Source organism: Pongo abelii, chromosome 1 (genome assembly GCF_028885655.2).
Source record: "Pongo abelii isolate AG06213 chromosome 1, NHGRI_mPonAbe1-v2.0_pri, whole genome shotgun sequence".
Classification (NCBI taxonomy): domain Eukaryota; kingdom Metazoa; phylum Chordata; class Mammalia; order Primates; family Hominidae; genus Pongo; species Pongo abelii.
Genome location: NC_071985.2, coordinates 27,513,170 through 27,585,258, shown reverse-complemented (window position 1 = coordinate 27,585,258; position 72,089 = coordinate 27,513,170). Strand labels below are relative to the sequence as shown.

The window sequence follows — 72,089 nt, the reverse complement described above, 5'->3', positions numbered from 1 at the left end:
CCATCCAGTATAAAGCACAGGGATTTTATTTACATAATGGCAAATGCCCATTGGCTTAGCAGAAAATGCAAAAATGTCTTTTGCTACAGAGAGAGGGTCCATGGCTTGAAAGGATTGAGGACTACTGTAATGGAAGGCACAAAAAGCCCAATTCTGTTCTTACTCAGAAACAACCATATTAACTCACATGATCAACATATATTTTAAAATATCAAAAATAAAACATGGTAACCATAGATAATCAGCACTATTTTAAATTGCCGTGAACATTGTGGCCAATGTAATGAGGCTTGAAATAAAAATAAGAGGAATGACTGTGTATGTAAAAGGAGAGGATACATTATTTGTAGAGGGTCAAAATTCTACTTAGAAACCCCAAGAAATGACTTCTAGTGAAGATTGTGCTGTAATTGAAAAACCAAGCCAAAGGATGGAAGAGATATTGACAATACATATAACTGAGAAAAGACTCATATTCAGAATTTACAAAGATCTCCCACAAATCCATGAGAAAAGACAAATCACCCAACACAAAAATGGGCAAAATTTGTGTTTCAATTAAAAAGAGGAAAATGGTCAATAATCCTCTGAAAAGATGCTCAACTTCACTGGTTTTCACAAAGAAAAGGGTGTGCAAACTATGGCCTGCAGGCCAAATCTAACCCACAAGTTGTTTTGGCAGCGCCAAAGAGCAAAGAACGTGTTTTAACATTCTTGAATGATTGGTTGAAAAACACACAACAACAAACCCAAGGAAACTCAAAGAACAAACTTGGCCCTTAACCAAAAAAGCCTGTTGTAAAAGCATATTAAAACAAAATAAGATGTCACTCCACACCCTTCAGATTGGCAAATAAAAGTCTTACTGTACCTCATGCAGGGTTTGATGTGGAAGGAAGCTTGCTCAGATAGCTATCTGGAGGGTGCTTGCATTGGTACAAAGGCTGCAGAGAGCAAGTTGGCAATATTTAATAATGTGGAAGGTGAGCATACCCACATACGTCTTAAAGAAACTCTTGCACATTTGCATAAGGCCACACATGTGGGAATGGAAGCACTGTCAATAGCAAAGGCCTATCGAAAGAAAAATGGATAAACACATTGTTGCATATTCACACAATCAAATGCAATACAACTATGAAAATCACTAAGAGAGAACTATTATATCAACATGAATAAATATTACAGTATTTTATTGAGAAAAACTGCAAATAATACACTATAATATAATTTCATAATATTTTAAAACATAATAATCAGATAGTTTTTACTAACATGTAAGTAGTAAGTATAAACCCATAAAAGGGAGGGGTATGAGCCCAGAAAGTAACTTTAGGCTCATAGACATCTCTGAGAAAAAAGGAGAAGGGACTACTGTTAGGGAGGGGTATGAATAGTTTTCAAATATGTCAATAATGTTTCATCTATGGTTTTATTAAAAAAAAGCATTAGCGGCAAATATGGAAAAAAGTTAAGACTTGCTAAAGTTTGCTGGTGAGCATAATGGTGTTAATTATATCATTTTCTTCTATGTTTGCAAAGAAAACGCAAGAAAATCATTGAAGAAAAGTGTAATTAAGAAAGAACTTCAGAGGAGTCACTGAATACCAAGTAAATGCATTAATATTAATAGGGTTTTTTTTGGTATGCCATTGAAAATCAACTAAATGGTTACAAGGAGAAAAGATGCTATTCTCAATAAGGATAAAAATATAAGGCAACAAGGGATACCTATTTCCCGAAATAGATAAGATATATATAAAAAAGCTGTGAAACTTTACTGAGAAATATAAAAGAAGTTCTAAATAAATGGATAGATTTATTGTATATCCCAATATGAAATGTGAATATTTAAAACATATTTTAATGCAATTCTATTGAAATTTTTGAGGAAAAACAACTAAATCAGTCTGAAAATAGCTGAGAAAACATGAATAGATAAGCATAGCCAAGAATACTTTAGAAAGTGACATAATGAGGGTGTTTGCTTTAGTTGTTAAAACATACTGTAAAGCTATAATAATTAAAACTGTAATGCAATTGCAGAAGCTGATAAATAATTCAGTGAAAAGGGATAACATCGTACTAGAAGTATGTGTGTGTGTGTATAAATATATACACATATATATGTATGTATGTGTGTATAAATATATACACATATATATGTATGTATGTGTGTATATATACACACGTTGTGTATAGATGTCCAATTATATGACTATATGCATGTATATATGTACACATATTCACACATATTTATATATATATCTGTATATAAAGTACATACATATATACACTTAATATATATTAATCATAAATGGAGAAGTGTGGTTTGTTTTATTTAGTCTCTTTGGGAAAGCAAGTTTTTACTTCTTATGCCAAATATTTTCTTAGAAAAATTAAAATGCTAATTTTAACATGTAAACCAATTTAGAAATCTTTATTTAAAAATAGAGTTTTATTATCTAGTCTATGGCTGAGGAAATACATTCTAGGTTTAAAAGCTATGGGAAAAACATATAGAACAGAATTTATTTATATTTAAAAAATCATTAACAACGTTAGAAGTCAATTGACAGAATAGGAGATGATATATGACGGGTTGATATCTTTAATGTACAAAGAGCATATGCAAGTGAACAATAAATATTCTAAGATGCTATTGAAAAATGGACAAAGAACATGAACAGACATTTCACATAAAAAGGAAGTACTAATGGCTAGTGAAACTTGCCATGTTTAATCTAACTAGCAAAGGATTAAATGATAATTAAAAACATACCACGTAACATCTCTAAAGGTGATATGTGAGAAAGAGTTCAGCAAAGTGGATGTTCTCACACAGTGTTGATAATCTTGTAGGCAGGTACAACCTTTCTGAAAAACAATTTGGCAATACGTATCAAGAGCTTTAAAAATATTTCTATCTTTTCATCCAATGATTTTATTCTAAGAAATAGATTCTAATCATAAATAAAATATTTTTCTAGAAACATATTTATCTAGGCACATACAAATAATATTAGATATACCCTAATATCCAGTAATAGTAGAAGTATTAAATTGAGAATATTCACTCACTGGAATATTACATGACCATCAAAATGATTTTTCAGTGAATTGCTAATGATTTCAGGAAATTTTCATTTTCAAAGTAAATTAACAAGGCTGGGCATGGTGGCTCACGCCTGTAATCCCCGCACTTTGGGAGGCCGAGGTGGGTGGATCGCCTGAGGTCAAGAGTTTGAGACCAGCCTGGCCATCATGGTGAAGCCCCATCTCTACTAAAAATACAAAAATGAGCTGGGCATGGTGGTGGGCACCTGTAATCCCAGCTACTCGGGAGGCTGAGGCAGGAGAATTGCTTGAACCCAGGAGGCAAAGGTTGCAGTGACCCGAGATTGTGTCATTGCACTCCAGTCTGAGCAACAAGAGAAAATCTCTGCCTCAAAAAAAAAAAAAAAAAAAAAAGTAAATTAACAAAATGTGACTTAAAAATTTTTTCCATTTTTATTGTAGATTAAAGGATATGCTTGCAGGTTTGTTACATGGATAAACAGCATGATGGTGAGGCTTGCGGTCTCGACCATCCCATTACCCCGGTAGTAAGCGTAGTACCCACAGGTGGTTCTTCAGCCTATGACCCCCTCCTCCCTCTCCCAACTAACGGTCCCATTCCCAGTGTCTGTTGTTCCCTTCTTTATGTTCATGTGCACTCAATGTTTAGCTTTCACTTATAAGTGAGAACATGCAGTATTTGGTTTTCTGTTCTTGTATTAAGTCTCTTAGAGTAATGGCCTCCAGCTCCATCTACATTGCTACAAATTTCTAGTATAAAAGTAAATTTCACAAAATGTGACACTTTATATACAATATGGTAATAATTATATATACCTACATACACACATAGGCACATGTGATGGGAAAAATGTTTCAAAAATTAATAGTAGTTAGCTTCAGGTTGTGAGATTATGGATGATTATTTTATTTCTTTTTATTTTTCTGTATTTTCTAATTTTTAAAGCACTTACATTAATTTCATAATCATATATTAAGTCAACAACTTTCATTAATTTATTCATTCAACAATTAATTATCTATTAATGTTTAATTGACAAACACTTATAAAGTTCTTACCATATGCCAAGCAAAGAAACACACTTTGTGAAAATAAAGGTCTATTGAGCTGATGTGTTGGCTCTCAATAAAAGTTGTTTAAAATTCTCACACTCAAAAAGAAATGGAATGAAATCAAGTGTATTTAATATTGCACCAACTGAACCATCAATGGAATTGAAACATAAACATATTCGTTTTCAGGAATGAGAAGATTTGTCTTTCTGGGTGTGGAAGTGACTTGAAAAGTCAGAAAGTCTGTAGAAATAGCTGACCCTTGTAAGAGATTAGATCTAAGACTTCATCAAATTTCTTATTCAATGAAGTGTCTCAAAATTTAGTTCGCATTTTCCATCTCCAGAGACTTGTTTGTCTCTTATGTAGTGAAGGTACCTGGTAATGAGCTTGAAGTTAAGAGCTGATTTGAAATGGAATTTTTATAGAACCAGTTTTTTGGTTGCTTAAAGTTAATTGCTTTGTACCTAATTTAGGTCCCACAGGGAGTAATTTTGATCTCCCCCAGCATACTTTATCTTAAATGAGGCTGATCTATAATCCTATTACATGTGTCTGGGTGTCCATCAGTAAATACCATGGGTTGCATTAAGTTTCTAAAAGATACTGTATGGTTTTAACACCCTCCAAGGACTTTACTTTTAGCAAAGAAGTAAGCTGTTTTCCTGGAGCCAGGTCACTCCACTGTACCAAATAAAAGTTATGGGAAAATGGTGAGGTTTGTATTACCTTTTCTTGCCCAAGCAATAGATCACAGTTGCCTGGCAACCTGCAAGAAATAGGATGCTGTAAAGGGAATGAATGAAACAGAGGAAGACATGAAACACTGCAATGAGAATGGAAGGGCATCAGGACTGCAATCATCAGAAAGAATGCAGATATTGCCGTGTGCCAGTGTACAGCAGGGGTTCTCAAATTGTGGTCCCTGGACCAGCAGCATTAGCCTGACCTGTGAACTTTTTAGAAATGCAAATTCTTGGGCCCATCTAACATCTACTGAATTAGAAACTCTGGGAGTGGAGCCCAGCAATCTGTGTAGTAGCAAGGCCTCCAGTTGATTCAGATATACACTGAAGTTTGAGAAAGCTAAGCCAGAATAATCAAATTTTGCTGAAATAGAATCATGAGGTGAGTATGGTATCAGATTTTATCTGAGATTTGGAGGCAGAGAGAGAGAGAGAGACAACACTGGGAAGTGGGCTGCTAACAGAAATTCATGCAAAAGGTCTTTAATAACCAGTTTTCATTCGGAAAAGGAGTGCAATTCCAAGTCAAGCCAAGTCAGGAACCAGAAGGTATAGGTAGGAAGATACACAAAAGTATAGGACAAGGAACAGTTTTCCCCTTCCTGCCAGGTTTTTCCTGACATCTTTTGCCTGAAGACACATTAAAGTTACTTGAGGTCTCTGACACAGGAAGAAACTCATTGATGATGGAGCCTAAAGGAAACAACCCTTTCATTCATCTAATATCACTTGTAAGACAATGCATTGAAAGCTAATCAAACTGAGCTCATAGGGTATAAATAGGTAAGCCCTGGGTAGCACATAAGGGGAACAAAAAAACCTTTCAGGAAAACTCGATGACTCTTTGACACCATTCCAATTTTGGTGGACAATGGAGGTTTCACTAGTGTGAATAGAATAGATCATTAACAAAGCATTTGATGCCTCTCTCAACAGATCTTGTTATAGCAGTAGAGAGCTATTTGACAAAGAAAACTATGCCAAGGATATCAAATTACTTTACAGAATCTAGAGTACATGAAGAAGATAAAATGTAACTGTGAGGGCTTGTGACAAGTTTTCAGACAACTTGGCTTTAGCCATGGATTCCAGTGATCAGAGCAGCCTCCAAAAATAACTTAAATATTAATAGTTTATTGATTAAATATTTAACAGAATTGGATCATCATTTGGTCTCTGGCCCAGCATATCAGTGGTAGGAGTTAATCAAAAGGATCAGTTGCCCTAGAAGAGTGGCTTTCAAATTTAGCATGCATTGGAATCCCCCTGGAGGGCTTGTTAACACAGATGATTGAACTCTACCCCGAGAGTTTCTGATTCAGTTGGTCTTGGGTAGGCTTGAGAATTTGCATTTCTAGCAAACTTTCAGGTGATGCTGATGCTGCTGGTCCAGGGACCACGCTTTGAGAACCACAGGACGAGAGAAACCACTGAAGAGTAGAGATTCATTTTGAAGACTACGCCATAGGAAGGAGGCAGAAAGTAGACAGGAGCACTCCACCGCATAAAGTTGAAACTGGCATCCAGGAATGAGAGATACTAGGCAAGCTTTGGATGATTACAGGAAATAACTTCTCAAAGGTAAAAAATGAAGTCAGATCTCCTTACACCAATGGTAGCTTTTTAAAAGTTCCCATTTCATCAAGAATCAAGACAAGGATCATAAAAGAAACTGTCTTTGAGGCTGTATGCCCTACCTGATTGCTCTTGAACTGGAACTCAGCCAGCCTGGTTGCTTATTTCCAAGGTTAGCCATAAACTGTGCAGATGTGTGAGAAATTGCCCACTACTGAAGATGACTCTTGTGAATAGTCTCTGGTGTGTGGCTGCAAGGGAAGGGTTTTCTTTTCCCAAGATGTTTGTATTTTCCCAAGTTCTCCACCACTTATCCACAGATGCTACTTGTGACACATACAGTTAGCCTCTGAACTAACATACAGAGCATCGATGTCACCGTCTCCTCAAAAACTTTGGCACATCTTAGTTATCTCTGTGGTCTCAGGATGGAGCATTAGGTGCCGCCTGAATGCTGGAGAAAGCTTCCTCACTGAAAAGGATTTGAGAGCAGAGAAAAGCGCTCATTTGTCAGGCTTCTGTGGAACTTGATTTTCTGTGCCTGATTGTCACTACATCACTCTGCTCTGAGTCAGTCATCAGGAGTCCCCTGACTGCCCAGTGCCCAGTGATGGGCAGCTTTGACTTGCACTGGGTAGAGGATGGAAGGGAGGTGACCCACAGAGGTTGACTGTTTACCCAGTCTCCATCATGGGGATTTTCTTGGCCACACTCTGCTAAAACTGACTCATGAGGAAGACAGCAAGCCCACAGTTCATGGGAGGTAGAACTGTTCCTATTGTTCATATGTCATTTGGCTCAGCTGAATCATCTCCTCCACAACCCAGAAAGGAAGGTGCTTCCATCAACACCTTCTTCATTTGGGGGAAGGGATGGAGTGGGAATTTTCAGGACCTACCTCATTCCTATACCTTTCGCACTCCAAAGAGGGAAGAATGACTTTAGTTATCAGACACATTGATGAGAGCTTGATAATCACTGGCTATTCCTCTATTGGGCAGGGTAAAAACTCAAGGTCACTCACTTCTACATGCTCCCCCATTTCCTGATTCTTCTTGAACTAGCCTTTATTTCAGAGCGATGGGTCAGTCTCTGTGGGTCAACCCCTTGGTAGGACCACCTCAGAGCAGGGAGGACTGATCTCCAGCTTCTCAGCCTGGGACTGGGTGGATAAGTCCACCTTGTAGGGAAGACTTGGCTCTTTATAATTTTGAGTGGGAGGTCAGAAACCCAGCTATATTCTCTAGTCTTCTAATTGTTACAGAAAGTCAAACAGAACTGATGTCGCAATCCTCATTTAACAATCTGTGTATCTTTTATCAATCAGAATCCTCAAGGAGAAGCAAGGTGGGCATTAGGATCTGGGACCAGCCCTCCTCCCCAGCAACTCCCTCACTCTCAGTTCCCAAGAAGTTCTGAGGCTGACACTTTTCCATACATGCTTCTGTTGTGCCAGGATTTATCAGGAGGTGTGGAGGTTTGTTGGGAGCAGGACAGTGTAGGCAGGAAAGGGACTGAGACTTGGCACTAGACATGCCCTTCAGAGTGGGATAGGCCAAGCTAACAGGAGAGGTTGGAGAAGGCACAGGTGCAAGGAGTTCAGCCTTCCACATAGTGGTTCAGCTAAGTAGCTGGTACCAGGTGCTCCAAGTGGAATTGCAAATTATGCCAAAACACGAGCAGGGCCCACTGAAAATTGGGGGCAGGTAATTTTTGGAATTCAGGGCAGGCTGCCAGGCTCTGGCAGATTTTTCCCCAGAAATCCAGACCCCAACACTAAACTAAGATACAGAGCTAAAGACTCCCCTGATCTTAACCTCAGATAAGGAGAGAGGTACTGATATGACAAGAGACAGGGAAATACTGGGTAGAACAAGGCGGTTCCCTGGCAAAGGCCCCACCCTCAAGCCTGGAAACCCATGGCCCTAAATAGAAACAGGCATTTCTCTTTTTGCACCCAAATGTTGCCTTCTGGCCCACCATGCCCCACTATCTCATACCCATATAAACCCCAAATCCCATGCTCCACAAGTAGATGAGCAGAGGCAGAAAAGTTGGCCTGGCAGAGAAGGAGAGAAAAGAAGGAATATCTGAACATCAAGAGGAGTTCATCTGGGGATGATTGGAGAGGAGATTGGCTGCAGGACAGCCAAACTCCAGGTGAAGATCATTCTTCCTACTTCATCCCCTCTTCAGCTCCCCATCCCTCCAGCTGAGAGCCATCTCCATCTGACAACAAAGTCCCCTGCATTTGCCATCCTTCAATTCGTCCATGTGACCTAATTCTTCCTGGATACTGGACAAGGACTCAGGTACCAAGAGGGCACTGAGCTGGTTAACTCTTAAGCCATCTGCAGACAGCAGAGCTAAAAGAGCACTGTAACACACCCACTTGGGCTTTGGGAGTTGCAGGCACCTATCCCTAGATGCTACCATGGCGCCTGAGCCCAAAAGTGCTCGCCCTGGCTCTTACACCTGCCTGTCTGCATGCTCCCACTCCCATAAGGGAGGTAAGGCAGCTGAACAGACAAGCTACACTCCTGTTGCCTGTTCTGTGAGGGGGGTCAGGGAACTCTCCCATTTCAGAACAATCAAGAGCAAGACGAGATGGTTGAACCAAGGATGAGATGAGAACCAAGGTCGAAAAGTGCAACACATGGCTGGGTGCGGTGGCTCATGCCTGTAATCCCAGCACTTTGGGAGGCCGAGGCGGGTGGATCACGAGGTCAGGAGTTGGAGACCAGCCTGACCAACATGGTGAAACCCCGTCTCTACTAAAAATACAAAAATTAGCTGGGCATGGTGGCACACACCTGTAATCCCAGCTACTCAGGAGGCTGAGGCAGGAGAATCACTTCAACCCAGGAGGCAGAGGTTGCAGTGAGCCGAGATGGCGCCATTGCACTCAAGCCTGGGTGACAGAGTGAAACTCCGTTTCGAAGGAAAGAAAGAAAGAAGAAAGAGAGAGAGAGAAAGAAAGAAAGAAAGAAGGAAGGAAGGAAGGAAGGAAGGAAGGAAGGAAAAAGGAAAAGAAAGAAAGAAAGAAAGAACGAAGGAAAAGAGAGGGAGGGAGGAAGGAAGAAAAAAAGAAAGAAAGAAAAGAGAGGGAGGGAGGAAGGAAGAAAGAGAGAAAGAAAGAAAGAAGGAAAAGTGCAACACTCTTCACTGTTTCCCAGGAAGAAGTTTGGGTATAGGAGTTTTGTAATTACAATGGGAATGTTATTCGACTAGAGAGTTGCAACCCAGGGGTGAGGGCGGAAGCCCACTGAGGACCCCTAGGCCTAATCAAGAGTGAGGGTGACTCAGGTGACACACAAGGAGCCCAGTGGTCAGCTGGTTCAACCTAATCTGGAGAATGACTCAACACCAGGATGCCACTGCCATTGGGAGAGGAGGAGGAAGTGCTAAACCCACTTCAATATTCCCTGTCTTAAGCCCAGATTGTTCTGGGGATTGAGATCTGAAGCTGAGGGGTTGGGGGTCAGTGAATCTGGCTATAGACATTGTAGATCTGCAGATGGAGGGCATGAAACAGGCTGAAACTGCTGCAATATGTACTCGCCCTGAGGGCCTGAGGACCCAGATGATCATCTTAATTTAGATTGCTCCTTGGCCCAAGCAGACATGATAGTGCCTGCATGGCTCTGGCACTGGCACCGATGGTAGCAGTTGGCCTCATTGTGATGGGAAAGCCTCCAGCTCCCTCCAAGATGCAGTTAGGGTTTTTGGTCTCATTCTTGGAAGAGTTTTGTTGGATGAATTAAACTGGAATCATCTTCCTTTCCCAGGAAACTGTTGTGTCTTTTGTCGGCTCTGCCTCTGGGTGGAATCTGCAGTCCTTACTTGCTGCTATTTTCTACCATCCTAATAATAGCTCATTGTTAGGCAGACATGACGCAAATACACTTCTCACTATCTTGGGAGATTTGGGGGGGGGGTCTTCTTATTTAAGTTCTTTGTTTAATTATTTAATCCTTTTTTTTTTTTTTTTTTTTAGTTTGTTCTCTTTGTTTGCCCTTAGTTGGTAAAGAAGACAAGTTGTTGATGAAGGAAATTGGCAAAATATCAGTACGTCTTGAGTTCTTTGCTGATCTGCCTTTTCCAGAATCTTCTGATCTGTCCCTACACCTGCATAAAAAGTGCTTCATGCAATGAAACTGTCCTTACTGGGTGTCATAAGTGAGCTTACTAAATTTGGTGTGTGCCATCAATAACCCCTCACCTTTCCATTTGGGGTAGCATCTACCATTACCTCTTTTCTTTTAACTACCTTGTCTTGCTCTAGAACAGGTAGGAACATCTTATATTCAACAGTTTATCTTCATAGGTGCAGAACAAAGACAGAACCAGAAGTCATCCCTCTGCTCACCTGAGACAAATGCATATTTGACATGCATTCGGAATCAGGCACACCCACCCCTGACCCTCTGCTGGGAGCATTTTTTATTTAAGATATTTTTGGTTCATCTCTTGAACCTCCTCTCTACCTCCAGTTATCCCTGAGTCCCACTCATACCCCTCTTCTTTATTACTCCCTAGAAAGGAAGTAGAAAGGCAAAAGACTTTTGCCACTGAGTCACTGAAAGAAAGAAACTTGATAATCTGGGAATTGAGGGAAGCCAAGGAAACACATCCTCTCAACCCTTAAGGTGAAGCTCCCAGTAGTCACCATTCCAAGAATGTGGGACCTCAAACTCAAACACCTTTCTTGAGATAGAGTCTTAATAATGAAATCTGGGATTGGGAATGCATGTGTTTCTTTGTCTATCTCAACATTTTTTCAAGACCATTTTTGTAGCCATCCACAGCTGTTTTGTAGGTACAAAGAAAGGGGCCCTACTTCCCGTGCTATGGCTGTGAAAAGAAGATAAAATTTCAGGACCCCAAACTCACTATGCCAAAGGGGAAAAAAAAAGCTTGAGTCACTCAAAACTGCCTTTCATTTTGTTCCTAAATAGATAGCTACAAAGGTAGAAGGTTACAGGCCTCCCCAGGGGGCCTCCCTCACAATTCACTCACAAGAAAATTCTCTGTGCACCCCAAGATCTTTACCCTAAAACAGAGTTCTGTTGAATTTCACCCTGATAATGTAAATCAACAGCTTATCTTCATAGGTACAGAACAAAGACAGGATTAGAAGTCATCCCTCTGCTCACCTGAGACAAATACATATTTGAATGCTTCCTTTACTCTATGTTTACTTTGTTTTACCTAAAAATGCAGATTCATTGAGCTGGAGCCAATGCATAGTTGACTATTCCTCTGTCTCCTCTTTTCACATTTAAAATGTGGATTCAGTGAACACCAATCTAGCTTCAAAAGAATGCAATTGCTTGCCTCTTTTGTCTATAGTCTTCCCTTTTTATTTTTTCTTTCCTCTTTCCCCAACTGCTTACTCTTTCCCCTTTAAATGTTGACGACCCCAGACCCTCTTCTGAAAAAGCACAAATCACCGGTGTTCCTGTGACTTTGTGTTCCTTTTTCCTGGGCGCATCCTCAACCTTGGCATAATAAATCTCTAGATTGATTGAGTCACCTCAGCCATTTTCTCTGGTTTTACATGGCCAAAGCATACCTTCCCTCTGTGGCCTTCCTTTGGTCATTAAGGATATTCTTTCTGCCATCAGGTAGGCAGGTGGTACTACCTTACCCAGTGCCCTTCTTCACATGGGCACTTCTGCACCTTACTCTGAGATGTGGTTGCCACTAAGCAAATATGTATCCATTTGACTTTCAACTCTTTTTTTTTAAATTAACATTGGCATTTTTAATTTGCTTTTTTCATTGACAAATAAAAAACAATACACATGTATGGGGTACAACATATACACATTATAGAATGGGGAAATGAAGCTAATTAACATACATTTTACCTCACACACATCATTTCCTGTGGTGAAAACACTTAAAACCTACTCAGTAATTTTCAAGTACACAATACATTGTGATTAGCCACCATGTTGTACAATAGATCTCTTAAACTTATTCCTCCTGTCTGGAATTTAGTATCCTTTGAACAATAGCTCCCTAATTCTCCCTAATTTTCAACCTCCTTTGTTCACAATGTCTTCAATTCTTCCTCCCAACCAGAAGGCTCTCCCCTCTCCATCCCTACCATCCAAATTGTCTGTATGATTCAGGGTTCAAAAGAGGTTCCAATCGTGCCGTGAGACTCCTCCCACACTCTGGTTCTTGCTGGTAGCTGTTTTAATTATGTTCTCTAGCACTTGTTACAGTGATTCATATCCTGGATATGCCTGTGAATCGCCTGTGGACTGTTTAAAAATGTAGCCTCTGACGAGACAGACCTAATCAGAATCTGTGTGTGTGAACTGCAGGCATCTGTAGTTTTACAAAGCTTCTAATGCACAGCGAGGGTATGAGAAAAACAGATAATATATAAATGACTAATTTTAGTGTTTAACCACACCATGCCTGTTGCTACTTATCTGTCTTTTGAATATGTGCTTTTAACTTCTAGAAGACAGAAACCATATATATATATATTTTTTTTTTTTTGGTACACTACCCTTTCTTCCTATATCTAACCCACTCTTAGATCCAGGGCTGAGATGCTTCAATGAATATTTTGATATACATTTCTGCACATAGTAAAATCACCTAAGGGTTCAACAAACATTTTTGAATAATTTCACTGTGCCAGGCACTGGATCTAGGAAGATGAGAGCAACATGAGTCCTTTTAGACTAGAATCTGTAGCTAACAGGTAAATGTCGTTGAGACTGTCATTTGGTTGTTGGGACACATATGGGGTCAAGAAAGCTTTGTTATGATTAAAATGATTGACTTCTGAAAAAGGATAGTGGAGGATGGAAGGAGCCTCTGGGTTTGCAAAGGATGAAGGTTTCAGAGTATTTTGAGGAGGTTCTACTATTTGTGCCATCATACATTCCACACCTTCCTATGCTGTGCAACAAGCAGGGAGAGGTTGTAAACCAAATACCTGCACATCTCCCTCCAAATGGCCACTCATTGGAAAAATAATCTATAGCTTTCCTGCTAAAGGAACATAGCGGGTGCATGAAGCTTATAAGTGAGAGCACATGCTATGGCATAAACATGGGCTGCATTCAGGTGTCTGTGGATGGTGTGTGTGCAAGGTCAGCTCTGCAGCTTTCTGCAGGCTGCTGGTATCTCCTTGTCCCATCCCTCAGCTCCTAGGGCTGCCCAGGAAATATTGGGAAAATCATGCGGGGCTTCTCTTAAGTGTCCCACTCTGTCCTTCCCATATCCATCTCCCCTGGAGTATTTTCTCCTTTTATTGCCAGATATCCCCAAAATCTCTCTTCTGTTTAGCAAAAACCTTGTTGTGTGTGTGTGAGTTGAAGTCTTGTTCTGTCACTCAGGCTGCAGCGCAGTTTTGCAATTATAACTCACTGCAGCCTCAAGCTCTTGGGCTCAAGGGATCCTCCCATCTCAGCCTCCCTAGTAGCTAGGACTATGGGCACCCACCACCACGCTCAGCTACTTTTTAAACATTTTTAGAGATGAGGTCTCACTATGTTGCTCAGGCTGGTCCCAAACTCCCAGGCTCAGCTTCCCAAAATGCTGTTATTAGAGGCATGAGCCACCGTGCCCAGCCCTAAAATCAATTCTTAAGAATGGATAGTATAACTAAATTTACAGAAAGGTGTACCTCACTGATAAAGCACTTGGATCTTACCAAATAAATAAGAAAAGTAACATTTATTGAGTTCCTGATGTGTGCCAGGGTCTACTATGTTGATGCATTATTAGCAAATTAAATAGGGAAGATGATTGGAGGGTTGGGTCTCCTACACCTCAGCACCTGTGACACATAGATGATGGCTTCCTCTTCTTCCTCCTAAGATGAGCCTTGCCTGCTGCTTCTTGAAGGACCCCACATTTAGTCTTGATTTCAGATCCCTTTCTGAGCAGATCTCAGAACCTCTCTGTGTTTGCTTTTTTCCTATGAGCAACTAGTTTCTTTTGTTCCCAACTCCTTTTCCAAGAGGCACAAGGTTGCTTTCTAAACTAGACCACTCGTTTAAATAGTAACCCCCAGGAAAGAACAGTTTCCAATGAGTCCTGCCATCTTGACAAATGGCCTTGATTCCAATGCACCCTTCTACATATGATCTACATACATGCAATATCAATCTTGATTTACATGTGATTTCAATCTATCTACAATATTACTTTTTATATGTAACATCACCCTTTGACATGCAATGTGGCAGCAATCCATTTACTCTAAGGGATCATAATAGTTCCTACCTGATAGTGTTGTAGTGAAGATTCAGTGAAATAATACAGGTAATCAACCTACAACAGTGCCCAGCATACAGCAAGCACTCCACAAAGGTCCTCACTGTTGTCATCACTTTCCCTTCTGAACAGACTGTTGATAGTGTGATGTTCCTCAGACTACCTTCATTAGTTCCAACCTGCCCAATTTCCTCCATCCCTCCCTCTACCCACAGACTCTCCCTTCTTTCTCTTTCCATAGAGCTTCTATCAATGGTAGTGGTGGTGGTAGTAAGAGCAGAAACAGAATTAAGAATAAATGGAAAGGTATTTCATGTTGCCTAGTTAGCCATAACTAATTATAACTGTTTCCTTAGCATCAATAAACATGAAAGACTTCTGGCTGTAAAGGCATGTCAGGCATTGCTCCAGTTGGAGTTTCCAGCCCTCTCCTTGCTTCCTGTCACACATGACTCTGCAGGCTGCCACTAGACACTGTGGCTTCTTGTTAGACCTGCTTTGTGTGAACTTTGCTGTCATTGGGAATTTAATCATCTTTCTGAGGCAGGGACCACTGCTTTGTCAATCTGAACCAAGTTGTGATGTCAGAAAGGAAAACTAGCAAAAGTTAGGTCCCAATGTTATGAACAACTACTTAGGGTGCTCTGTCTCTGTCTAAAGAAAGAAAAACACAGTGATCCTAAATGTAAGTAATTCATCATGACATAAAGAGAGTTAAAGGGAAATTAACTTTGTAGCATAAAACAGCACTGACCTATAAACCTACAGAACGAGTAGAAAAGATACTCAGGTTAAAATTATGAGTTTAGAGGAGGTCCATGGAGTGAACTTAAAATAAATGTATAGTTACAGAAAGGGTTGAGGATCTCTCAGGCACTTTAGCCTCTGGATGTCCTAGACTATGGGATGCTGTTTATGTTCTATGCTAGGACAAAACCAAACAGGCCCACTGGAAGCAAGCCAGGTCACTGGTGATATTCCTAGGCCTGGCTGCAGGAACTTTTGCGGGATACATGCCCTTCTTTTGTTTGGAGAAAAATGTTATCCTCTCTTATCCTCTGCTCTTGACTAAACAGATTCTATACCATCATCCCCTTAAGAAAAATGGGCAGGATCCAATCCCAGTTTTCTGTCTGTGTAATGCAGACATTAGGAGCCACTGGGCAGCACAGCCCAGAGTTCTCATTTTCTTTTGAATATAATAACTCTTTTGCAAGGAACGTAAAAGCAGTTGTGCAGCTACATTTGGCTTTAGCAAAAGGAGAAATCTATGAAAATTTAAAAATCAACACAGAACAAGGGGGACATTATTTTATTTTTAAAGGATTGTTGTCAAGGTACCTTGTATCTGGGTGGGGAGAAAGAAACTATCAGGTTTAGGCTGAGAGTTACATTTGACTCTGCTTAGTGGGGCTTCTGTCCAATTTGTTAGTACCCTGGTGTCAGAGAGACAGGGGCTCCCCTGAGACAATTTCAGGTTTGTTTGGTGCTTTGAGAGGCCAGGCTGGGAAGAGGTTCAAGGAGGTGCCTGTTACCACCAATAAGAACAAGGGATGCATTTCCAGGGGCTTGGTTTGGAGTTGGATGGCATCCACCTTCCACAGGGACATTGGCTATTTGGGGACAGATATAGGCTACCAAAGTCAAGTGCTTAATCCTCAATCCAACACTTCGATGCTTCTTTCAATAGACCAAATTTCCTCATACTCACCCAAGTACTTCCAGATTTAAGAGGGCATTAACATGTAGTGTTAGTGAACCCAATAATATGTATATTACTATGGATGGTTGGAGGAATGTCAATGCCAATAGCTAGTCACAGGACACAAGTTCTTTCCTAGTATAGTTAGGTGAAAAATAATCTAGGCTCATGAGTGTCGAATGGGCCCAGATAGTGATTTAGGGTAGGTCATTGATAAAATGGCAGGTTTGAGGGATTAAGTTCAGTAGATTCAGGATGTTTTCATATTCATGCAGGAAATACATAAGAGGAGAGCAACAGGGATGATTCTAAGTGTTACACGTGGCACAACACCCAAGTAAATAGATTGAATTAGTGATTTTAAAACTTCTCATCAAAAAAACTCATGCAGGGGAGTTTCATCTTCTCACAGGCTGCCTGGATTCACCTGAGACAGGGGGCAGGCTGGGAGAGGGCCATTGAGTTTTAATGGATGGAGTCTATAGCTTCTGATCTGACTCTCCACTGAGGAAGTAGAAGTCTTTGGTGCCCAGGAAATTAGAGTGAATGGGAGATGACAAGGTCATTGTTGAGACTGTTTCCTGTGCAGGGATCAAGTTACTTTAGAACCTGGATCTCTCAGAATGAATTGTTTGGGTCTCTGAACCTCAAACCAAATAGATGAGCTTTATATTCAGGCTGCACATTTCAAGATTGAAATCAAAATTGTCATTTTGACTACAGTATCTCTTACCTGGAGCTATGGCAAACAGGAAGGAAAAAGGTGATATGGGGATTCACTAGAGCGTCTAGAAGAGTAAGAAGAATGACCACTCTCATTTGACACCTCTATAACAGCTGCTGTGTTGCGATTAGATACATCAATACGATTAAATATTTCATCTTCTTACGAGGTTCCCAGTTTTGTTAGGAAACAAATAATCAGAATCGTTAAATAACTCTTCCAAAGCAGGTGACAGGGCCAAGATTTGAATCCAGGGTTTAGATACTACAGCCCATCTTCTTCTTTTTCTAGAGCTACCAAGGGATTAATGGCACATCACACCTAGGCAGCAGTGCTATTGCGGGAAGCAGAATAACAGGGGAACGTGTACTTCATTCGTGTCATTGCAAATTAGTTTATTTGGGTAATCTCTTCTGGCACATCATTTAGCAATAGCAGAGGATTTAAATTAGATTTTCTTTAAGGGGATGTCTATGACCAGATTCTTGCTTGAAGACCTTCAAGGCAGGCACTAGTGGTGGGGCCTGACGTCTGCAGCATGTCCTTGTGAAGGAGAATCTGAGCTGTCCCCTCTACCTTCTGAGTTACTATGCTAAGAAGGGAAACAGACAAACAGCAGGAGGTTGCAGTTCCCAGAAGAGGCATTGTTCTTCAACCGCCTCTGCTGTCTGCCCTGTTACCTAAACAAGTATTACTCTAAATACCTGAAATAGTCATCTTCCAGGAATACACCTGATACTTGCAAAACAGGACAGGCTTCTGTCCATAGGACTTCAAGATGCAAGTAGGTTTTGGGTTTTCTCTGCATGCCTGATTGGTTCTTGTTGTTTCCCTAACACCAGTTCATTTTCTGATTCTTTTCTCTTTGGCCAAGTGCCTCCTTTTCACATTGTGTTAGTAACAACCATTGGGTAGACCAGTGGCATGCATGGCTGGCTTGCATAGATCCCACTCTTCAACTTCATGTTTGAGCATATGCCATCTATTACATCTCCCTGTCCTGTGAGTGATGTTGCAATCAATACAAATAAACTTCAGGGGCCCTCGGCTATAGGTAAACTGTGCCAGCATAAATCGATGAGGTGTTGAGAAACTCTATGTCACATACTCTGATGCTATGTAATTCTATTTTTCTGGCTACCAGAGCCCTCCTACAGATTCCAGGGCTTGGTTTAGAAATCTCCCTGCCTTTCCCAACTTGGCTCACAATGATCCCACCCAAAAATTTGGACTTCTCGGGAGAGACAATGGAACAATGGGAACTATGAGGGCTGTGTTATTCTCACTATTTGACTCAATCTGAACTGTGTCCACTGTAACAGTTAAGGTGTAGGCAAATCTCTCTCAAAATCATCCCTGGACCACCAGCATCAGAATTAGGCGCTTGTTAAAAATATAGATCCCCTCGGGACCTCCTATTTATTCAGAATTTCTGCAGTCAATACCCAGGAATCTGAATTTTAGACAAGCTCCCTGTTGTGTCAGTGCCCCTGAAGGAAACTGATGACACACTCAAATTAGGATAATTTTAGGAGAGTTTAATAAAGGGACCATTTCAGAGAGGTAGTCGGGGTAAGGAGAAGTCGCAAGTGCTGTGCGCTGTTAAGAGCCTAGGTGCAGCTATGCAGGGGCACACACAGCAAATGGGTTACTGGAATCTGGGGCAGAAGGACTGTGGGAAGAGCCATAAGATAGGATGTGCTTGGGATTTTGCCATGGAGGGACTCAGCCAGTGCTTGATGGCCCAAAAGGGGTATAAGCACCCCAACCTCACTTTGCCAACCTTCTGCAAACCAGAAGCCAGAGGCAAGAAAGCCTGTTGTTTTGCTACACAGGAGGCAGCCCCCTAGGGCATGGGGCACGGTGAGAAGGATGGTGAGTGGCTCTGTGGGACAAATGGAGACTGCCCAGCCTCTGACTCACCCACAGCAAACCTTGAGAACCACTGGGCTAAACATTTTTCTTGTCCCCGGCCGATTAAGACCAGTTTCAGTTCATAAGTAAATGAGACAGAGGGTGAAGGGGAGTAAAAGAAGAGGTGAGAATGGAAGATCCTATTACGGGAAATCCAGGGAAAGCCAGAGATCCAGGAAAAGAGGGTGAGGGAGTTGCAGGGGTGTGAGCAAGTCTATACTTCACTTCCCTGGCGTGCTCCAAATTCCCCTCATGCTGCCCTGCACTTTTGGTCACCTTCCCGTGTGTGTGTGTGTGTGTGTGTGTGTGTGTGTATGTGTTCCTGCCTCTTTTTTCTTGGCACATTTTCACTAACTCCCCAACCTAGCATGAGACTCTTCTCTTCAGTGCTCTGGGAATTGGAGGCAGCATTTTGTGGGTTTTAACTCTTTCTGTGGTCTCCATGATCTGCTACAAGTGGTTCCCATGTTCATGGGCACTTTTTCAAGACTTCATCTGACTGTTTCTGGAAGAGTCTGTAACTACAGTAGTCCTCCCTTATCCACAGTTTTGCTTTCTGCAGTTTTAACTACCCTGCAGAACAGTACAACAAGATATTTTGAAAGAGAGAGAGAGAAAGACCACATTACATAGCTTTTATTGCTGTATATTGTTACAACTATTCTAGTTTATTGTTGTTAATCTCTTGCTACACCTAATTTATAAATTAAACTTTATCATATATACACATGTATAGGAAAACACATAGCATATAAAGAGTTTGGTATTATCAGCAGGTTTAGGCATCCACTGGGGGTCTTAGAATATATTCCCCATGGATAAGGGGGGACCACTATACTTTCTAGCAAAGCTGTGACATTGAACAGAGAGGTGAGATACCAGTGAGAGCTACCAGACCAAAGGTGAGTGTTGGGGGAATCCTTAGAGAAAGCTTATTTAACATTTTTAAAAGAGTTTATTGAGGAACTTGTTAAAATTCAAGATTAACTAAATTGTCTCAAATTATATGTTTTCAGACCAGGGATTGATGCCAGCTCCCTAAAAGTAACCATTTATCTTATGGGTTTTTAGCAGTTCATATTGTGGAACTGGTCCCAAATCCTACCTTCATGATTTTTTTTTAAATATGGAACACTTAACTAATTTGCATGTCATCCTTGCACAGGGGCCAATGCTAATCTTCTCTGTATCGTTCCAATTTTAGCATATGTACTGCTGAAGCAAACAACGAAAAAACTGTGCATTTTTTTCAGTAAGAAAAATGCATACTTTTTTCCTTCTTTGATGACAAATTTTGCCCTCCGACTGTATTTTCTTTGTTACACACAGCCACACTTTGCTATGCCCCTGCATCCTTCTTGTTGCATCAGATTCCACGTAAAGCAAAGAGAATAAAAATTAGATGTATCTCCCATCTATCTGGGGAAGTCTGACGGCAAAGCGGAAAATCCATTGACTTTTCCCCTCTGTTTTTATCTGAAAATGGAATTCGAATCTTACTCTCTTCTTCACACCCCAAGTCCATCCATTTGTTCATCTAAGTGCATACACATTTCACCATAAAGACTCAAATTCACTGGGGAAGAACAAACAGTAATAGTTTACATTTATTGAGCATTTACTACATACCTGTCATTATTCTGAATGCTTACTATAGGTTATTTTATTTAATCCTCACAAGCACACTATGAGGCAGGTACTTATTATTGCCACTTTTCAAATGTGGAAGGTGAGGCACACGGTAGTTAAATAACTTGCCTAGGCTCATACTCCTGCTAAATCTTAGAGCCAGGATTAAAACCAAGGCAGTCTGACTTCAGAGCCTGTGCCCTGAACCACAAAACCATGCTGCCTCTCTGAGTATGAAGAGTTTCTATACTTAAGTTTGCCCCTCTGTTTCCTTTCATTATTCATTTTTTATCAACAGACATTCATAGAGTGTCAAGCGCTGGTGGTGAGAAGCTGAATAAGACTGGTTCTTCTTTTGAGCAGAAACATGGGAGGTCTACAGAACAGGGGAGTGACAGATTCCTGTAATATATGTGAGAGGCAGAATAGGAGGTAGGAATAAAGTGCCCCGGAAGGACAGAGCAGGAAGTGACATTTCAGGAAGTTTTTGGAAAACTTCCTGGATGAGGTCACAGTTAAGCCTGTCAAATAGCAGGTACTTAATAGGTCTTTTGAATGAATGGCAACAGAAATTCATCAAGAAGAGAAAATGATGATAAATGAAAGAAACACCAAGGGCAGATAGTGGCTCTTGACTTTGTTACCCATTTTGAGACCCCATTTGTGTATAGCAGGTGGGCAGCAGAATGAGAGTTCCTGAGATTTAACTCTTGTGAGGTGCCCTGGGTCCCTGTGTGCCTGAGTCAGGACCTAAATGTGGCTGAGAGTCCAGCTCACCGGTGGAGGGGAGGAAAGGTTTCTTTTCTTCGCACATCCATTGCTAGATTCACGGGTAAGGTGCCCCTTACAAAAGACAGATTTACAAGAGAAAGGTATACAAATGTATTAATATAAGTTTTATGTGGACAGGAGCCTTTGGAAATGAAGACCCAAAGAAAGAGAGAAGCTTGTTTACTTTTATGCTTGGGTTGATGAAGAGTGGATAGTCATGGAGAAATATGATTGGAGGACAAAAAGGTGTGATCTGATGGTAACAACCTGGGGAGAACTTAGCAAGACCTCCTTGTTCAGATTCTTCCTGGCCTCTGTGTCTTTGAGGATAAGGATGTTCCTTTCCTCTAGGTAAAGGGATGGCACCTTTTTTTTTTTTTTTTTTTTTTTGAGACCTAGTCTCGTTCTGTCACCCAGGCTGGAGTGCAGTGGTGTGATCTCAGCTCACTTCAACCTCTGCCTCCCGGGTTCAAGTGATTCTCCTGCCTCAGCCTCCCAAGTAGCTGGGACTACAGGTCGTGCCACCACGCCTGGCTAATTTTTTGTATTTTTAGTAGAGACAGGGGTTTCACCTTGTTAGCCAGGATGGTCTTGATCTCCTGACCTCACGATCTGCCCACCTCGGCCTCCCAAAGCGCTGGGATTACAGGCATGAACCACTGCACCCAGCCTGAAGGCACCTCTTGAATGAGGATCTTATGGCCTCTTTCAGGTGGTCAGAAAATTCTGTCCAGGTTTTATAGTCTGCTTTAGGGTAGAAGGACAAGAGAAGGTCAGAGAGTGTCCTTACTGCTTCTGTTGTTTTCTGAAATGCCAAGGGGCCATATTTTGGAGCAGCCTGTCCTGAACTCCAACAGCAAGGGTAGAACAGGGCAGAGTGATAGCCCGGTCAGGAAGTGAATGAATGGGACTCACAGCCACACTGAGTGTCTCTAGTGACACCAAGAGCTCAGGTGAGGCTAAATCAGCCAGGAGCCCCCAGGGGCCCAAAGAGGATGGTCAGGAGTAGGAGGAAGACCTCACTAGTCATAGAACAGGGATAGGAGGGCCGTTTTCTCTGCACATGCCAGTTATAACAGTTGAATTTGCACTCCCCAGTACTCCTAGAGACTCTAACATTGTGAGAAAGCCAATTCTTTCAGAATGTGGAAGACTCGTCAGTTGGACCTGCCAAATCCACCTGTATACTTTGCTATAGTATCAGAAATGATTCCTTTTTGTTTCATTTTCTCTCTCCCCAAGGACCAAGATGGATTTCCAGCCTGGATGTTTTGGCGGGGATTCTATCCAGTGGTTGGAGGAAGGACCACGTGCCCTTCCAACCTTGCATCAGCAATCCCATGAGGCCTGCCATGAGTCACTGCCAGTGGCCCAGACTCAGCTGTGTGGAGTCTCAGACCCTGGGGCGAAACTAGCTAAGTTCATGGGTCTTTCCTGTCTGTGTTTTCAGTGACTCACCCGAAACAGATAATAACAGTGAGGTTGGGCACACCATGTGACTGGTGCCAGCCAGAACAGGTCATGCTGTTAACCCTTGGATCCCAGGCCACCGACTGCTGACTCCCAGGCCCTGGGACAGGCCCATGACACACTTGAGTGATGTCTCCTTCCTATCTCTCTGGGATACTTGGTCAAGGTTTCAGTTTTAGAAATATGACCTTCCCTTGTAAAGGATCTCAAACTTGGGGTGGTTACTGATAGAGACTGCATCAATAACTATTACCCAGGAGGGGCCCTTTGTCCTAAAACACCACCAGAGCACAAGTGAGGAGTTTTCAGTCGTCAAATTGGGTGTTCTTCAAAGTTTGCCAGTGTGCAGATCCTGACTCCTTTCCTGGTTCTTTCCATCAGTTGGGTGATTCCCAAAGTCTGGGGAAAGAAAGAGAAAGGAGGAATTTAAGAATGGAACAGATGATTTCTCCCACCTCAGACAAGCAGACTGTGAGCTCACCGTGTATCTTAAGTATTTGTGGGCAGGGTCCCAGGCAGGACCGTAACATGTCAGCATATGACTTAAAGGCTTGGTGACAGAACAAGGATCCACCCAGCTCAGCTGCCCTGCCAGGGTGTCCTCATTGCCTCGCCAGCTTCAGATCACTCCCCAGGGATGCTGCATTAATTATGAAAACCTCTGGTCAAAGTTGAAAGCCTGCAGGATATGTACTATGACCTCATCATTCACATGGGATAGTCCAGAGGTCTCTAAGACTCTCCAAAATATTATTATGATGCAACCTTTACCCCATAATATGTGACAGAGCATAACTCAAAATTTAAGTGATCCTTTGCTGACCCTTAATGAGGTTAAAGTGAAAAAACAAAACAAACAAACAAACAAAAGACAAGATGAGCCGAGATGCTGAGGCTGGGCAGTGATCTGAGTGCTGAGAGTTGCTGATTCTTCAAGATACACGTTGCTCCAGGTCATGGGGCAGGGTGTATATGTACATATGTGTGTGAGTGTGAGAGAGTGGGGGACAGGGTGGGAGACTGGAGTAGGGAGAGGGATGGGACATGTTGCTATGGAGAGAGAGCAGTGAAACAGGCAGTATGAAAGAATACAATCATGTCAGACAGTCGAGGATCTGGGTCTCAGCCCTGACATTCACTACCCAGGTGGCTTTGACAATTCATGAGTCTTCTCTCCTTCACCTGTAAAGTGGGATAACAAGGTAGATTTGTTAAGTTAGGAAATAATATGTGTAATTGCCTAGGAGAGTTCCAGTCACATAGCAGATCATCAGTGGAGGTCCACTCCAATGATGACTGACAACTAGCTGAGAAGTGAATGAGCAAGCCAGGCCAGAAAATTTTATGAACAGTGAAAACTGCAGCCCAAAGTTCTGTGTGTTTCTCAGTAGGAAAACACCTGTATCTTATTTTATGGTGTACAAACATTTTCACTTATGTCACCTCATTCTTCCTCTCAGAAACCTTCTAAGGAAGTTATTGTAGTGATGAGGAAACTGAGGCCCAAGGCCACACAGTCGGCAAGGCTGGAACTGGACCCTAAGTCCTGTGCATCTTTATGCTACCCCATGAGGGAGCAGCTGCAAGTCATGATCACACGTCCATCATGCAGCATCATGGGTGTGACACCAAAAGGATGAGCTTGAAAATGAAACATTATAAAGATTTTGTGTTAACTGCAGAAACTCTAGAAACCAGGCATTGATTCCTTCACTCCAGAAATATTTATTGAGGATCTACAATGTGCTAGGCACTGATTCCAATGCTGAGGATATATCAATGAACCAACAAAACAAAGCCCTGATTCCCAAAAGACAGCAGTAAACAATAAGCATAGTAAGTGAGTAAAGTATGTCATATTTTAGAGGGTGTTAAATGCTTTGGGAAGAGGAAGGAGTAGAACAGAGTAAGAAGGATCTGGATTGCAGGCCACAGGGTGGTTGTAATTTAAAATAAATTAATCCAAGTCGACCAAACTAGGAAAAAGATTTAAGCTGGGGGGCAAGGGAGTGAGGAGTGAATACCCGGAGGCAGAGTGCTCCAGGCAGAAAGGAAAGTCAGAGTCAAGGCCTAAGGCAGGCAGGTGCTTGGCACATTTGAGGAAACTTCAGCACCCAGAGCACAGTGCTGGCACCATGAAGATTGATGGATTGATTATGATGGTCGATCACCAGCCCACAAGCTCAGTTTTATGGTTTCTAGAAAGTCTATTCAAGACTACAAGGGCCTTCCACTGATATACTCATAAATCTGAGCCTCTTGGGCCAGTACATTGAATGAGATAGTATCGTTTTAGTAAGGATTCTTTTCTCTATCAAGGGAATCTTTTCAATAGTGAATTGTGTTCTTGTACTTAAAATATTTCATCTCTAAAGGTTCCATTGATGTCTGACTCTGCAGAAATGACTTGGTGGTATAGACAGGACCCTGATATAGGGATCTCTATTGAGACACTTGACCTGCTGCTGTTTAGTTATATGTTCCATAAAGGCAGCCTATAGGTCCCATCTCTTTACTCAGGCACTGAAGTGCTCCCTGCATCTGGTGCCTCTTGTCCCTACATCCTTACCTCCTCTGCTGTCTTTTACACATCCCTCACTATAAGTCAAGCTAGAAACCTGTGCTCTCCAAATCCTGCCAGAACAAATTTAGAAGAAAAATATTTTATCGCATAAAAGTTTGTATATAACAATTAAGCATACATTGAAATCTATATTTGCATTTAATTTTCGGATAGCTTGAAAACTAATGTAAAACATTTTAAAATCTTTTTGGCAAATAAATTTGCCCTGGCCCCCTCCAGACAGTGTGCCTTTCCTGGTGTTACCTGTCTCTCCTTTCTTTGCCATAGCTTACCCATACTTGGTATCAGTTACCGGTGTGTCTGCATAAGAAAAAATTTAAATAAAAAGTATGTGTAAACATTGCGAAACAGTTTTCGTAGAAAATAAAATATTTTTAGATACAAGTTAATGCTTCCCAAGATTAGCAGCAGGTAAAATTCTAGGAGACCCCTGTCTCTTTCCCCCAAGCAGAGAAGGTCACTGCTAAATGATCACTGACAAGAAGCTCCTGGGCTACAGCACACTTTCCAAGCTGCAAAATCACAACAGCAGAACTCCTGGTGTTTGTACTATAATTCTGGATATATTTACTTGCCATATTTTTTAGACTTAATCTAGTCTTTTTCTCTTTCTCTCTCTTACACTGGCATTTTTCTTCTTAACACCATTTGAAGTGAGAAAAGTTGTGAGAAAATAATTAAAGTTTGAGTCTTGGTTCTTCCCATCTTTAAATGGATAATAATAACGATAGTAATAATAGCAACACTAATAACAATAGCAACACCAATACCCATAGCAACACCAACAATCAATAAAAGACTCTAGGCAATGACTGAAGTGATAGTATTGGAGAAACAAGCTGACATGCACACAGCAACTATAAGAAGAAAAAAACTGAGGAGAGTAAAAGACAAACCAATCCATAAAGTAAATTAGACATCGATTTTTAGAATACTCTTTACTTTCAAGTCTTAGTTTCAGGCCTCTGTTAATTTTACTCTAAGTTAGATAAAAAGTAAGGGGTTTCTGCAGTCATAAGAGTGTGCTTGGCCAGGCACGGTGGCTCACGCCTGTAATCCCAGCACTTTGGGAGGCAGAGGCAGGCAGATCACAAGGTCAGGAAATCAAGACCATCCTGGCTAACATGGTGAATGTTAGCCGTCTCTACTAAAAATACAAAAAATTAGCCGGGCGTGGTGGTGGGCGCCTGTAGTACTAGCTACTAGGGAGGCTGAGGCAGGAGAATGGTGTGAACCTGGGAGGCGGAGCTTGCAGTGAGCCGAGATCGCACCACTGCACTCCAGCCTGGGCGACAGAGCAAGACTCAGTCTCAAAAAAAAAAAAAAAAAACAAAAACAAAAAAAAACAGTGTGCTCTTTGGGGGTTCCACATATCATTACTTCCTTGCAATGCCAATGATTCTGGAAAAAGTGAGAAAGAGATAGTGAACAGGGAAATGAGAGTAAAGGAAGCTGGACCTAAGAATTAAGTTCATCACCCAATAAAATACTTTACTTTTAGACTGATATTATAAAAAAAATTCCCTGAATTCTCAATAGGCAGTGGCATTTACTGTATTAAAACATCTGAAAAAGTGTGTGTGTGTATGTATGTGTGTGTGATCCTAGTTACAAATTATGCAGGAAAAGCAGTTTTCCCTACTTTCCCCTACTTTGGGGATGGGATTAAGTCTAGAGTAAGAGACAACTATTTAAGGCAAATAGTTTTATTGTAAAATTAGGATTATATGGTTCAGTAAGGGCAAGAAATAATTCTGGATTTGAGAAGAGGGAGAAAAGGAAATGGAGATTTACACACACACACACACACACGCACATACACACACACAAACCATAGTCCTTGATTCTGCCCATCTCCATCCCTAACCACATCTACCTCATAAGACAGTGTGTCTCAATTCTTTTTCTTTTTTTCCACGTAAGTACAAAGACTGTGCATAGATCCTGGGCTATAGAGCACGCCAGGAACCCCCAGCCATGCAGCTTGGAGAGGCCTGGGGCCTGAGAGTCAGGGAGATCAGAGATACTGGAAGAAAAGCCAGCCAATGAAGAAAGGAAGGTAGTTCAGATGATTTTTTAAATTGCACACTAACTCCTCCAGAGGAAGAGAGAGTAGAGAGAGAAGCCTGGGGCTCAGGAAGAAGGAGAAGAAAGAGAAAAACCTCTCAACCAGCAGATGTATATATTTTCCCCCTGTTTATTTTTTTCTAAATCTGGTTGCAGGAAAAAAAAAGCCCAAGCTGTAGTTACTAATATGTAAGATATGATCCAAACGCAGAAATCTTCCCTTCATCATAAACCAGGTAACTATAATAATAAAAACAAAGCACTTAGAGGTTATGGGAAGAAAGTATTTCCACTTTCAAAACTTTGATTGGAGAACTTTGTTTATTTGAAAAACAGAGCTTTTAAATTATACTTTGTTTATGACATTTGGTTTATTATACTTCTTTCACTTATGCTAGATTGTAGCTGGTCAGAGCCAGTGTCCCCAGCAATCCTAAATAGCTAACCATGTTCACACTGAAAGCATTACACACCATGCATACACAGACACACACACACATACACACATGTACGTATGTACACACACGTACATATGTACACACACATACATCCAGCCATTCTTTGAAATCCAGCTCTTATCCCTCCACATCCTTTTTGAACACTTCCTGGGTTTTCAGTCTATGTGATAATGAGAACCATACCATGTTACTTGGTTGTTTATGAGTTAGTTACTATTCTGGAACTATTATAGATTCTGAGCACCTTGAAAGTAAAAATCCCTTTGTACTCCTTGTCTCGCTTTTCTGTCTACTGCCCTCTACTCATCATGACACAGGTTGAGCATCTAGTGTGTAATGTAATTGCTTTGTAATTGTACAGACAATAATAGAGACAGCACCACTAAGCTTTATCTTCCTCTGACAGTAGGCAAACTCCATGACAAGATCTTTTACTACCTTTTTATTTATTTATTTATTTTGTTTTACCACATGCATCTTTTTAAAGGCAGTCCTTTAGGATATTTCAAAGAAATCCCTGAGTACAGTTTACAAAAGTTTGCTCCCTGCCCACCCTCACCCACCAATGCAACACAACTTAGCAAATGCAATTTCTCTCCAAGTATAAACACTCAGAGAGGACAAGGAGGGGATTCAGTTCTCCTTGCAGTCATCCTGGCTGGGGTGGAGATCTGGCCCCTGTGGCTTTCATCATGACCACCACCTGCAGCCTAACCATTTGGGGCACACTGGAGAGGGTGGCTCTTTCTTGGGGAGATCATTGTTCAAAAGCCCCTCTATACCATTTGTCTCTCTGCCGTGTTGCCTGCCAGAAGCAATGTCTGATGCTTCCACTTGGCAGCCACAGGCTGTGAGGTCATCTTTTCACCACTTGCTGTTCCTTCAGCATTTAAGCTCTCTGGCAGTGACTCAGTGTTTACAATCGCATTAACCTGTGAGGAACACCGTGGCTGTGTCGAAGAACAAGGCCCTTGCTGGCACCAAGGTAAGTGTGGACATGTTCTTGGGAAGAGGAGAGGGGAGGGGGCAGGGAGCCAGGCACAGCGTGGTGGGATACCTGTGTGTGGGGAGCTCTCTTCCGCTCTTGGCAGGACACCCAGTTCCCAAAGAAGGAGAATGACCCGTCATGCTCAGTCTAGTTTGTGCTGTTGCTTGGAGGAGAATGACCCATTGCTGTCTTGTTCACAGGCCAGAGTGAGCAAATCCCCCATGCAGCCAATACACATGCATAAGGGAGGCACAACGACATCCATGCAAAAGGAGCCTCTCGGGTAATGTTACCCGTTAGGGGCCCAAATAAAACATACATGCTGAAAATCAATCTCGCTCCTAGAGTGGGAAAAAGCAAGAGAAAGTGCTTTCTGCTATGGAGGTGAGGACACACAGGAAGGATAGGCCTGAACAACTCAAAGGAGTCCTTCAAACTCCAGAGAATAGATGGTCGTCAGCAAAATGCTCTAACAGTTTCTAAGTACAGTGAGCTCACAAATTTAATTCTCAACATGACTCAAATGTGCACACACATGAGACACACTCTTTGTTTTGTCTGTAAAAATGATGGTTTCTTTCCTGAGGGTTCACTGACTGATTGGAGTAGGGAAATAATTTAGAGCCCCACCAATTTCAAGCCCAGTTGCATCTGATCATTTATACAGCCTCTTTAATGAATGTTTAGCCGAGGGCAAATGCTGGGCTTTCAGATACCTCTGCCTTCTTCCTCCCTTCCCGGGAGAGAGGTGGTATCGTTAGAACTGGTATCTAAGTAAATGATGCTACCTTGTGGGAGAGGGGAGGGCTATGGGTCCTCCAGCTTCTTTGGTTCGTAGACAACTCAATGGTTGCCCACTCTGCTGCCATTTGTGCACATGCATTAGACTGAAGTTACTCAGCCCCTGAGGACTGTTTTTAGGTCCTGACCACGATATATAGGAACCAAGGGTAGCAACCAGAAAGCTAAGCTTCAAGGCTTCCAGCAACCAGACCGTGCAGTACGCCCAAGCTGACCTTGGTGGGGCTGCGCCCAGGGAAGGATGAATCTGCCTTCTTTCGGGGTGCATATAGGGAGCAAACCAAGAGTCTCACAATCTTAAACATTCTAGAGTGAAAGTTTAGTTCTGAAGAAGGTGAGAACTCAGAGTGACAATGTGATCATCTAGTCCGGTGGTATTTCAATTCAACTTAGCAGATACTTTACAAAAAATGAATTTGAAAGCCAGTATGCCAGACACATAAAAGTAGGTCCCTTTCTACTTATTGAGACCCATAGGGAGGGACCAGAACTTTGCCCAATGTGAGCTCCAGGGCTTCACAGATATTTTTCTATGGAAATCACCAATCTTTTCCAAACTCATCATTTCCTAGATGAAGAAGCTAGGACATAATTAATTGAAGTAAATTGTCACAGAAATTGCAAATGGGAGAGCCTAGACTCAAAATATTTCTCCAAACTTTCTACTACATTATACATTTAACATCCCCAAAAGTTTAACTTGATCATAAAGACTAGGTGCTGTTAATGTTCAATTTCAAAACCACATTTTGATGCCCCCAAAGTCAATGGCTTCTATTGGCAAAAAACAATTTATTATCAGAAATAAGTCATTCTAACAACCATACTTAAGTGCATAAAGAGTGAAAAATTCTGAGATGTTTCATTCTGACTAGTCTTTACTTAACAACTTTCTTATGTCTAACCCTAATGATACATCCCGACAATGTCTCTAACGTATAGTCATGTTAAAGTCACAGAAACACAAGCAGGCATTGCCTACTCAGCACTGTCTACTCTTCTTTCTGTTTAGCTTGAGTCTATTCTAATTAATACACTATTAAGAAATAGATGAATAAACCTCAGTATGTTAGCGAACTGTTTTACATACTTGCTGAAGTAAAACTTACTTGGGATTTATAGAACAGAGAAGCAAGTAAATGACTTTAGGCCATGATTAGAATGTGCACAGAAAGAATACAAGAAGAAACATATTTCAAGGAGGCACTGAAGATAACTGTATCAAGCACTTTTAGCCCCGTATCAAGGCAACTGGCAATCAAACCTTCAAAACCCTGGCCATTGTGAATTAGTGGGGCATTTATTGCACGGCTGATAACTTATAAACACACTTTGTTGCTACACAAGTTCAGGCAATTACTGGGCAATTATACCAGCAAACCACCTAGTAATTAAAAAGATGGAGTCTTGTGTGGGCTGCCATTTGGACAGCAGTGGCTTCTTTCTTACTTCATTGACATGATCGCATTCTCTTGAGAAGATCAAATGCCTTCAGGAGCCAGTAGATAGATGACCCACTTGTAAAGCAACTGAATTACAAGAAGAAAGATGGCTCTTATTCTGAAATGGTTCAAAGCAGTTCTTCCTTAGTTAAGAGAAAGGCCATAAGTGACAAAGAAACCATGTCTGCAGATGGCTAAGCCCAGGGTGCACATGTGGGGTGAACATTTATGTGCCAAGTGTCTACCAAGTGCAGGGTACATGGGTAATCTTGCAACAAACAGATGACCCTTACACGAGATCTGTAAGGTTCTGGGCATGAGATTGAGTGTTTTACATACACCATCTCATTTAATCTTTACAACTAGGCTGTAAGGGAGGAATATATTATAATTTTTTTATTTTAAAGACAAGGCTCTTTAAAGAAAAGCTAAATAACAAGAGCCCACCTTCTCTCTGCTAGTGAACAGTCAACTTGGGACTTTAACCCACATCTTCTAACTGCAGATTCTCTGTTTATTCCTTTTCAGTATTTCCTTTTTCTGGGAGGAGGGAAGATTGAAAAAAATGTAAAGCTGTGATTCTAGCCTTCCAGGAGATGACTTAGAGCAAAATAACTCTGGAACAATTGGAAGTAGCTCATGCATGAGCCAGGGCAAAGGAATATAATGTGGATTAAAGCACCAGTAAAGAGTAGAGGGCTAAACACATGTGTTCTAAATGTACACAGTTAATCCGGAAGGATGTCATAAATGGGTGTGAGTTTTGAGTCAGGGTCTAAAAATTATGAATGACTATTTTTAACCTCATCTACCACAAACGTTTAATTATACTGCTATACTTCCATCAGCCTACCTCTGTGACTATTGGACTGAAAGTTAAAAACATATTTTTCTTACCCTTGAAAATATGATGTGTTGAAAATTGCTGACAGGTGTGATCATGTTTTGACTGAAAAACAAGCTGGTTTGGTTTGGGGCCTGATTTCAGGTGCTTGATAACTAGAGCCTTAATACATTTCTTTTCCTTATTATTTCAGAGAGTACTGCAAAGCTGGGAGACAGTGCTGTTAACAGTTATCAAGTTCTGTATGAGCCTTACTAGTATGGAGACAAGTAAACCAGGCATAAGTGGTAGACATTTGGGCCAACTTTAACAACTAAAATATGAACTCATTTCTGATCCTAGAAACAACTGCAAATAACAGGAATCCAGTTTCTACCAGTGTGAAGAATCCTCAGGTTTGTTGAATGAGAAATTTCTTAACGTCAAGTACCAGAGCGGGTGATGAGATACAGAAGGAGGGATACGGAAAGAGACCTGGTTTTACCTGTTACCAACAGGTCGGCTTTATCACTCTATCCTTTACTATTTGTCTTTACACAATTAAAATAATACAATATATTTGAACGTGAAATGTATGCAAAAGCACTTTGTCATTTGAAAAAATTCTACAGTCATAAGATACTGTTATATTAATGCCCTAGGTCCTTGGTATACAATTCCAGGTCAGTGAAATTCACATATACTTGTAAAAGTTCAAATATGTTCTTACATATTTATAATTACTGTCTTAGTCCATTTGGGCTGTTATAACAAAATACCATGAATTTGGTGGCTTATAAACAACAGAACATTATTTCACTCAGTGCTAAATGCTGGAAGTCCGAATTCAAGATGCTGGCAGTCAATGCCTGGTGAGCCTTGATTCCTCAGAGATGACGTCATCTTGCTATGTCCGCACGTGGTGGAAGTAACAAGGGTCTCTCTGGGGTCTTTTTTTTGTAAAAGCACCAATCCCATTCACAAGGGCTCTCCCCTCATGAGCTAATTACTTCCTAAGGCTCCACTTCCTGATATCATCACCTTAGAAGTTAGTATTTTAACATATGAATCTGGAGGCGGGACACAAACATTCAAACCACAGCAATTTACTAACAACCATAAACCAGGAATAACATATTATTTAAAATAATGAATTAATATTGACAGTAAAAATATTTTTAAATCTCTATATAAATTTCTAATTGGTTATCATTGCTCTAGAAAATAATTGTTATTCACAACTGAAAAATCCAATTCAATGACCCTGAAAGCATGGTACTCAAAGAATCTAAGTCATGGAAATGTAAAAGTCTCACAATATTCTTTGTTTATATTTTCCCTCAATGGAAATACTAACTTGGCTATGTGACATTGGTGAGTGGCTTGGTTGTTCTGCACCACTGGCAACACACCTATAAAATATCCTAATCAGACAGTTCTTTGCCTCCCTTGGGACAGAATGAGAAAACATGAGATCTTATCTTATCTGTTGTTATGACCCTAGGGTGTCACAGACAAAAGAGCTAGATAAGCCCACATTTCTGACATCTTTAAGGATAATGATAATGCTCAAAAATAAACATTTTTTTCCCTCTATTTTTTTTTAAACAAAGTTATGTTCAATTTTCAGTTGGTAAGCCAGGTGTAGAATGCCAACTAACATTTCCACCTCATGTTGATGTTGAAGGCTGCAGATCTAGGAAGTAGTACTGATGAAACCTATTTTGTTTGGAAGCAGCAGTGTTAATACATCAATTTTGACTGACTTCCCTTGCTCTTCTCAGATTCCAGCCCCCATACCTGCTGTTTTATGAATTCTGTTCAACCCTAATTAACCAGAATATGAAAGCTGTGTCCTCAGTAGCTAGGCAGTGAGGGCAGTAATTTGACGTGGAACATGAGGCCCAACCTTCCAGGGTGGTAGCGCAGAGTGATGACTGGAACTCAGACATCCTGCCTACAATCAACCAGGTTTAGGAGCGGGAAGCAGGCCATGCGGAATCGATAGCCCCAGCAGACTGGGGCAGGGGGGAGTTGCCCAAACACACTTGTCAGGGTTTTCTGCCTTAGAAAGAAAAGCAAATACCTACAGGAATGAAAGAGTAACTAACTGAAGGAAAGGTTACCCATAGCTGGTGAGGAGACCTGGGGGTGTGGCATCATGGAAGCTACTGAACAGAAGGTTATTAATAATTTTCCTCCAATAAGATTTAGGAGAATTCTAAACAGAAAAAATGGATCAATTTGATTTTGCCATGTTTTTAGTCTGCGTTTCTTATTGTTGGCATCACCAGTTTATTTTTATAGCATAACTCATACAAGAAATATCCAAGCTAAGTACAGAACTGAAAGTCCCAAGAGGAGAACACTGGGAGAGGAAGAGCTGAGAAAGCCAAATGCCCCGAGATTTTTGTCTAGGGGGGTTCATGGCTCTGAGGACCCACTTCCCCAGACAGACCCCTCTAAGCTAAAGGGATGTGGAAGCTTTAGGAAAGTCTGGGGTGAAAGAAACTGCCAACCCTGTCCTGTAAACAGGTTTGCCGTACAGGTAAAAAAAAAAAATCACAGCTGTGACAGGGACATACTAGTAGAGAAATGGTACTGTACTAAGAATCCACCTTACTTTCTCTCCCCAGCCAGTCCAGCCAAGCATGCAGCAGGCATACAACCAAGATAGCTGCTTCTTCCTGTCCTACCTCATCCCTTCTGACAGTACCATAATAACCTGTGTACACTTTCTGGCACCCTTGCTTCTCTAGGTCATGCCTTCCAATGGAAGGGGAAGCAGTGGCAAAGGTGAAAATCATGGCGGTAACAGAAGCCATTTGCAGCGCAGAGTCTCCAACCCACAATCACTGGGCATCCCATGGCTTTAAGGTATGATCCGTTCTTGTGCCCACCTGCTTCCAGGTATCTCACAACTTTTTGCTGAGGATTTGTCTTGAGTTTCTTCCACTTGCTGGAGAAGGAGATGTTGAGACAAAGATTAGGGTACAAGTAGTTTAATTGGGAGACAATCACAGGAAACGCTGGTGTGGGGGGCACGGAATGTGAGACAGGGAAACTAAGGCAGTCAGTAAAGATATATTACCAAGAAGCAAATTACCACTGTGGGCAACTGAAGTTTAGTCCTTCTGGGGAAATCCAGGAGAACTCCAGGAAACATACATTTCAGAGGACACAACCAGAGAGGTGGGAAAGGAGGGTATTGACACCCTAACCCCATCAGTATGGGTTGAGAGCTCTTGTGAAATAGAAATTAATTCCCTGGCATTTCGGGCCTGCTGCACCAGTGGACAAACCAGTCAAAAGCTCTCAAACAGGCCAGGCATCGTGGCTTATGCCTGTAACCCCAGAACTTTGGGAGGCTGAGGCAGGCAGATCACCTGAGGTCAGGAATTCGTAACCAGCCTGGCCAACATGGTGAAATCCTGTCTCTACTGAAAATACAAAAATTAGCTGGGTGTGGTGGCACATGCCTGTAATCCCAGCCACTCCAGAGGCTGAGGCCCAAGAATTGCTTGAACCCGGGAGGCATAGGTTGCAGTGAGCTGAGACTGTACCACTGCATTCTAGCCTGGGTGACAGAATGAGACTCTGACTCAAAAAACAAAAACAAACAAACAAAGCTCTCAGGCAAGGGTTGATGGTTGGAAAGTGTCCCTTATTCACTAAAGTGGGAAAGTGGGAAGGGTAAGGGATGTAGCCTGGGGCACTGGAGTTTCTGCCACACCATGGAAAGTTTTCACTGGTGAAACCCATTTCTGCTCCACTGCCTATCTCAGTGATCATGAGCTGCATTAATGACTTCTGCTTGAGTTCCACTCCTGCAAAATTATAGCTGATGCAGGAGAGGGCTATTTCCCAACTAAGGTTATAATTCAGGTAAAACGTTCACCAGAGTGTGGCCACACTCTCATCTTCTTAGAAATCTGTCTTCGGGATCTCAGGACAAGCTTTCTAGACTGGGTTAAACAGGTTAAATTCATAATTCATATGTAACCAACCAGAGTCCCAGCCAAAACCAGTCTTTCAGTCTGTTTGCTGAAAGCCATCTCAGGTCCTACACAGACAGCTTCAAGGTGAGTTGTCTTACCTAGTGATTATCTGAGGTTAGTGTCATCTTCTATCTTCTTCTTTCAAGGATCTGAGTCCCATTTTCATAGGGCTGATTTTTGGTCTCAAAGTCTATGTTGTGGTCTCCCACAGTCTGTCAAACATGATGCCAGTTCTCCAGAGATGATCGTCTGGTGTAGACCTCCATATACCCTACATTTTCACATTGCCTTGTCTCACTCTGTAACCACGTGGTGAGTTTCTGTAAGATAGGTTTGCTTCTCATATATTCCTGTTCTTGCCAAGTATAACTTTCGACATTTGAGGATGGTCATTAAATGTTAGTTGAATTTCTGCTTAGGAAAGGCAGAAACAAGACCCAAGGTCCCAACCAGGTGCTTATGGTTTAGGATCATAGCTGGTCCTGCCATTCCACCAGGACACAGAAGCCTCTCCTGCATCATCTCCTTGGACACTACATGTTCCCGAGGAGACAAGATGGGGTAAGGGCTGTTCAGCTTTGAAGCTTATGTTTATGACACAGGAGGAGCAGAGGTCAACAAACAATGTGGGAACACAGAGAACGGCACTATCATCTTCTATCTGCAGGAAGAAGGAGGGAAAAAGGGGGAAGGGGCAGCCAAGAACACCTAGGCAGCTCCAGGGTGTGCCGCTCCACTCTGCCCTTGGACATCAGAGTGGAACTTGGGCGATGCTGCCAACATGACATGTGCATTTTGCTAAATTTCTGAAGAAGGGTGGAGACAATAGCAGCAACAGCCTAGTACTCAGGACCCAAATTTAGAAGGAAACATGGAGTCACCCAGTCCACTTTTTAAACTTTCAGATGAGAACTTGTCTCTTAATAGATGAAGAGACAGAAATGTGCTCAAGGTCACGTAATAGTTGGTGGCCAACCGCAGGGATGCTTTTGCTTTGAGAGATGCTGTAGGGTTGTCAGGCATCTCTTTACAAAAAGACTCATAAGGAGTCTACACCCCTAAGTATAGACATAATGTGCCAGATGATCACAGAACAGTCATTTTTCTAAGCATGTACCTTACGCAAAGACACCCCTAAGACTAACCTCAAGCATGCACACACACACAGACACACACACATGCGCACATACACACACACAGACATACGCACATACATTAAGAGACTTCCAAGGAACTTGAACACACCTCCAAGCCCCTCCATTTGGGTGTGTTAGGAACAGTTCCAGAGAGGGTGGATTTGGCAGCAGATGTGGGAATAGTGAAGTTACTCCTGTTTTTTTTTTTTTTTTTTTTTTAATTTGTTGAGCAATTCTACATTCATGTATTTAGGGTTTATCTATCTGTGACCATCATTGTAAAAAATGCTGAGATACATAACAGAATAACTCTAATATAATATGGACATACTCTCCATCTTTGGGAGTTTGATAGCTTAATAGTCAACATCAGACCCAACATTCATGAAGCAGGGACAATGCAGAGTATGATTAATTGCTGGGCACAGGAACTGATCTGTGCTAGAGGAGCTCAGAGGTAGGTGAGGTTCTCGGTGGCTGAATGGGGATGGAGAAGAAGTCATGGAAGGGATAAAGATGACAGGCCAGGAAGCTTCTACCCTCACAGAGGCAGAGGCAGAAATGGGTTCTACCCATACCACAGCCACAGGAATGGGAAGAAGGCAAAAATGGAATGTCAGGGAGCTATTGCTCCTGCCTTCAGGCCAGAGTCAGGGATCCCAGGCAAGACTTGGGATGAGAAGACCTTGCTTGTCCCAACTAAGTTCCTCAGTGGGGAGAATTAGGCTGTGTGCATTGTAAGTTAAAAAGTGGAAACATACCTGCTCACTCCCTCAGGCAGAGGCTTAATTAACACAGAACTATAAAATGCAACGCTCAGTTCTTCAAAAGATAATGTAACTCTCAATTTGCGTGGCACTGGATTTAGAAACTTCATGAAGATTTATAGAAAGGGTGAAGCGCTGTTACAACTGCTAAATGAGAAAATCTAAATCTTGAGAATGAGTGGCAGGGGAGAATGGAGAAATTATAAATCTGCCAAATGTTTGAGTCAACATCATATTGGAAGATAAATTGAAAACATCTGACTGTGAAAAAGCATGGTTGCAGACTGCACTGACAAGCTCTTGGTTAAGATGGTAGAGTATAAAAAGTTGAGAATCACTGCATTCAATGGTTCTGTCTTTGTGTCAAATTCCTGCTAGTCCAGAAAGGATTGGTTTTCTTAGTAGACCATACGAGTTGGTGAAAAAAGATCTCCATATAAAATAAACATAAAATGAAGATCAAATAATAAAATGTAGAAACCATACATAAACATCTGGACCAAAAGTTTTAAAAAAAACAAACACAGAATCTCCTACAGACATTTCCAAATATGTAGTCACTTGGTTGATTGACAGAATTCTCATTTCTTTCTTTCTAAGCACTGAGTATTTTATAGAAGTCACTTCCATTATAACACTTTTATTCATGTATATTTGCCCTGCATAATTTTCACCTTGGTAATATTTCTCCATCTTGAAAAAGCAATCAAAGGCATCTTTGAAGGCTTCTTTTAGAAAATGCGCTTTGCCCTTTAACAGTACAGCCATGATTAAATCAAATTGCAGGCAGAGGCTTATCTAAGCCAAGGCCTGGACAAAAAAATAAGTTATTTCACTCTTCTACTTTGGACCAGATGTCCCTCATGCCACACCTCCCCACTTTCCAAAGCTACTAGTTATTCTTAAGAACACTTTCCCAGCACATAGAAGTACGTAGACTCTAAAGTTTAGAGATTATAAATTATAGAGACATGATGGCAGTAGAGCATTGCCTTCTCTTTTTCCTTGATAAAATATTTAAGTGACAAATTTTAAGATGGAATGAGAGGAAATCTGACAGTTAAATGCTCTGTAGCCATCTCAAGGGAGACAGATTGTTTTTGAATGTGGCCAAAAAAAATAAATAACCCTAAATATCCTGTTTAAATCAGTTTGGAAATTTTGACATAAAAATACCAAAGGAGGAAATGATGGATGTAGTTATCATACATGATCATTCAAATCACCTTAGTAATAGAGTAATCCACACACCTCCCTCTCCTAAACAGATGAGAACATTAAGGATCAGTGATGTAAAGTGACTCATCCTGACACAAAATGAATTAGTAGCAAAGCTAGGGGTAGACCTCAGACCTCTTAATTTTTTTTTTTTTTTTTTTTTTTTGCATTTCTTCACCATACAGTACTCTTTAATAAGCTGGAATTGAATCCATCTGCTATGGTTTGAATGTTTGTCTCCTCCAAAACTCGTGTGGAAATTTAGTTGCTATTGCACCAGTATTAAGAGGTGGGACCTTTAAGAGGTGATTAAGCCCTGAGAGCTGCACTCTCAGAGGTGGGACTGGTGCTGTATGAAAGGGCAAGTTTCACCCCATCCTGCTCCCTCTTGCCCGTTTGCCTTCCATCATGGGATGACAATTTCAATCATGGGATGACACAGCAAGAAGATGACCCCTTAAACTTGGACTTCCCAGCCTCCAGAATTGTGAGACAATATATTTCTTTTCATTATAAGTTACCTAGTATCAGGTATCAAGTAGCAAAAAATGAACTAAGACACCATATAAACATCAAAGTAATTTATTTGATTTATTTGAAATCGAGTCATTTCTTCCCCCACCACATCCCCTGTACCTGTTCTATCCCATCTAAAGTGTCCTAAGGCACAGATGTGATCATCCTGTTCTTTTGACAAAAACCAATAACATCTCCTTATTTGTGACTAAGAGAGACAGCCAAACTCCATAGGCTGGTTCCTCAGTAGCTCTTCCATTCTTCACAGTGCCTTTTCACTTGGAGTGTTTTCCAGCCAAACAAAGCCACCTGCTGCTATACAACCTTCTCTACTCTTCCTATTCATTCCTCCTGAAAAGCCCCCGCCACAGTCTTACCTGGTGAAAATTCCGTTTGTCCTTAAGGCCAGACCACATACTGCCCCCTACAGGCAGCCTTCCAGGACTCAGCTTCATGCAATTGCTGCTTCTGCTTTGCTTGTTTCTCTGTATCAGCTTTTATTACTGTCTGCCACCTGCTAGTTTGCAAGTTCTTTGAGGGAAAATTCCTCTCCTACTTATGCTACAATTCCAGTGCTTTGTACAGCACATAGTAGGTGTTCAGTTAAAAACAATTGTTGAAAATGTAAATGTGTAATTTAATTAAAACTATAACAATCTCACTTTCCCCTACCCAAGAATCAGTGAATTCCCATGAAAATAATCCAAAATTGGGTCTTGGTAAACAGGTAATTATCTTTTTCATATAGTAAACTTGTTTTGCACAATCTCTGCATAACCCTAGTCTCTCAGCAAAACTCCCAGTAACTGGAAATTTAAAGTCAATTTTAGATTCAAAAGCGACACATTCCTCTGGGGAAAAAAATAGACAATTCTACACTGAATTACCCAGTTATACACAGAGTCACGGTTTGTCACCATTCATTCATTTCAATGATGCCACAATGCCAAAGAAATGTTCTATTCCAGAACTTATTAAATGTCATTAAATAGACTATACGCTTCTGAAAGTACTTATTTACATTTAATATTAAGACATGTCCTTTGGATATTACCAAAGAATAGTTTTTGGAAGAAAATACCAGATAAAGAAGGGAGTTGGGGTGGGGGCAGAGGGTGTGCACAATACGGCCTGTTTAATATGAGGCTACAATGCTACCAAATTCAGCAGTTAAATTTCTGGGGACACAAAATTATCCTCATGGCACATCTATTTCGCAGTTAATAAATATAGATGGTAGACAACAACGGCGCATAGTAAGTCTAATAGAGAAAGCATTTAGTACCTCCACATCAGGGGTTAGCCCTCTGTTTTATCTAAGAAAAAAGACAAGACCTATAAAATGTGGCCTGGCTGGTCATTTTCCTCTTTTTTTCCTTTTTCTCCTTTATGATGATCTTATTAGTCCCTATTTTCAGGTGCCTGGCCTGAGAAACATTCTTTTTTTTAACTGCATGTTTGTACTTACAGATTAGCAATACTGTGTAAGGTATAAAAAAATTTAAGTGCAGTACATCTAATCCCTCCTCCTGAAACGTTTTGAATTTTACATACTTCTTAAAATGGGAAAGAAAGAAAGAGAGAAGGGAGAAAAGGAAGGAAGGAAGGGAGGGAGGGAAAAGAGAGGGAGGAAGAAGAAGGAAAGAAAGAAGGAGCTGGGCATGCTGGTGCATGCCTGTAAGCTCAGCACTTTGGGAAGCTGAGGCAGGCAGACTGCTTGAGCCCAGGAGTTTGAGAGTAGCCTGGGCAACATGGCAAGACCCTGTCTCTATAAAAAATAAATACATAAATCAATAAAATTTTACAAATTTTAAGAAGGAAGGAAGGAAGGAAGAGAAGAAAAGAAAAAAGAAATCATGGCCCAGCAAGACAAAGTTAGAATGGTGTAGGTGTACCATCAGCTGTCTGGAGTTAGTGTGTTAAATCAGTGGTTATTCAGTCCACCTTTCTATAAGGCATATTTTGAACACGGAAAATAGGGCTGAGAAAAGCCACTTCCTGATCGGCAGTGCTTGTGGGCCAAGTTCTACCACTATCCATTGCCCCATTCTGTAAGGATGTAAGGACGGAGTAAATGAAGACATGGTGTGTCACTTCTGAAAGGTTGCCAAGGGCTGTGTCATCCCTGGAGCTCTAGATTTGTGTTCTGCCTCATCCGAATGAATGCTCTCTTAGTGGGACTTGTAAAGCTAGAGCTTTCATACATACTTTCCTCCCAGATCTGGCAGGCCAGCTATACCGCATCCAATCAATTGTGATCCAAGCTGATTCTACTTAAAAACACCTTCCAATTAGCATGCATCAACATGGTACAAGAAAGAATTCCAAACAGATCAGTTAGAGAGCTGCATTGTGAAGAATTCATTTCCCAAGGGTCTCATTTTTTTGTCCTTTGTGAGTTGGAAAACAATTTATATTTTTTTTCTGTAAAAAATGACCCCTCTAAAAATATGAAATGATCTAATTAAAATATTGATTTTGAATGCTACATTTTTTTCTCTGTCTGATGGTCATTATCTACCAGACTGTGAATTGTATAACTCATCTCGTTACCCTGCACTCTTCCCCCAGGATAATGCATACATCACAGACTATTATGACCTATGTGCGTCTACATGTAGCCCAGGCATTAAAAACATAAATAACTTCAGTCCAATGTTTAGAAACTTGAAAGTAATCACAGAATAGGAAAACATTAGCATTAAGATTATATATATATATACACACATACATATACATACATACAAACTTATATATACATATACGTATATATACATACACATACACACACACACACATATGTATGTAAGCCCGCTGCAGTGGCTCACGCCTGTAATCCCAGCACTTCGGGAGGCTGAGGGGGTGTGCATCACCTGAGGTCAGGAGTTCGTAGATCAGCCAGGGCAACATGGCAAAACCCCGTCTCTACAAAAAATACAAAAATTAGCCAGGTGCGGTGGCACGTGCCTGTAGTCCCAGCTACTCAGGAGGCTGAGGTAGGAGAGTCACTTGAACCTGGGAGGTAGAGGCTGCAGTGAGCCGAGATTGTGCCACTGCACTACAGCCTGGGCGACAAAGCTAGACTCTATCTCAAAATTTATATATAGATGTGTGTATGTACAAAAATAATAATGCCTTTAATATATTGTATCTTTCTTCGAAATACTTCAAAATATTTCTATAGGCCAGTTGCGGTGGCTAACTCCTGTAATCCCTGCACTTTGGGAGGCCAAGGTGGCTGGATCACTTGAGGTCAGGAGTTTGAGACCAGCCTGACTGATATGGTGAAACCCTGTCTCTACTAAAAATACAAAAATTATCTGGGCGTGGTGGCGGGTACCTGTAGTCCCAGCTACTCGGGAGGCTGAGACAGGAGAATTGCTTGCACCTGTGAGGCGGAGGTTTGCAGTGAGCCAAGATCATGCCAGGGCACTCTAGCCTGGGCGACAGAACGAGACTCTGTCTCAAAAATGAATAAATAAATAAATAAATAATTTTATAATCATTTTCTTATTATCAAAACTAAATGCTAACACATTTTGAGGATTTAAATAAAAGTTCCTGCTTCACAATGATTAGCACTCTGATTTTAATCAGTCATTGATTTACCTGTTTTTAAGCATTGTGTTTTAGAATACCTACATGGAAAAGAATAGCTGTATGCGGATTTTTTCAGCCTATGCCTCTTCTTTCAATTATCCTTGATAAATGAGATCTACTTTCTTTGGGACAAATAACCACTTCTTTAAAATTCGAGTCTTTTTTAAAAATATGTTCACGTTTTTCTCAGACTTAATTCCATCTGAGCTATGGTTCTTCCTTCTTATATGGAGAAGGTGAATAGTTTATCATTCCCAGCTGAAAGAAACTCATGTGGGGGCTACTGGTAGATGATTAAAAGTAGAAAAAGCAGGAAAAGTCCAGTGCCTGAGCAAGGAGTCCGTGAGTCTGGCTCCTACCCTCCCATGAACCCTTTTCTCTCCTTGGTGAGTTACTTTGCTACTCTATGTCAAATTCCTTATTTGAGGTGATTCCAGCCCTCCTCAAAGAGTTTGACTGTAAAATTGCTGTGTAGATGAATAAAGATATTAATCTTTGCCAGTCTGGCTTGCTGCAGTTTTTTTCTGAAGAAGTTGGAGAAACCCTTTTCATTTGGGTTATGTTTTAGTGGAGATTTTAAGCACACAGTAGTTTTCAATGTTAAAGGACTCAAATCTGTGATTCACCAGATTGCTTTGAGACTTCTTTCACTGCTTCTATTCTGAAAAAGTTCTTACCTCTCGAGGTTTTAGATGACTTATTTCTATTATTATCTTCTCATTTTTCTGTGGTTTTCTTTTTAATAGTTAATTCACTTTTTTCCAGTTCTAATTTACTTTTTATATGTCTGTACTATTTTTTTTCCAAAATGCTTATAGTTTTTATGCTACTGTATATGGAGAGTGGAGAATTTCACATTTTTCCATTGAACTGTAATGCTTTTTATTTTTTACCATATATTGAGTTATTATATATAAGAATCAGACTTATGCAAGAATATTACTTCTTCCTCTTTTGAAACCTTGCCACATCACATACTTTGTTTTATTTCTCTAAAAAATTGCCTTATGCCCTGAGATTGTAACCTTTTCCAGGGCGTAGGGACTATATCCTTTTGAATCCTCTTATTTTTATCCTGATATTTAGGCCTCAACTCACAGTATGTTGTTTGAGTTGTATTCGGACAACATACATCAAAACACACAAGGATAGAGGAAGGGAAAGACAGGTGTTGTAAAAAATGCTTTCCCTGAAAGCAGAGTCAAGCCTGCTAGTTGAGTTCCTTGGTTGCTGATCTGCAGAACAGCTTGGAGTACCATCTTTGGGCTTCTAGAGAGACCTGCCTTTATCAGATTGTCCTGAACAAACAGGGACCCAGGAGAACCTATGACCCTGAGCCCTTGCTAGCCCTCCCGTCACACTTAACTTGATCCAGGCTCCTACTCCAGCCTTTCCATTTGAATCTAAATGGCAGTACCAGTTAGGATACCAGGCAGAGTCCTGAGGGAGCTCAGTGCAACACTGATACCCTCAAAGTCACTTCAATTGCTTCCCCAACCCCCATACTTTATGTAACTAGACTAAGAGATAATTCCACATCCATTAAACTTCATTTTTGGGCAACGGAAGTGCAGTGACAAACTGCTGCCCAAGTCCTAGAATAACAATCAGCTCTACCATTGCTTGTGCAGTTTTTGTGAGCCATCAACTATTCAGTCTTTTGGTAGAGGCTTTTCTTTCTATAGACTTACATGCCTTGGCCATGTGTTATCTTAGGAAAGATATTTGTATATTTGTCATCCTTTCTGGCCAGAGGTACCTTGAGCTGTTAATATTAGAACCAAATTCCTTCAAACTTCATAAACCTTGGTATAGAATGATACTAGACAGCCTCAATTCCCCTTATAAGAAATATGCTTGATATTCTAAGTCCCAAAAAGGATAATCCTCACTGGGGCAGCTCAGGTAACATTGTGCTCCATCTCAATTTCATAAGGGATGACTGCAAATTGATGTCCTGCTCACTAAGGTCGTGTAGAGTAAGCCTGGGTTGAATAAGTGCAGCACATCGTTGATCTGCCTCCTCTGCCTTTGGAACATGGAAAGTTATCAAATTGTCTTTAAAATGCTTGCAAACAGTACACTGGAATTTGGAAAAAGTGAAATGGCTTAGGAAAATTGGATTCTAGTGGGTTTGTGTTTGAATCCATATTCTACCTTGCTGAGCGACAGACTTGGGCTAGTTATTTCATCTCTCTGAGCCTTGGTCTCTGAATCTGTTAAAAAGAATAATGGCTACCTTAATGGGTTGTTGTGAAAAATTAGTCCTATGTGTTGGAAGTGCCTGGCCCATAGTAAGCTCTCAATGTGATGTGGCTATTATTAGGATTGGAGTAAGCAGGGTTTATTAGAGGTTCTTGAATGATGTCAGCAGAGATCAGTGAGGATGAGTATCAAGTTCTTCCTGGTGTTCCCTAGGCCACTGCCAGAGTGAGGACACAGGATAGTATGGGCCATTAGGTTGCTCCAGCATTTTTTGGTGTTAGGAAGGGTTAGTGTGACATTTGATGGTAAAGACCAGAAATTGAAATTGTAGGCAAGAGCTATACTGAATAGCTGGGGTCTAGCCAGGTTTGTGGTGTTCCTACTCATCCCACCTTGCTCAGTATGTCTCTCAAGGATTTGTCTCTCTAGGTGCAGTGCTGAGGGTCAACGCTGGTTGCAATACGACAAGAAGCAGCAGCACGTGTGGTCTTAGATGGCTAGGGCCACCTGACAGAGTCTTGTGGGCCATTCCCAGAGAAAAGTAAAGGGGCAGCTCACATCTACCCACATTGAGGCCTGGTGCCTTCTTTGGTAGAGAGGTAGAGAGCCTTGTTCAGCCACTTGGCCTTATCTTTATTAATAGAAACTTTGGTAATATCATCTGGAGAAAAATAAAAATGCTGGCTAAAGAGGATATGTATTTTAAGATGATACAGTTTATATTTAGCGAGTGGGATTACACTCCTTGAGAGACATGAAAGAAGAGGAAGAGAGATTAGACCTGAGCATCTGGCCTGGGCAAATGTCATCTCCCAAAGTGGCCGTGCCCATGACAGGTTCACACCAGTGCTGAGGAGAGCTCTGAGGACTGTGCAACACTCACAGCTAACCCAACACCCGGTTTCTCTACTGCCCAAAGAGCTGAGGGGTGATAACCAAAGTCAGAGCTGCACCTGGGAGGGAGAGTGAGTCAGGCCATGGTACACATTAATGGGGCAAAATACCTGTGCACTTACCTAGGAGTGATTTTGGACAATGTGAAATAAACCGATGGATGTCAGGGCCTTGAGATATAGCATACCTCACCTCTGAGGTACAGATTATTATTCTATACTAAAGTGCTCTAAGAACTGACATCATTGTTTGAAGAAGAGCTGGGTGATGTGCAAACTTGGCATGCAACTATCACCCATCAATGAAGAAAGTGTAATCTGTTGTTGGATAGCTTTTCAATTAAAACTTCCTTACTGTTTTCCCTAAAGTTGAATTACCACAAAAACAACAATGCTCACCCACATATTTTGAGCTGCTTTCCATTTATCTCATTTTATTCCCATAATATCCATGTAAAACTTGTTGAATGGCCTTTGACACTTTAATATAAAAGTTACTAATACAGTCATTGTAGAATTTTTTAATCTAAAAAATTATATTAAAATATAAAAAATCCCTTCCGCTCACAGAAAACCACTGTTAATATTTTAGTGAATCTATTTGCAATATATTTTCATGCATAGTTTAAGTAGTTTAGATACGATGCATAAAATGTTGTACACTATTTTTCAGCTAATATTCTACTATAGATGTTTACCATGCAAAGAGCTTATGTATGAAAAATTTACAAATATAATTTTAAAGCTGCAAAGTATTGCATTGAGGGATGTGCCATGACGTTCTTAATAAATTCTCAATTTCTGGAACTTACTGATCACCAATATTTTCTCTTACACTGTTTCAGTGAAAATTTCTGTGGATATGTCATGGTCTGAGGTGAGCTCTAGGAGCTTGCTTTTACAAATGAGAAAGCACAAGTGCAGACACCTGGTCACCTCCTCCATGCATGCTTAGCCTGCAAAAGTGCAACAGCAATGAAAGCACAACTTTTTCTCATGCCTGAATCATTACAAAGAGGCAAATGGAAAGAAGAATGTCAACCCAGCCAAGGGAATAAAACAATCAGAGAATTATAGACCTGAGTTTGTACCTGCAATCATATTCATAAGCTTACAACTAGATCAAAACTAAGAAAAACATTTCAGACCATTTTAGACCAGTGGTTACTAATCTGTTTATTAAAACTAAATAGTTAAGAATTTATTAAAACTAAATCAATAGGGCAAAGACAGAGCCTGAAAATCTGTATTAAACAAAAGGAAGGAAGAGAAGAAAAGAAAAGAAAAGAAAAAGTAGATTTCCCTTTCCCTTTGCAGCAAACTTGCTAGCATTGCTTTGAATTTACTTGGTAACTTCAAATTGCCAACTTTGAAAAGATGATTGCCAGGTTCTATTTGTCCCTCAGCCCTGGGATGGTCAATACAGCAAGGTCAATGTCACCAAGGCAGATGGGCCAGTGGGCCTCCCACGGAGAGTGCCGAAGCTCCAGTGAGACTCCTGCCAAAAGGAAGAGCCAGCAGATGGATGGAACATGCAGCAGTCTGAACTCAGGTGTGGGCACATGCTCGGTAGCTCCTGTCCACACATAGAGGGGACCTGCTGACCACATCCCAGAGGCCTCTCTTGATGCCCATACTTAGCATCCATTTTGTGTCAAGGATGTAGAAAAGAGCTGGCCCTGTAACCCCAGCTTACATAGAAATAAGCCGGTAAAGGTTACCTGGAGGCTACAACAAACAGCTGGATATGGGTGGAGTTGAGCCTAGCAGCATCTCATTAGTGTGTTTTGGCGCCACACAGACGATTCCAAATACGGCCATGGTGAAAAGATTAGTGCATAGGCTGGAAAATTTGGGTCAACCAGAAGCGTATAGTTTGGGAGAGTTGTGTTAGGGTCAGCTTTTCGCACTTTTAAAGATGACATCAGAGTTTTCTGGGCTTATGTTCTTCTAATGACTTCCAGACCGAGCGTGCTCCATGTGCAGCCCGGAGGATGAAGCCTCCAGATGCTGCTAAGGAGCCCACCTGGGACTGACTCACCCAGCTGGATTTCCCTTCTCTTAACATCATGGTTTGTCATGAAAACAGGTCAGGTCTGCCTCTGAGGTTGTGTAGACAGCTGAAGGATGATTCAAGGAGCAGATCCCAGCTCATTCTCAATTCTCCTATCAGCTGGCCAGCTTGGGCCCTGAGACGGAATGATTGCCTGGCTTTGGGTGGCCATGAAAAGAAACAGATGCAATTCCCTCTTGCATATGAGGCTCTGCTGAGTGCTCAATGCATGGAAAGATCAGATGCCTCCAGGCAAAGTGGGATATGCTTGTCTTGCCTGGAAATGTATTGCCATGGCATTTGGAGTCACCCAACACCAATGGCATCCATCTAGAATAAGCAACGGAGATAATGCTGAGAGGCACAGTTCAGGAGGAAAGGGTGGCTTTCCCATTTTTGGTAGACAATGAAAATGTCTATGATGTGACATCCCCACGAGGAGCATCTCTTCTTGGGTGACAGGGAAGAGAACAATGAGAGCCAGAGAAAAAGGAAAATGGGAAGATGCATGTACCGGGGGGTAAAGGCCATATTGGAGTGGAATCAATGAGACACATGGTTACTACTGTTCTACCTTGCCTGAAAAAACCCATCCGTGTCACCTGGCAGGCACTTGCTTGATGCCATGTGAAAACTTCTTTCCCCACTGGTTTAAATAGCAGGCTTTCACCTAAAACCAATAGAGATAATAGGCTAGAATCCTGGGCTTACCATTCTAATGGAAGGGAAGTCATCTCTGCATCCTCTTTCAGCCACGTTGTATGTTTGCCATCATCTGTACTTTTTATCTAACCCATCCCATGATCATGCCATATGCCCTGTGGGCACTGGAGTTTTGCTGTGTGTTTAGGACCCTGACATTTTGTGTTTTTCGGATCTGGGTTTTATTTAACCACCCTTTTCTATGGTTCTAGGATTGTCCAATTTTGTCTCCTTCTCTTTCTCTCTCCATACTCCTCCTACCCTTAACTTCATTTTCTTAATCACCTCCAAAACTCTCCTTGCTCACTTTTTATTCCAAGGACTTGTCTTTAGAATTCTAGTCTCCCTCTTTCTCCCTGTACTATCATGTTATGAGGTCAGAATTGTGCCAACCTACAGGAATGTTTTCACTTTAAAAGCCTATCATAGTGGGTGAAATAGACACTGTAACTACAAAGGCCAGACTTTTTTATACACAAACACACACACATACATACATACTGTTTCCAGGATATTGAATATCTTGCAGCAACAAAATGCCACTGTTGCTATCATGAAATAGACTTGAGGAAGCCTAGAGGCAAAGGCAAACATTTCATACCCACATTACAATACTGTTCCTGGCTGACAGCTTGTTCCCCACTGACCTAGGGTTCATTCTCTAGCTGAACCATGGCCCATCACTGGGGCAGATTCTGATCAGCCAGGATGGTGGAAATTGACTAGTGGCTCATGAGTAGTTGGTCTCATCTGAGTCTGAGGAGGTGCTTCATTCTTGCTATGCACAACTTAAAGTCTGAGAATTGTGAGATATTCATGAAGCAAGATGTCGCTTTGACACAGAAGGCAAAGTTTAAGAGCCTATTAAAGACCACACTCTATTAGTTCCTTAAATATGTCCTTATTCAAGTCACTATGGTACTTCTCTGGTATTATCCCTTATGAATAGCTATTCATTGTGGTCATATGGGGTAGAATATAGTATCAAATCATAACTTCTCCATGCCCTGTTTCTTCATCAGAACAGAAATAAAAATAGTATCTAATTCGTATATTTGTTGTGATAATTAGGTAAATTCAAACATAAATCATAGAGTAGTGACTGGTAGGTAATAAGCCATAATATACACTAGCTATTTTTATTAAATATGATAATGTGTTTATGGGTCTTGCTAATTCAACTATGGGGTAAGTAGGGCAAAGAAACGTTATCTATAAAAATGACCCTTTTCCCCTCCATTTTATAGCTGGGGAATGGTCTGTTTAATGCTAACTAGGGCTACTTTCTGGTTGTTTGCACAACGAGAGCCAAGTGTCCATCACTCAGATAATAGCAGAGTGAGAATCTCTCCAAACTAGATAGATTTGAAATGGTTTCAAGAATTGGGGTTTTTTAGTCTAGAATAAAGAAGACTGGAGAGGAGACACAACCACTGACTTCAAATATAGAAGGGCTGACATGGAGAGAAACAGTTATATCTATTTTGTTTGTATCTAGAGGACAGAACCATGACCAGCTGGGTAGAAGTTAAAGGGAGACTTGAACTCCACATAGGAAGAATTCTCTAATAATCAGCGTTGTATAACAAGATATGGGCAGTTCATAAAGCCATCTCCACCAATGGAAGTGCTGTGTGACCTTAAACATATAACTTAAATTATCTGTACCTTGGTTTCTTCATCTGCAAAATGGGAATAACAATAGCTACTTTTGAGGGATGTTGTGAAGACTGAATACTTTTATATGGATATAGTCCTTCAAACAGTGCTGGAACACATATGGCATTCTACGGGTGTAAGCCATTGTATAACTGATTTATAAAGGTGAAAAGGGGCAAGTGTTGTTATCCCTTACATGATGGAAGTAAGATCAATCATCAAGCAACCTGGTTTACTCTTAGGCAACTGATCATTATGGCAATGGGAATTACCTAAGCTGTCTCTGGCATCACTGGTATATCCCTCAGCAAGGGTACTCTCTTCAGTCTCAATTCTTATTCGCATCAACTGTGTCGTATAGATTTTTAGAGATTTCCACAATGCCCAGGCGGTGAGCCTTCAATAAATACATGTTGTCTAGGCATACATAGTGGTACCTTCTCATAGAAAGAGTATTGATTTATGCCCTATAATTACAAGTATCTCTACATCCTTCTCTAATCAGGATCGGTGAAGTCACCGTCTAACTGCTTCCAGACAGTCATTTTAAATTTATTTCTAACTCAACAGTCTCTGCAATTTAACTTGATTAAATACAACACAGGTTTAATTGTAACTTAGCTGCAAATTAAGAGCAAAGAATCCATAGAATTGACTGCTCTTTAAATATAGTTTAGCTCAGTAAGCTAATAGTTCTTTTATGGAGATGCCACACTGAGTAGACATTAAATTGTGGTTCAAACAGCAAAGCAAACAAATAGTGTGTGGGCCTCTGACTATTTATTGTGATTATGCTATATGAGTAATAAGTAATATTTGAGGACATTAGTCATTATTGGCTTTGCATACTTCCTTTGCATGTGGAAACCAGGATAAACAAGCCCTGGGATGCCCTCCTTTTTCTTGTGTGGGCTCATAAGTAAGGGCTAGGGGAGAGTTATTCCCTCTGTAGAAATTTGGTACTGCTGATTTACATATATTTGCTGTTTTTGTAATCCAAAAATCTGGGGTGTTTATGGGTCTGAAATTCTGTGTGGCTCTGTGCCTGTAGAAGAGCTGGTAGAAAATGACACATTTGTCCGAGTTTCAGACTTACCATTATGAGACAGTTCGTCTTTTCCTGGGCAAGGACATAAAGATCTGCAGGGATTATAGTCACACTGCACTTGTGACAGATACATGGGTTGAAAAGAAGAGCGGCATTTTCTCCCGCTCCCCCATTTTCTTTGGAGTATGCTTTTTAATTGTTTTCTGTAGATACTTTTGTGTAAGTTATGAGGACTTGCAGAAAGTTCTTCAGAAGACAGGAGATATGATAAGCTTTGTCTTTCTGGAAAGTTAATGCTGGTAGCACAGGGAAGGCATGGCTAAAAAGAAGAATAAACTGGAGAAGAGAAATAAGTTAGGATCCTACTGAAAAAATTCAGGTATAAAATGAAGATGCTTTAATAATAATAATAATAATAACTGGGAATGGGAGAAACACCAAATTCCAGATACAGACCTAAAGTAGAAATGGTAGGATTTATTGGTCCATGAGCTGTGTAAGATGAAGAGGAGCTAAGGTTAATCATAATGTTTAGAGGACTGAGGGAATGATGACACTGCTAACTGGGATTTGGAAATGGTGAAAGAGAATAGGATTGGGGAATGATGCATTTGGTTTTGGACCTGCTGTGTTTGAGATTTACGTGCAGCTCTTTAAACATAGTTTGGATTCGCAAGGTCATAGTCAGGTGAAGACATTTGGAAATATGGGTCTGGCACTTAAGCCATATGTCATATCTGGCCTGTAGACTTGGGAGACATTTGAGCACAATGTTACAATGTCCTCACTGGTTCCCAGCTTTCATTAAAAAGTATCTAAACAACTATATAAAATATAAAAATGTTTCACTTCTTAATATAAGGTACCTGAGATCTGGAAAAAGTGACATTATTTTGTCCTTCATTTTTTTTCACATCTTAAGAATTAAATAAAGCCCAGGAAAAGTCTTCTGTGGTAGGCAGAATAACAGCCTCCCAAAGATGTCCATATACTCATCTCTGGAACCAGTGAAATCATTTCCTTACACAGGAAAAGGGACTTTAGAATTGTGATTGAGTTAAAGACCTCGAGATGAGATTATACTTGATTACTGGGTTGGCACGATCTAATCACTCCGGTCCTTAAAAGAAGAGAAACGGCCAGGTGCAGTGGCTCACGCCTGTAATCCCAGCACTTATGGAGGCCGAGGCGGGCGGATCACGAGGTCAGGAGATCGAGACCAACCTGGCCAACATGGTGAAACCCCGTCTCTACTACAAATACAAAAATTTGCTGGGTGCGTGCCTGTAGTCCCAGCTACTTGGGAGGCTGAGGCAGGAGAAATACTTGAACCTGGGAGGTGGAGGTTGCAGTAAGCCCAGATCGTGCCACTGCACTCCAGCCTGGCAACAGAGCGAGACTCTGTCTCAAAAAAAAAAAAAAGAACCTTTCCCAGCTGTGGTCACAGGCAGATATGACTACAGAGGAATGCTCAAAGAACAGTGACAATGCTGGCCTTGAAGATGAAGGAAGAAAGTCGTGAGCCAAGGAATATAGGTGGCCTCTAGGAGCCAGAAAGGGTAAGGAAACAGATTCTCCACTAGAGCCTCCAGAAAGGGGCATAGCCCTGTGACAACTTGATGTTTGCCACCTAGACCTGTGTCAGGCCTCTAACCTAACAACTGTAAGATAAATTTGTGTTGTTTGTCAGGTCAGATCCCTATTAACTTTAATAGGGATGGCAACAGCTTCAAGAGGCTGAGGAAGAGAACTGGAGCCAGCGAACGAGACACAGGGTTTTATTTAGGGGAACCTACATACAGGGACAGTCCAGTGGTGGCAAACTGAATGGTAGAACCAAAGCCCCTTACAAAAAGAATGCAGTTTATATAGCACTTTCAGTTAGCACCCTCCCCTGGCCACCTCCACATGGCAACCCTCATTTCTTAAGTTATTGCTCTCAGGTGTGTCTGTCATCTACAAGGTGTGCCTGCCATACAGGGGATGCCTAAGTTAAGTGATTGCTCTCAGGTGTATCTACCATACATGTTTTAAACCATCACGTCTGCACTAATACATATATATATTTTTTGAGATGGGGTTTCGCTCTTGTTGCCCAGGCTGGAGTGCAGTGGTGTGAACTCGGCTCACTGCAACCTCCACCTCCCGGGTTCAAGCAATTCTCCTGCCTCAGCCTCTGGAGTAGCTGGGACTACAGGCACACACCACCATGCCTGGCCAATTTTTTTGTATTTTTAGTGGAGATGGGGTTTCACCATGTTGGCCAGGCTGGTCTTGATCTCCTGACCTCACATGATCCACCCACCTCAGCCTCCCAAAGTGCTGGGATTGCAGGCATGAGCCATCACACCCAGCCAATAATTTTTTTATAGCAGCGATAGAAAAGGAATACATCTTCTCAGTTAAAAAGTTTTAGTACTTGCTGCTAAGGAGAAATAATTTTTCTCTATCATCAATACTTATTAATCTCTCTGTCATTGAATTGTATATATCCTAGCTGAACCTGGTTTCCTCCAATGCAAAGTGAGATGATGTTATCTGACCTAACGGATATGTTTTAAGAATTTAAATGAGAGTCCACATGTAAAACGCACGTCATATATTACAACACTCTGGTGAAGAATTAACTGCTGGCAGTGACATTTTCTTGTCCTAGTCATTGCAGGTGTAAAGATAAGTGCTTTTATCTCAAAGACTTCCCATATTTTTGGGAGGAAGAACTACCATTGCTAGTAAAGATCCTGGCAGTTCTTTGCCTAATGGCAATTTCTGAAAACAGTCACTGAAGATCTGATGGGGAGACGTCTCAGTCATGGGTGATTTCAAGAAAGATAATTTTTGAGTGGACTTTGAAAGAAGATTGGGATTTCATCAGAAGAGTGGAGTGTGAGTAAGGATCCCAAGAGTCAGGCACCATTGTGAAAAACAGCCTAAGAAAAAACTGAAGAATACTTTTGGGCAATATAATCGGTATCAATCATAATTGACCTTGACTGATGTTCTAAGTGTTCTAAGAACTTTGAAAATGATAAGAGCAGAGGGTGTAAAAAAATCTGCCTTCATTTTCCATGATTTCTCAGTTTTGTGACATTTTTTGATCATTTCACCAATTATTATTAAAACTCTCTGTTTGCTTGCATGCCAGAGTTCATCCTGAGTTTTCCTCCCAGTCTTATTTGCAGATTTCTCTTTCTCTACTACCTCTTTAAAGGGTGGCATTCCTTAGGTTTTCTTTGGCCCTTTTCACCTTTTCTTTATGCTCTTCATTGGGGATCTCAATCACTCTCCCTGTCTCAACACAACTTTTGGACCAGGATTCTCAATCTATGGCTAGAGGTCAGAGCTCACCAGAGTATCTTTTCTGTTTTGCTAATTGCCTGCTGGACATGTCTGCCTCAGTGTCTGCTGAGGCCCTCGGGTTCTATCCGTCCATGACTCTCTTTCCTTCAATCTGTTTTTCCTCTCTTGTTTGTTTACCTCCCATGGCTGAGTGGATGCTGGTGGCATTTATTAAACCAGAAACCTTGAAGTTGACCTCAGTTCCTCTCTTTTCTTTGTTTTATGTATTAATGCCAATCACAGCCTGGGTCCTGTTGATTCTGGTTTTTTGTTGTTTTTTTTTTTGGAGACAGAGTCTTGCTCTGTCACCCAGGCAGGAGTGCAGTGGCGTGATCTTGGCTCACTGCAACCTCCGCCTCCTGGGGTCAAGCAATTTTCCTGCCTCAGCCTCCTGAGTAGCTGGGACTACAGGCATGCACCACCATGCCTGGATAATTTTTGTATTTTTAGTAGAGACGGGGTTTCCCTATGTTGACCAGGCTAGTCTTGAACTCCTGACCTCAGGTGATCCGCCCACCTCGACCTCCCAAAATGCTGGGATTACAGGCATGAGCCATCACCCCCAGCCTGATTCTGCTTTTCTTCACCTCCCTTATCCAGTTCCTTCTCTCAAAATCCACAGCCACCTTCTTGACTCAGGACTTGGTCATTTCTTACATGGACCACTGGGGTAGAGGACTAATAGTCTTAAGTCCACTGCCTGTCTTGTTCTTTTCAGGTACCTTCCAATGTACAGGTGTAGTAATCTATCAAAATAAAAACTGACATGTACTGTCCGCTCATAAAATCCTTTTCTGGCACCCTGAGGCCTAAGCCTAAAGGCCTTTAGTATGTCATGTAAGATCCTACATCATCTAGCCCGGTTCTAACTCTCTGGTCCTATCTCTCAGCATCTTATCCTCAAGTCCTGTTAGGTGAAAAGTCCCTGTAAATCTCAGGCCCTCCTCTGCAAGGAATGTCCTTTTCTGCCTTCTCTCTTACCCATATAGCTTTGTAAAGACTCAACTCAAATACTACCTCCACCATAAAGTCTCCCATGACCGTCTGCCCTAAATATAACTAGCCACTCTCTTCTTTGAGTTTGCCACCTTAACCTTGTATACATTTCTGGCATATAGCAGAATTTTCAGCGTTTACATCACACTTAGTGGTTTACATGCCCTTCTTCCCCTTTTCTCTGTAAGCCTTTTGGACACAGAAACTCACTCTTCTTCATTTTGAAAACCCCAACAGAATATCTGGCACAGAGTTTGGGGCATCCATCAGGAAGAAAGAAAAATAAAAACAAAAAACGGGAAGGCAGAATGGAAGGACATAGGCAGGATAAGAAGGCAGGCAGGGAGGAGCTGTGTGGCAGCAGTTCTTGGAGTGACAGTGAAATGGAGAGCAGGGAATCTCGTTAGGAGGTTAACCTGAGGGTGCAGGTACACGAGGACGAGGCCTGGACCAGTTTCGTGGCATGAAGAGTGGACAGAAAGCACAGGACATGAGGAGGACTGCAAAAAAAGAAAGAAAGAAAAATAAATTAAAAAAAAGGACAGAATGTAGGGCAGAGTGTTGCCTTGCTAAGCCCCTGAGTGGTGGTCTTTAAGCGCAGAAGAGCTCTGTCTGAAAAATCATACCATGAACTGAGATTCCAATGTTCCACTGTGGGCTTCCCACTAGAACAACACATGGATTTTTCAAACCATCAAAAGGTAATTTAAAACAGCAGAACCCATGCATTATTGCTTTGTGAGTCACAGGGCTCTTCATTAAAATAAGTTTGTCACACATCTGGTCAGTATTTAGACAAAATGACTTTTGCGTTTAGTATTAGGATTGAGATAACCATTTGCACGTAGGTTTTGGTAGTAGTTTGGATTTGTTTCTGGAAAAATCAACCAAGTCACAGTGTCAGAGGGACACCGAGCGCAATGCTTTCTGTTTCATTTATTGACCAAGGGCACCCCTATCCCAAGCCACAGCCTCTGGGACACTCACACAGCTTAATTCTGAGAGACAGCCCTGCCACTGCCGCTTACCGTCCACACCGAAGACTGCACAAGCCCAGGCCAGGCTCCTGGGCCATGTACTCCTCTGCCACAAAGATGGTGAACTCCATTTCCTCTCTGCCCCAAACCTGCAGTCAGCAGGATTTCAAAGACCAGACTCCTGTGGTGCCTCCTCCCTCTTAAGGAAGCAGCAGTCCTCCAGTTCCATGGAAGTGTGTCTCACAGAAAATCCACCCTTGTGATAGGAATTCAAGCTCCTCAGTGTTGTCACTGAAATGCCAGATAATTCTGAAATGAGCCTTCAATGAGCCGTGTTGAATCTGACCCAGATAATCTACTAGAAGCACAAACAAGTAAGGGGCTTGAGGTGCGGGACACAGAACTGGCCACTGCTTCCCTCTGGGCCACAGAGAGAGGGTCAAGCCTTCAACAATGACCCTGCCCATGGGTCAAGGCCACAGGAAGCTGAAGGTGACAATGGGAGCAAAGAATGGGCTTTTCTCTCTCCCATCTGGAAGCACCATCTCCCTCCTGAAACTCCCCCTGCCCTTGCACCTCTGCTCTGCTGTCCCCCTCCCTGCCCCTGGCTTTTTTTTTTTTTTTTTTCTGGAAATGCTCTGCTGTCATTTCCAGCTCTTATTACAGTTTGCTAGCTGGGTGACTCTAAGTAAGTTGCTTATATTGTTTGATAAGAAGATGAGGATAAAAGTATTAACCTGGATTATTATAAGGAATAAATAGCTACTGTTTTACAGATGAACCTAGATAGGTCAGTACCTGGCACACAGAGGATTTAATAAATACCATTTCTTTCTTGACTAGTATGTAGCACTGTGGTTAGGAGTGTGGACTCTGGAGTGAGACAGTCTAGGTTAAAATCCAGCTCTGCTAAACTACTATAGCTATGTGACCTTACATTCATTTCTTAACTTCTGTTCACCTCAGCCTTCTCCTCTATAAAATGGGGATAAGAATCACACCTACTTCAATAGGGTATTATAAGGATTAACTAAATTACCGTATGCAACCTGCTTGGAATAGTACTGGGTTATGCAAAATAAGCATCGCAAAGCTTAGCTCTTATTATTATTCTCCTCTTTACATAGGTATGATTCATTTAAGCAGTTTCATGGAGCCAACAGAACATTACTCCGTCCATAGAAGGTACTCAATACCTCCCTGTGATTTAAATGAAGGAATGGAGGAATCTCTTTTCAACATTGGGGGTACTTTATAATGTATTTTATAAAATTGTCATTCAGACAGGAAGTATTTTCCGAGGGTCTTTTATATACCACACACTGTGCTGGGTTCCAGGGACACTGTACCTCACAAAGTAGGCAAAGCCTCTGTTCCAAGACTTGCTATCTGGTTCTAAAAGTCTTCACTATTCTATAGTCCTGCTGCCTTGCTTAGCAAATGAGGACACCAAGGCCCAACCAAAACAAGGCATTTCTGGGAGGCAGTTACTTGTGGACATGTCTCTTATTTTTAGGACTCGTGTGTCAAGACCTCATTTGGTGGTCTGTTGAGTGTCTTGTTCCAATGCCTTTCTTTCTTTCTTTTTTTTTTTTTTGAGACTGAGTCTCCCTCTGTCACCAGGCTGGAGTGCAGTGGCGTGACATCGACTCACTGCAACCTCCAACTCCCTGGTTCAAGGGGATTCTCCTGCCTCAGCCTCCCGAGTACCTGGGATTACAGGCACACACTACCTCGCCCAGCTAATTTTTGTATTTGTAGTAGAGATGGGGTTTCACCATGTTGGCCAGGATGGTCTCGATCTCCTGACCTCGCGATCCACCCACCTCGACCTCCCAAAGTGCTGGGATTACAGGTGTGAGCCACTGTGCCCGGCCTCTGATGCCCTTCTTTGTGAGGGAATCAATACAACCTGGTGGAAAGAGCTGGGCTCTCCAGTGAGACAAAACCTGGTTCTGCCATGTACCAATTGTGCCAGTGGGCAACATACTTAAACTCTCATGGCTTCAGTTCTTCACCTGTACAATGGAATAGCTGCCTCTGCTGTGTCAGTAAGAGTCTCTTTGTATTGCAGAGGCTACAGACTGAGAGCTGGGAGACTCACATGTCTCACATGGTGTCTTTATTGTGTTTAATCGATTGAATTCATGACAGACATTTAACATTTGGGAAATTTTCTATGAAACCTAGATTTCTGGCTTCTTTTGACAAGTCAGAAGGTCTGGAAGCAACACCAAGCTGGAGTGAACAGCTGCCTCTGGGATGGGACATGAATCTTTCAATGTGGCACAGTCCCCACCTTCCTCCCTCCATTGCTTACACCTGGACTGCTCCATTCATTAACCCACTCTGTCTGCATGGAAGTTTTCAGGGCCTGCTGTACGGATGATAGCTTTATAGGGGGATGTTATTGTAAACAATCAGGGTGTTTCCCTGACTGGTGAATGCTCACTGAAATGTTTGCCTCTGCTGTGGATATGCAGAGCATGCTTTCTACAGACATCTTTCTCCTTTCAGCTTCATAGGAGATTTAGGCGGCATGGTGATGGTAGGAGAAAGATGTGGCAGTATAGATGCATCAATGTAAATATAAAAGTAATAGAAATGCATCCATGTAAATATAAAAGTAGCTGACTGCAGCAGCCATTAGGAAAGAACAGAGGAGGGCAAGGGAAAGAAGAGCTCTACCCTGAGAAACCAGGGGCTGTTAAGATGCGGTGTGCTGGCTGGGGCGTCGTGAGGAATGGCAGTTTGGCAGACCACTTTATCTCCTTCCTTCCTTCCTGGGGCCAACATGAGTCTTATTTATAACTTAGTTCTCAGAGTCCCTTCATGTTAAATCAGTAACTGAGTAGCCTGCAGGGCTAAGAGTGGAAAGTAGCTTTCTAGAGATCTAGATTACAAAGCTGCATGGTGCAACAGAAAGAGTCCTAAACAAGGGGCCAAAAACTGAGAGCCAGTCCTCATTCAGGCTCTTGATCTGTCATGGATTGGTTGTGTCTCCATTGTAAGTCATGTAGCATGAGTTAGGGTGTTTACATCCACCTACCTTAGGAGAGGCTGTAATAAGATAACTCTAATAAGATAACTGTATATATATGTGTATATATATATATGTATATATATATATAGAGAGAGATGTTGGGCTATATATATATATATACATATATATAGAGAGAGATCAATTATACACTGATTATCTATCTATATATATCTTATTAGCATCTAATACATATAAATACACATACATACATATAAATGCACTGTGGAGAGTATCCAAAGTATATGAGAGTTATTAGAGATGTAATTGTCTATGAGGATCCATGCTGACCAGACAGAAATCTGGGTCCAGGGCCATGAGGTGAGGGAGGGCATTGGGGCTCGTTACTATAGCATCTGCAGAGAAGCCAGGCATTTGTGCTGGAGGTAATCAGGGCAGAACTTTATTACCCCAGTAAAAGATGCAATATTAATAGCCAAAAAATAATTTTAAGGAAATTGATTTATTGAGTCCATATAAGGTATTTGGAGGATGAAAGTACCTGAAACCATTCATATGAGGAACATATGAACAATGATGTGTGGCCTGAAAAAGGGAAGAAGAAGGGAAAGATAACCAGAGGCTGTCTTTAAACATGACTCATGTCATATGGAAGAAGAATTTGACTCAGCTAGCCACAAAAAGAAACTTAAGATCAATATCAGAAATTATAAGTGTGCTGATTTTTCTCATTTATTGATTTATTTTTTTCATCTATCTAAAATAGCAATTAAGCAGGCAAGCTCAAAGCTACACACTTGCATTAAATCCCTACATTGTCATTAGCTAGCATGTGACCTTAGGCAATTTGTTTAGTCTCTGAGTCTCTTTTGTTCAATTCTGTTAAAATAGAGATAAAAATAATACTTATCACAAAGGGCTATTTTGAGAATTAAATGAGTCAATGCGGGGATGGCTATTGGTATAGGGTTTGGTATATACTAAGCATACAATAACTGTTAGCTATTATCATTCAATAAGCACTTAGTATGTGCCAGATTCTATACTAGATGTTGGGCTGACAAAGGTAAATAGGGCACAGTCACTCTCCAAGAACTTTCTAATCTAAAAGCGAATCAATATCTACAAGAATAATCCTGAGAAAGAAATGTCTGCATCTGGAGAAGGGTCCGTTTCCCATGAGCAACTGTTTTCACACAAAGGCTGATCAACTGCTTGGCAAGATGGAACAGAAGGAACTCAAGCTTCAGAAAGTCCCTTGGATTGGATCATTTTTAAGGTGTCTCCTAACCCCAAAAGTCTCTAACTCTAAATTTCTTCCCAGAGACAGTGAATATCTATGTTCTAATTCATAGTCAGATAATAGGGTAGGGGGATGGAGACAGCTTAGCCCTCCACTGAAGTCCAAGTCGAAGCCTGATAGGGGAGCAGAGCTTGTGTGCCTGACCATGCTGCAATCACTAAGTCTTATCCTGAACTTTGGTCCCATGTCTCAAGGCAGTGACCTCCCTGTCAGGCAGGGGCCAGCCACAACTCCTCTTATCATGGTGAGTACATGAGGGGCTGCGAGAGCCTCTGAAATGGTCTTGACCCTGTCTACAATATTTCATACCTGCCATTCACTGAGGTTTTGTTTACTCTAAAATTATGGGGAGGGTGACATTGTGCTTGGAACATTTGATGAATATGTTCCCTGAATCCTCACCCAACAAAAATTCACTTTGAAAAGAGAGCCTGAATTTAGGAATGTGTCTTGATTACGGGTTGCAGCCTGGCTTGCACTTTTGCCTCTTCTCTGTGATCCTTCCTTGGAAGCTATGACCAACAGCGTAACACTGACTTAGACCAGCAAGAAAACTGTTCAAAAAAGCTACCATTTAGTCCTTCAACCTCCCAATGCCCTCAGCACTAACCAACACATAACCTCAAAATATGCAGTGAGCATTCACCAGTCAGGGAAACACCCTGATTGTTTACAATAACATCCCCCTATAAAGCTATCATCCTTTTGTTAGCTGTCCAAGAATTCAGAAATACACAAACTAGAATAAAAAATACATAAAAGCTTTTTGTATTTAATTTGTAGTTTATAATAAGTTTATTTTTAATTAATGTAATTAGCCTAATTGTGTATTTCATGTCCACAAAAATCTTCAGTATTGGTATGTTTGAGTTCCCAATCCTATTAACAAACCTTTTAATCCATACAGACCAAATCAAATAACTTAGCATTTGTTTCAGTATTATCCTTTAGTGTTCTTCATGCTTCATGAATGTTGGTCTCAACTCCTGAATGAGATGAGAATAGTGTTTTCAAAGTGGGAATCATACATCATCCCTTGAAATTCATTTCATCCTTATCATAGTAATAACAATTATTGACTAAATTTTAGTGGAGCCAGGAACTGGGCTAAGAGGTTTACATACATTTTCTTATTTTAATTCTTACCTCAATTGGTAAAATAGTTATTATTGTATCCATTTTACAAAGAAAGAGGCTGGAGCTCATAGAAACTAAGTATCGTGGCCAACTTTAAGAATACTAGTAAATTGCAAAACTGGAACACAAACCCAGATCTGTGGGATTCAAATGCCCATCCACCTACTCCATTATGCTGCCTCCAGCCCGTGCTGGACACAAAGTAAATTTTTCATAAATAATAAAATGATAATGACTCAGGCAGTTTTCTGGCAAGAAAGGCTACTATGACCCACTCCACTGGATATCTGTATATTGAGCAGGTTAAAATAGGCAAGAAGAGTCTTTGTGATTCTATTTCTTGGAAGTCCAAAATTTAGACAGAAAAAAATATGAGATCATTATGTATAAAGAATCTTCATTTAGGAAAGGTTATATGTTGGATAAAGTAAAAAGAAATATGTTTACCCAATTAAAACTGGTCTTGGTTTAGAAAGGCTGAGATTTGAATGCAATGTGTTGGAATATATTAGGAGTTTGGGTGTGGTGAGATAGTGATGGTGGGGAGATATATTTACAAAATAAACTTCTTAAGTTAATATGGATTCTATTATCTGTTGTCCTTTCTTCTTTTTTTTCAAAAAAAAATGAAAACAGACCCACAGACTGTTCTATTCTGCCTTGAACTTTAGGGGTGAATTGTAAGCATACTTTGAATATATTTTAGGCAAGCCTATGAAATATGGCCAAGTTCATGATACTCTGAGACTAAAAGTATATTGCCTTATCTCCCCCTCATGCCAAATGAACAGAAAAGAAACTTGTTCTTTTTTTAGCTTTTTATTTTGGATTTGTTGAATTGGCTTATTTTCAAATCTTGAAAGCAATACTTTTTACATTATTTTTGAAACCTCTTCTTAAAGATATCTCACCACTTAAAAATGAAATTTTAGAAGGGACAGGAAAATGCAAAAGCATTGTTCTTGACTTTTAGGTTTTCAGAGTTTCTAGTGCTGGTGTCTTGCCTGCTCTGAACGGTCATGGGGATCCTCCGGATTATAGTCACTTTGGGAGCAGTGGCCACAACAAGCACAAAGCTGTAAATCTCTAGAGTAAGGGGCAATCAATGGGTGCTTCACTGAAAAATTAAAAATATTTATATTATAGGAGGAAACAGGAAAAAGAAATGTTAGAAAACAGTCAAAGTTTTAAAAAGCCAAAGTCAAAAAAAATTAAAAAATGGGGTGGGGAGAAGGAAAGTATCAAAAGCTTTGCCATCACCTGCCCACTGAAGTGAGGATAAAATGTGGGGGAGATAGGGTGATGGGGAACTATGCTTGAATTGGGGGCTGAATTTTATGCAGACTTATCACATTCCAGGGATGTGAAAAGGTGGTTGAGACTAAATCTTCCCATCCTAATGCTATGCAAAGATCTAGCATCTCTCCTACCAACTATAAAATGCCTGGAAGAAGGCCTCGACATAACAGTGCGGTAAAGCCTGGAGATTTTATACGTAATATTCAGTTCTGGTTGAAAAGCAAAGGTAGCATAATAGGTAGAAGACATTTTGCTGAGGAAGGAATCTTAATTGGAGGTTGGAAGTTGGCAGACAAAAATTCATTCATTCATTCATTCATTTGAAAAATATTTGTTGACTATCCAGTAGCTCTCAGGTCATAGGCCAGGCACTGAGATTATATCTACGAGTAATATGTAGTCTAGGTAGTCAAGAAGCTCCCCTTCTGGATAAGGGGAAGCATCAATATGTGGGCACTGATTATGCAAAGTGCTAAGATGTAGGATAAAAGTATAAAGTTCCAAGAACACACTTGGGAGGGTAATAAATGCAGCTGTGAGGGTCCCGTAGGGACTGAGGTGGCACGTTTCATATCAGCAACACATCTCAATGAAACTCTGTTGTTCTCTAAGGTTAATAGGTATGCAATGAAGTAATTTTAAAAATTGTATATGTGTGTATGTGTTTATGCATGTAAAATGACCTCGAACAGAAAGATAGCTAGTGAGATTGTGATATTTAAATATTGGGTGATTTTATAATTCTCTTTATATATCTTTATAAATTTCACATGTTTACTATGAAACTATAAGGAAAGAATTAACACAGAAGAACTGGGTGCTCAGTCATTGCATGTCCCTAGAGGGCCTAAAACCATGATTCACACTTGGCTAGCCCCTGGCATTTTCATATTGTGTATGCCTGGAGAATGGGGCATGCTGTACATGTCAAGATTTGTCATTGTTGTTTACCAAGATTTATGATGTACCTGGTTTCATTTTGGGTCCTGAGTTTTGATTACTGTGACTGGTAACAAACAAGTATGTGCCTATATGACCAGCCCCCACTAAAAGCCTCAGTCCCTGAAACTAGAATGGACTTCCCTAGACAGAGACACTCTGCACATGCACCTGTAATTTATTTCTAGAGAAAACGCATGTTCTGTGTAGCCCCACATGGTCAAGGATTCAGAAGCCTGTGTCTGACCTCTGTAGACTCTACCCAATGCATATCCTTCTCCTGCTGCTATAATAAACCTTAGCTGTGAATCTAATGAGTCCTTCTAGTGAATCATGGAACTCAAGTTGGTCTTGGGATCCCTGAAACAGTAACCCAAAAGATGTATTAAGTAGCCATTATGAACCAGAGAGTCAGTATGGTAGTCACGGTAGGATAAGGGAAGATGAGGGTGTTAGATATGACACTGTACTTTATTACTCTCATCTAAGGTAAAGTAAAACTCTTACTTGTTTTAAGAAAAATTCAATCTGCTTTTAAACCCTCACTGGTCAAGGTAACTGCAAAAGTACAATGTTTATCGTGACATGTTTAGGGAAGGCCGTTTTTTCTTTTAGAGCCATGTAAGAATCTTGAAGGCCTTACCTAGTCCAGGTTTCTAGAAAGGGCCTGTGGCCTTTAGTCCACACTGGTTATTGATGACCTGCTTATTGCCCTTTGAAGGTGAATAGCTCTGCTGTCATCTGCCAAATTAGGGAACAGGAATGTCTGCTCAGGTAGTGAGCAACCTCCCAGAGTGAACAAGAAACCATTTCCATCTGAGAGCCTGACCTCCCTTCAGGATCTCTCATGGAAGCCAGGTGCTAGGTCCCACTACTTAACAGAAACTATAGAACCCTACCTCTTCTCAAAAAAAGCACTTCCCTTCTCATGCAAGAATATTCTATTCATTCCAAACCCTGGATCCCCTGTGCTCGGAAAACTTTTCCTCTAATTTGTACAGATGAGATTTGCTATCAGAAAACTCCTTAGAGGTCATCTTCTGGGAGTCTGGCAACATCTGCTTTGGGCCCTCTACCACAAAAGCCACTAATAACTACTCAGTCAAGACAATGCATACAAAGGTTTGGGTCTCTTCTTAGAATGTAAAGCGGGGAAAACGTACATCAGCAAGAACAACACAGACCATTAATCTTGTTGCAAATTACCTTGTTACATTAGGAAGACTCATTCTCTACCTAATAATGGCAATTAGTCTAGTAGATAAATTACTATATGTATTAGGATTCTCCAGAGGAACAGAACCAACAGGACACACACACACACACACACACACACGCACTAGGGAATTGGCTCACACGATTCTGGAGGCTAAGAAGTCCCACAGTGTGCCATCTGCAAGCTGGAGACCCAGGAAATCTGGTGATATAATTCAGTCTTAGAAGGCCTGAGGACCAGGAGAGCCAATGATGTAAATCACAGTCCCAGGGTGAAAGAAGAGGATATGAAATGTCCCAGCTCAAACAGAGAGGCAGGAATAAAAGGGGTGAATTCCTCTTCTATCTACCTTTTGTTCTACTTAAGTCCATAACAAATTGCATGATGCCCAACCACATTGGGAAATCCATCTACTTTACTAAATGTTTTCATTGAAATGCAAATCTCATCTAGACACATCCTCACAGACACACCAAGAGACAATCCTTAATCTGAGTACTTTATGGCCCACTTAAATTGACACAAAATAAATCATCACACTATGGTACAAAGTAAAGTATTGCAAGCCTTATAATAAATATATACGAAACAGCATGTGAGACAGAAGAGAATGGGGAGACAATGTAGAGGTGCTGATGAGCCTCCACGGGTGGGCTGGACTTTCACCAAGAGAGGCCACTCACTGTCATTGTCCAGATTCACCCAAGAACCCACAGTTCAACAACAGCACCAGAAACATAATTACCATCAATTAAAGCCAAAGGTCTATTTTCACAAAACGAGGACCTAGAAGAATATCTTTTTGAAGTGGAATCATAGAAAGAATACTAATCCACTGGGCTTTACCTTTACTATGGACATAATTTTAAAAAAAAGGAAAAAAGAATAACTTGTGTGGGGTAGGAAGGAGCTTTCAATCTAGTTCAAGGTTCTTCCTTGATATCAGTATTACTGGCTGTCTGAAGAGTCGGTGAGAAACATTACCACCATTCCTTGGAGGTCTGTAAGACTAACATGGTTACCCGTGGGCTTCTGGCAGAGCAGAAAAGACACCAACTTCAAGGTCTGAGAAACCTTCACCCCTGCTGAGTGGTTTTGGGAAAGTATCACCCCCTGATCCTGTGGTTCTCACATAAAGCAAATACATTATACCTATTTTTCAGGATACTTGTGAGGTTCAGAAATAATATCTGGCACATAGTGGGCACTCAATAAGTGACAGATAACATAATTTTCTCTTCTAGATGACACAGGCAACTTCTTGTCTGGGACCAGAGCACTGAGCTAAGAAATTTCCAAGAATATCCTCCAGGCCCAAGATTTTAGCCACTACTGAAACTGCTCTTCTGCTTGGACCCAATCCAAACTCCTGCAGGCAGCATGAGTGCAGTGAAGCCTTTCTACTGGCCCACACTATCTTTAGCCACCCCACTCCAAGTGGCTTGCCTGAGTCTCCTTACACACCACCTCTAGCCATTTTCCTCTTCACTCCACTATTTGAGTCCAATTTCCTCTGAAAAAGTATTCACTTAAATAGGTGGCATTGCACCAATTTCATTAATTGATCTGTGTCAATGTTCTAATGAGTGCTAATAAGTGGCCTGCTCAGGTAGGTGAACATCAAGTCATCTAACACTAGTAACTCAACATCCCAGGTAGTAAAAACATCAAGCACAATGCCAAAAGACCTCTTCACTCTAGAAGATCTTCTATAGGCCAGGGAAGAGGTTTTGTGGGAAACTTGGGGACCCATGGACATGCTCAATTTAGGACACTTCAGGATGCTTCTGTTGTATCTACCTGGAGAGATCAACCTGGAAAATAGTCCTGCTACTTTACCAGGACTACCAGCCAGCAGCTGTGCAAGAGAGTGCTCCAAGTCATACCACGGTCAGGCCAGATGGACAGGCCCAGAACCCTCATTCTGCAACCACTTTCTTAGTTCCAGGAATTTAAACTTTTGAAAAGGTAGAGTTTAGAGACACTCTGGGAATTATCTAAGTTGATCACTTTATTTTTTGTGAAGCTGATGCTCACATAAATGAGATGATTGTTAGGCCCTAGAATTAGTTAGGGCTGAGTTGAATTTGAAACCCAGGTTTTCTAGCACCTAAACCAGAATTCCTTGTGCTAGTTTATATACATATATATACACATGCATATATATACATATATCTTCATATATATGTATATATATGCATATGTGTGTATATATATAAATATATATATGCACCTTGTTATATATAAACTTTTGTATGTCTTACCTGTTCTAGAAGAGTCTCTGGTGGTGATGGACCAAAAGATCAAATCTGTAAATTATATTCCATTACCAAGAATCTAGGTAATTAACTGCCTAGAGCTCAGTCTGCCCAACTGTAAAATGAGCAGAATATTCCCTGCGTTGTTCTATGTTGCTAGGCTGTTACAAGAATAGATAGGAGTGTCTTGCACACAAAAAATGCTGAAAAAAATTGGCTAAAGGAAGAAAAGAAGGAAAGAGTTCAGAAAGTCAAAGTTCGCACATACACAAGTTATTAGAATTGATCACCATTCTCAGATTCAGAAGCTACTGGTAGTGTTCTCCCTAACCTCCAAGATTGGGAGAGCATTAGCCTTTATAGCTAACATTAGACAACAGAATGGCTTACTATTGGAGCTGGCAACCTGCATACTGCTACACACAGACCACTGAGACAGGCAACCTCCACACCTTCTACCAACTGCTGATGGGCTGTTGCTTAGACAACCCCACATCCTGGACCCGAGCTCCTAAACAGACCAAGAAAACTAGCAGTGCACTGAAGGTGGAGTAGACAGAGGGAGAAAGAACAAGCAGACCACCTAAAATGATGACCCTAAAGAAATGGAGTGCCTGAATGAATGGGACTGATGTCAATTTGGGAAAGGGGTAGGGAAAGAGAGGGGGAGAGAAAAAGGGGGAGGAAGGGGGGTGTGAAAGAGAGGGAAGGAGGGAGGAATAAAAAGAATATGAGAATTTAGGAGATTCACATACATATTTGAGACTCAAAGTAGTGACATGGAAGATCAACTTGAAGGAATATTCTAAACCCACAACAAATATCCAAATCTTACCATTGTTAGTACAAGGAGCCTGAAATAAAATTCCCTTGGGGTAAGATTGCACACAGGAGGCTATATCTTCTGTGCAGCTCCCCAAAACTTTAGCCACTGTGACTCATCCCAAGGGGAAGAATTTTGGCCACCTGAGTTCCTGACTTGGATTCTGACTGTGGCTTTCAGCCTTTGCATCATCCTGCATCTTAAGGATTGCTCTGTCTGTCTCTCCTTCTCTGTCCTGGGTGAGCAAGCTGCTGGCATCTCCTGTCGGCCACAGGAGCTATGTTGACAAGGGCCACGAAATGTGTGGGAAGGGGTAGGTTGGGGGGAGATTCCTAGGCAGCATTCCTCTAGGAACTTTCTTCTCTAGGAATTCTCTTAGATCAGCATCCATTGCCTGTCCACTGGGTCATAAGCTTTCCTTATGCACGTTCAGTTGTTAAATCTACAACACCTCTCGCCCCCACACAGACTTTCACTTCTGCTCAAGAGAAGGGTCAGTGTGTGTGTGTGTGTTGTGAGCAAACTCCTTCATTGCCATGGACCTGGCAGAGGCACAAGCCAGCCCCATTCCAGGACCATATGACACTGGCTGGGTTACTCACTTGGTTGCCCTCCAGCAGGGGCAGCCAGGGACACCTCCCTAGAGTGACTACAGCGTTTATCCCTGGGATGACTCAGCCCAAGCCTCCCTCTGCCCAAAAAGGGAATCTGAGTCTGGGGCTGGAGATGGTGCCTGTTGATTAGCCCCATCTATGGTTGGGAGAGCATAGAAACTACCTGTCACCTGGGAAACATGAGGGACAGTGAGTAAAGCTCAGATCAGTGGCTCAAAAACTCAGCATGAAACATAAGTTTATTTGAGAAGCTCGAGTGACAGGTGGAGCTTTGCTTCCAGAACCCCAAGGAAGATCCTACTCAGCCACCTAATGATAACATTTTCATTTCAGATTTCCATTCATTTCATCTCACTGACTTCACTCTCACCTTTATTTTGTTTTTGTCATTTCTAGAGTGGGCCAATTACTTAACCCTGAATAGAGATGTGATATAGCAGAGTCTTAGGGTGGGTTCTGGCTGATTCCTCATCAAGAATAAGATTCTATTTCCTTTGTCCTGAACAGGATAATCTGTTCAGATTACAAAGCTGTACCTACCTAGTACTGTTTGTTGATATTTCTGTTGTTTATAAACACTGGTCTCATCTCTCCAAGAGCATAATACACTCCTCACAAGCACTCGCTTCCCTTATAGTTCTAATTCCTCATGGCACTCTCTGAGAAGCACATGTGGATACTTAACACTTGTTACTTGATTGTTCTCAATCTTAAATACCTGAAAGAAAAGGCATTTCCACAACCTTACCAGTCACCAAATCCAAGAACTAAATTCATTGAGATCGAGTTTTTGATAGCAAAATTAATGTCCTTTTACTTACCATATTTTACACCGTTTCACCAACAACATCTGTAGTTTAATTGGTTAATTTCTATCTGCTGGCCTTCTAGTTAACTCTGAGGCATTCCCCTGATGTTACTATTATAATTTTTCCTAGAGGTCTACGATAAAAACAACGGTTATTTGTAGAGGCTTAATCACACACAAAGTGATTTCACAGGTATTTCTACTTAGAGCATCACCCTCTGTGGCGGCTATAATTGCACTTCTCAGATCTCTGACATCGGGGAGCAACATCAGGAAACATAATTAACTCAGCACAGACGGGGCTCTAAAATCCATCATGTGTTTGTGATGTGGTCTGATGGCCCTTTCAGCCTCTCCACGCTCCTGGGCTATTTTATCTCACAGGTGTTTCCCCTAACAAAATGTTCTTGCACACATTCTGTCTTCACATCTGTTTTTCTGAGAACCCACTCCCTCTAACCTAGCTTGACGAGCCCCTTCTCTGGGTCTCCAGAGCACCCTGGATCTGTCTCCATCAGAGAATTCTGCATGCCACATTGCACTGTCTGTCTCCATGTTAGACCTGGATCCACAACCGTACTGTAATGAAGTGAATGCTACCCATGCTGGGAGAGGGTGATTCACCTCACTGGCGAGTTGAAGAGTGAGTGTGGAGGTCAAAGAGGGTTTCACCAACAAGGCACCTTCACCTGTGCCTGGAAGGATGGGTAGGATCCAGGTAAGGAGGATGGGAGCCAGCATTCAACGCAGAGGGAACAGTGTGAGAAGGAGGTTGGGCTTAGGAGACTGATGAATATGTTGGTATGGCTGGAACCTGTCTAGAAATGTGGCATCTTGGTGATTGCCACACTGAATAGTTTTAACTTTATGTTGCACATAGTGCTTCTCAACCAACGTTTAAAAAATCTGCCTTCACACAGTGTGATCAAATAACTCTTCCCTGTTATGTAATGATTCTCGGGTTGCTGGGGTGTCCCCTAAGAATCACTCTGCCTGTACTACCCAACAGTCCTATGTGGCTAAATAAACTTTAAATTCATTCAAATGAAAATCAAATTAAACTTTCAGGTTTTCAGTCACCCTGGACACATTTCAAGGGTTCAGGAACCACATGTGGCCCCAGCTCCCCCATATAGAACAGCACAGAGGGAAGTGGAGGAGGTAGGGATGAGGAAGGTGAAGAAAGGTGGTTTCCAGAGAGGCAAAGAGATTGTGATGTGTCACACAGCTGACAGTGAAAGAGCAGAGCTTGAAGCCCAAATCTTGTTCTTCTTTACCAAGAGTTATTTCCACGGGATTTTTCTATTTTTTCCCAACTTCCTGGAGCTGGTTGGTAGGAAGTCTCATTCATGCCCAGATCCTACCCCATGGGTGCTAGAAGTGAAATAAAGTGCAAAGCATCCAGGACCTAAATTGAGATTATTTAGATTTGAATCCAGTGCTGTCATTTAGGAGGTGCAGGGCTTGGGCAAGCCAAGCACACACACACATGTGCTTGGAACTTTTATT

General features: G+C 41.3%; 2 long non-coding RNA genes and 1 other non-coding gene across 3 annotated transcripts; 1 reads left to right on the top strand and 2 right to left on the bottom strand.

Annotated features, from left to right (window-relative positions):
• Positions 1 to 10,489: 10,489 nt before the first annotated feature.
• On the bottom strand, positions 10,490 to 23,550 carry LOC103889883 (uncharacterized). The gene is made up of 4 exons (XR_654254.3): positions 23,394 to 23,550; positions 23,166 to 23,311; positions 17,138 to 17,192; positions 10,490 to 10,580 (listed from the first exon to the last, which is right to left on the bottom strand). It is a non-coding gene; the product is annotated as an uncharacterized LOC103889883 (long non-coding RNA).
• LOC112130929 (U6 spliceosomal RNA) lies at positions 20,163 to 20,268 on the bottom strand. Its single transcript, XR_002913100.2, has one exon. It is a non-coding gene; the product is annotated as a U6 spliceosomal RNA (small nuclear RNA).
• A 5,371-nt stretch (positions 23,551 to 28,921) lies between the features above and the next one.
• Positions 28,922 to 68,451, top strand: LOC129060154 (uncharacterized). The gene is made up of 4 exons (XR_008526605.2): positions 28,922 to 29,006; positions 32,290 to 32,491; positions 34,835 to 34,952; positions 67,322 to 68,451. It is a non-coding gene; the product is annotated as an uncharacterized LOC129060154 (long non-coding RNA).
• The last annotated feature ends 3,638 nt before the right edge of the window (positions 68,452 to 72,089 follow it).